At 43.9% G+C, this 72,089-nt stretch overlaps 1 protein-coding gene across 5 annotated transcripts; it reads right to left on the reverse strand.

The window, feature by feature from the left end:
• Nucleotides 1–225: 225 nt before the first annotated feature.
• On the reverse strand, nt 226–57,221 carry LOC122612940 (nephrin). Of its 5 annotated transcripts, XM_043786857.1 has the most exons (21): nt 56,951–57,221; nt 51,579–51,947; nt 49,233–49,253; nt 20,110–20,242; nt 17,523–17,728; nt 15,644–15,757; nt 14,720–14,929; nt 14,452–14,603; nt 13,669–13,813; nt 12,504–12,634; nt 11,667–11,826; nt 11,047–11,261; nt 10,519–10,600; nt 9,807–9,966; nt 9,302–9,438; nt 8,803–8,979; nt 7,284–7,742; nt 6,906–7,165; nt 5,148–5,432; nt 2,904–3,257; nt 226–1,281 (listed from the first exon to the last, which is right to left on the reverse strand). In XM_043786857.1, the coding sequence occupies exons 2-21, from the start codon at nt 51,718–51,720 to the stop codon at nt 1,171–1,173; spliced, it is 3,654 nt and encodes a 1,217-aa protein (XP_043642792.1). In that variant the 5' UTR covers nt 51,721–51,947; nt 56,951–57,221; the 3' UTR covers nt 226–1,170. The 5 variants fall into 5 exon arrangements, with proteins under 5 accessions (XP_043642792.1, XP_043642788.1, XP_043642787.1 ...); XM_043786853.1 differs by lacking the exon at nt 8,803–8,979 and having other exon boundaries at nt 5,286–5,432; nt 56,951–57,220; XM_043786852.1 differs by lacking the exon at nt 8,803–8,979 and having other exon boundaries at nt 5,286–5,432; nt 7,275–7,742; nt 56,951–57,220.
• Between the last annotated feature and the right edge of the window lie 14,868 nt (nt 57,222–72,089).

Here is a 72,089-nt window from a genome sequence, read left to right on the forward strand (position 1 = left end):
TCCTGTTTGCTCCAGTTAGTGCCCAAAAAGGTGAAATCGAGAGGAGACGAGGTCAGCTACCCTATATGCATACTCACCTGTTATTGATACCCACTCATTTTGCATATACATATATTCTAAAGTTGAAAGTATGAACTTGAACTGAAATGAAATCAGTACACGCGTGCGACTTCTGTTTTCGTACATTTTATTAAATTTAATTTATTAACTTTAGCCTAGTACTCAATTAAATATTTTACATGCAGTTGCTTAGCCTTTTAATTTTATTATTTTATGCATTTCTCCTTAAACTAGAATTTCACTTCCCCAGCGATTTGTCTGCTTCTCTTGCAAACCTCTTCGGATTTTCTTTCTCGTAGTTCGTTACGTATAAAATGCAAACTGGATTTGCTAATTTAAGTCGTTTATGAATCGTTCATTATCTTTTTTTTGGTTACCTTAGAGTTAGTGTTTCATTAAATTCTTTATGATCGTTTTTTATTACAATTTTGAACTATGCTAAGTTTGGAGCTTAAAGCTAAATGAATTTGATTTAGATGTGGTAAATGCCTTAGTTACGCCCAAGTTACAAGCTAAATGTTAATGGGAGCTAGGTTACTCAAACTAAAGGTCAACAACAATTATGAATTCGTTTACTTAGCTAAAAGTTTATGTTTCTCTTTTTTGGCGCTTAAAGCTGTTGTTTAAAAATATATTAACAATTCAGTGTTACTTTTTCCTTCGTTTTCCTTCGATTTAATGTTAGTTTCAATTATAGCTATAAGTGTGTGTTAATTGTAATTCCGTAATTTACACGTCTTCTTAGGCTAAATGGATTTTTTTTGTTGAGCTTCACGTTTGCCTCGAACAATTTACATGCACAGTTTATTGTTATCTTTTTACAGGGTTTGCCATCCATTTCGGTATCATCGTTCAATGTTCTTTGCTTTCTTAAAAGAGTGCTAACTAAGGCAGCTCTCCTCTGCTTTAAAATCAACTCATTTGCGGTTTCTTGCGGTTTTTCTGGCTCATCACATACAACTTATAGTCAATTTGTTTACCAATTATTCCCCGATTTTTTCTGTAGTTTCTCATAGTTCTCTCTTTGCAGTTTTCATTTTTTTTTGATTTGCATTCCCTGTGTGGCTCTGACATTTAGATTAGTTGCTCCTCCCGACCCAGAGTTTAGCGTCAGAAGCGAGTTCCCGATCCGAGATTGCGATCCTGGGCGATCAGTATGTCCTCCCCGTTCAGCTGATGGTGCACCTCCTCCGGCACGGTCTTCAGCAGCTGGGGTTTGCCCTGAAATGGTATGGAGAAGATTGGGGACGCGAGATGAGACACTTTGCCACAGAGCAGAGACAAAAACCGTATTTAGCCAAGTAAATAACAAAGGAGACAGCTCGGGGGCAGGAAGCCCTAAAGAGCGCTGCTTTAAAATTAATGAGCCGCATATTATTTGAGTACTCACAGCTATTACAAATTCAAGTTTCCCGCCACAGTGCCACCGAGCAAAGTGTAGCAGCAAAAACGCTGCGTATGCGTAATATTTGGTTTTGCCAAAACCAAGACAAACACAAAAAGCCGAAACCAACAAGTCTCCCAGCCATTTTGCTCTGTTTCTTGTCCAACTCCCCTGGGCCCAAAGTGTTTTGGCTTGGAAGCCGCCTTTGGGAGCCCAATTCAGGAAAAACAAGGGCCACATCAGTGACAAACGAAAGGAGCAGCTCAAGCAAAGGCAACACAAAAAATGCCCGAGTGGAATAAAACATTGTGAATTCAGTCGCCTCTTCTGCTGCTGCTGCTTTTGATGATGATGTTGTTCTGCTGGCGTTTTTTTCTCGTGGCGGTCTTCTTCTTATTTGGGTCATAATAATTGCAATCATTAGAGTCAAAAGTTGCCACACCGCAGTGTCCTTTTGGCATGACATTGTTGTAAAAACGTAATTCTCTTGCTGGAACGAGCATCAGCAGGGACACAATGCAATGGCCAAAGCCTGTTGGCCTGCTCCACTACCAGAGATCTCGAGGAGCAGAAGGACGAACCAGGACGAACGCACTGCTGCGTTGGGAGTATACATAATAGGGTATTTATAAAGCAACGGACAGAGACAATGAATGGCGGACACTGGCACTGGCACTGGCACTGGTGGGAGCGGGACAGCGAGCGGCTAGTTTTTTTATTATCCTGCAGCACATTCAGGGGTCATTTACCGCCTTGAACCCATTCAAAATGCCGGCAAACTTCTATCTCTCTCTCTCTCTCTCTGACTACAGCTGAGTTTAAAGTTGTCTGTTTGAGGGAGCAAAGGTTATGGATTGCCAGAAAATTGCACTGTCACTGGGATGAGGCGACTGTGAGTCATCTGTTGATCGATGACGCACTGGGCGGGCTAATCGATTGAAAGGAGCATAGTGTAGAGGAACCGAACAAAAAAGGATATCTCTGAGGACCCATAATGAAGTTGTTCAGTCGTGTTCCACTTAGGCGTTAAGTATCTGAACTGGGAACAGTTTCCACTCTTAATTTTCTACATTTGAATACCCTTTCGGCGGTTGCAATCACTTCAGCAGTTATCGGTCCAACCGCAAAAACCCATTTTCCGCCCCAGCGGCTGCCATTTATAAGGGAAAAACGAAAACAAAATTGGGCACAAAAGATGGCCCCGAGGTGCGGGTGGCATTGGGTTTCGGGGTTGGGTGGCCAAGATAAATGTTTCCTGCTACCGCTTCCTGCTTCCCTCCGTTCCAGAAGCACTGCCAAAAATCCATGCCCGAAAATCCACTTTGCATATTGATGCTTTCAACGTTTTGGACATTAGGCGAAAGAGAGTTGCCTTGACGACCGGTTCGCTATCAACCAGGAGCATCCAGCTCGAGCGTCCAGGAATTGGGGAAGTATAGTACATCAAACTGACACTTACCACATCGCTGCCATAAAGGCTCATGCCCATGCCGACGATGCTTCCGTTTCCGCCATTGGCCGCTGTCAGCTGCTGATGCTGCTGTTGCTGTTGCTGCTGCGGGGGTAGTGGATGCGGGGGTAGTGGAACCGATGCCCCAGCCGAAGATGTTGCCACCAGGCCCATGCACGTCACCGGCTGCAGGAGGCCATCGCCAGTGGTCACCATGCTGTGGGTGAAGATGGGCGGCGGCGGCGTCGGCGAGAAGGTGGCCAATTGTGATGGATGCGACATGGTGACTCCGGTGATGGTGCTGTTCGTGCCAAACATCGGGCTCGTTGAGTACATGGGCATGGGATGATGTGCCAGATCGATCTGTGGCGGTTATGCACAGGAGTAGAGGAATAGAGTAGGTAATGAGGTTTTAGTCATGTGATGATTTATATGCTGCGAGTTAGTTGCGAGCCCGAGGGTTGAAACAAAGGTAATTGATCGATGGGGAGCGTAAATGATAATGCTGCACCTAAACATAGCTAATTTATATGTTATAAACCGCGTTACTTTGGGTTCACGTATTTGGGCCCCACGTGGGGCGCCAATTAATTGTCAGTAGCTATTCCTAGTGCCCTAAAATATTGTAAACTTCTTATTTACATAAGGAAAACTTCTGAAATCAAACTTTACAAGTTTACAAACTGGAGCAAACTCAACTGTATAGTCCGGAAAGATAATATTAATTATTTTCCGCCATTTAATGGCATGCTGTAGTAAATGTGAAAAGTGTGCCAGTGGCCTGTATGTTAATATGTATACGTGGTTTCCCACGCATATTGCAGGCATCGCGGACTCTGCGGTTCCATCCCCCCCCCCACTTACCCCGCGCCGTGTTACTGATAGTTAACATCGCGGCAGGCGTTTATTTAGCCAACATGGTTGCCGTGGCATACAAGAGGCTGGCTATGTGGCTATGTGGTGAGCTACTACAATAATTGGCCCATCGGTGGCTCGTGTTTCTGCGAGCTGGCTTTGTGGGTATCCGAGTATGTGAGTATACGAGTATGCGACGCATGTTTATATCCTTATTTTCGTAATTAACGTGTATGCCTGGGCGGGGCATGCTGACGCTGTTCTCTTAATGGGCACAACGGGATTTTAGTGAATTAATTTTTAGCTCCATTCAAACTGGAGTGCATGGAGTAGACTCCAAAATATGCAATTGAGTGCGCTAACAAAAGATTATGTTGTATATAATAACGCGGTTTGTTTAAGGGTTTTCACTAAGTCCAACTAAAAACAGTTCGATAAAACAATAACAGAACTATTAGCTGAATAGCAAAGGCTCCTTTGTTGGATTGCATGGGAAAAGCACTCAAGAGCCAACAGCATGTCATGCAAAACCTTTCCATAAATGACAATAAACCCAAACAATGTGATTATCTGAAATGGATGCCAGAGCTGCGCTCATGTGGTTGCATTAATCGTTGTTTTGGTTTGTATTCCCAACGAACGAGTTCTCTTACAGCACAATGGCTGTTCCAGTGCATTTGCAAGCTGTCCAGCCTGAATATGTGGCTCAAGTCTTTTCAATAATTGAGGGGACTGAAAGCTGGTCGGATAAACAAAGAGAAGTGGTCTGGAGCAGAGCAAAAGTCCCGATGGGAGTGTTCTAGTGTTCCACAAAATCGGAACACAACTTGTCTGCCATGGCCAGACAAATTCGAAAAATGTTCTCCTCTTCTGTCGTATCTGTCGTATCTGTCAAGTTTACGTATTTACCTTTCACAGGCTCCCAAGTTCTTTGCAAATCTGAGCTCAGCATCACAGGCACTCAATTTCTCTGGGCAAATTCCATCAAATAATTTGTGCGCTTTCAGCGAGGGTATTGCATTCGTCATTATTCTACATCTGTCCGATTTTCTGTGCCTTCTAAAGCCATTTTGTTAGCTAAACTGAGTTCTCAATATTCTTTTGCTGTGCATCTTCATTTGTGTGTGCTACGGTGCGTATGTGTAATAACCAAAATTGCTTTGCGATGGAACATAAATATTCGGTTTATTGATGTGGTCAGCTTGTTATCAGCGCAGGATGATAACTTTTATTTGTGGCTCCCCACCAATATGGAATGTAATTAAACTAGAACTTGGCACAAATCATACAGATAATGAGTGGAATAAATTAAGTTTATTTTGAACAAGCAATAACCAAGTGAATAACGAAATAATAACAAACTAATCGAATCGAATCGAATCGAATGGAATGCTAAACACGCGTCGCATAGCCTTGAACGTAGAGATTGGGCGCTCCACCCACGTTGTCGACCACGGCACCTGCCACATAGCTTCTGCCGGAAGCTGCGGCCGCCTGCAAGTCGGCCAGAATCTCGTCGTCCATCATCACATTTACCTGCGAGTAGATGTTCGGCTCCGCCCGCTTAAGTTCCGCCTGCCTGCCCGGCCGTCCCAAGGTCGCGCTGCAGTAGGGGGCCATCCGCTGGACGCCCACCGGGCCGCCGACCAGAGGGGCGCTTAGTTCGCTGTAGCTGAGCTCAGTCTGGGGGGGAGAAAGTTGGAAAATATTAATTATAATAATATTAAATAGTAATACAAGTGCAAGTTCAACAAGTAACAGTGGAAACTAACTTTGACCAGGTAAGCTGGTGCGTTTTACTAGTCTGAAATGAATACTGTCTCTTAGTAAACTTATATTTGATGCACCAAAACCAAAACTGGTTTTCTGCACAAACCACTAAGCTGCTGGAATATAGTATTTCAATGATTATCCTAGGAAAAGTGTAATAAAAATCTGCGGCATTGTCAAATCCTTTGCCGTAGAATAGCAAGCAGTAAATGCCAAGTGACATGGCCAGCTGGTGCTATTAATAACCTGAGCAGGTTAAAGGTAATACACATCAACCAGAATTCACGGCAGAATTCCTCGCTTCTGACTGCTTTATGTCTGCTGCTGCAGCTTTTGCTGCTGCTGCTGGTCGTCTGTTTGTTTAGGCCAGACACCGCCCACATCCGACGCCTGTTTGTAATGTGCCTGCCGTCGCTGGCCCCGCCCCCAACAGTCGTTTTCCAGCCAGAACCAGCGGCGAGGCACACACTTGGCCGTTTATTGCATTTCGAGGTTGCAGGCGAAGGAGCGATGGAGGAGGGGGAATGGAGGCAGGATGCGCACATCCTTTGGCTCCTTAGCGGTTTGCTGCTCCGCAGTCTCGGCGAATGGCGCTGGGTTTGCCTGCAACTTATTTTTATTAAATTCGCAAATGGAAAATTTATATTGCTGCAGCTGCTGCGGCTGCCTTCGGAGCTTCAGCTATCGCTTACTGCCCCTCTTACTCCTACGAAAAAGGGGCGTGGTTGGCACAGAGAAATTTCTACTTAAATGATTTTCAAATTATGTTGGTTTCCTCGCTTCTGGTACAACTGCAGATGATGCTGTTCTATTCCCATCAGTGCCATTGTTGTTTCGCTTACTTTTTTTGTTCGCCTTTTTTCGCGACCTTCAGGAGTTTTTCACAAGAAACTTTGCGTTTTTTGTAAGTTTGCCATATTTTTGTAGCTCTTCAATGGCAGAGTGTGGTAGTTGCAAGCTAGTTTGAAATAGTTTTCTTTTCCGCACCGCTAACTTTTTGCTCGAGTTATTTGTATCCTAATGTTTAATATTGATCTAATTCGAATATAATTGAAGACTAGTTAGTTACTGTTATACACTGTTTTACTAAGTAAGTAAGAGCTGCCTTTAAGAGACTTCGCTGCGTTTATCATGAAGTATCTCATTGTTGCCCCAAGAGGCAAGGGCACAAGCTGCTGGCTATAAAAACCACTTAACCAGAAATATGTGGATGGCTGTTACCAAGTGAAACAATAAGGGGCGACCAGCACCTGGCCTGCCGCCCATGGGTCATAAATTAATGCTCCGCTGGCGGTATCTCCGGCGCATTGTAAAAGGTTTGTGTGCCCCCGCCCGTGGAAGTGGATTAGGGTGTCTATGGTGTCCATGTCCATGGGCATAACTAACCTTCTGTTGCGGCTGCTGCTGGAGCTGCTGCTGTTGATTGGCATAAGCGCCCATTTTGCTAACGGGAATGAGCGTATTATACTGGATGTACTGGCCATGGCCGGGGGGCGGAGCTGTCTTCTTGTCGACGACGGCGTACGTGGGCATCAGGTGATCATAGGTGCCGGAGGTTATCACGGCATTCTGCTCGGCCATCGCCGCCGTGGCGTATGTGCGACCATGTCCCTTTGTCGTCCACTCATCGTCCAGGTCGTGTCCATCTGCAAAGCAGTAGAAAAAAACACACACAAAAGAGAAAGGATTCAGCCCCGTGGGCAGTAAGGATTAGCTCGGCGACCGGTATAATCGAAGCCACCTGTGGAAACTCACCCAACCCACCTTGCGGTATGATGTCCGGATTCTTGTCGATGCTGTCCAGGCTGCTCGTCACATGGCACGTCTCCCGGCCGATGCGATGCATATCCTGCACTGATTGCCCGCCATTGTGGCCCAGCGTGCCGATGACGAGGCTGCCATTGTTGTTGCTCGCCAGCAGGCCCAGACTGCCATTCCCGTTGGCCGTCGTCCCGCCCACTCCGCCGCCGCCGCCGCCACCGCCAATGCCACCGCCGATGCCGCCCATCCCACTGCCGTTGCCGGTGGTGCCGCCAATGCCGCCAACGCCGCCGCCGCTGCCCGGATGCGAGTAATTATTGCGATCGCGCCCCGAAGAGCCGCGCACACGCACCACAATCACAATGATGAGGGCCACCAGGAAAATGCTGCCCACGATGCCGGCCAGAATGCCTAGGAATGGCCGGATGTCCTCGATGACGGGGGCATAGGCCAGCGAGAGGTCTGCGAGAGAATGAGGGTGTAGGGTGGTAAAAAAAGGGGAAACCGGAAAGAGACCAGAGATTGCAGGATAAGCAAGTGCTGCTCCAGTTACATATTGCCTCAAGTGCACAGACAAAAATCGCAGACAAACCAAGGTTGATTTCTACTTAATGTGATATATTTCTACTATATGTGCAAGGGCCTCAAAGTACGCAGCAGTACAGGGAGTATTCTGTACTGCATACTTCTTGGCACCTTTTTAAAGATTTTCAAGTGTCACTATGGTTTTTTTCTCTGTGCACCACCTTTGCGCCTTCTTCCTGCCAGCGACACTGCATTGTTTTATGAGCTGCTAACTACGTTCCGTTCTTGGTCCAGTCTTCGTCCTTCGTCCTGTTATTGTTGTTCTTGTTGTTGTCGGTGGCAGTTTCTGTCGCACGTGCCTCGAATTTAGTGCCGCCTTAATGAGCTGCATGTGTGTGGGTGCATGTGTACGTGTATTTCACTGTATTTGTGTATTTGTGCATATCTGCGAGCTGTAATCCCACTCCTTTTTCAACCCCCTGGCTTGCTAATTTCGGTCGCAGTCCGTGTCGGCATGTCGAGAATTTTTAGTGACCCAACATAAAAAAAGGGAACAGGAAAATAAAACCATTTGGCATCCGGATTTATTTGTGCAGCTCTGTTTTTTTTCGCGTGTGGACTGAAGTTGTGTGGGGTGAAGTTGTTAAAGTGAATTAATGGTGCTATAAACCGAAAAAATTTGTAGGTGGAAATTAATTACAGCAAAAATATAAAACAAACATATTATTGCAAACAAAAATAAATATTTAATATTAAACACAGGAATAACAACTAAAACTACAAACTAACAACAAATCATAACGCAAATGAAAACTCTTATTTAAATAATAACATCATAACTCAAATGAAAATTCTTATTTAAATAATAACATTGAATAGAATTAATCAATTAAATCAAATAATAATAAACGAACAAGGCAGTTGTACAAATTAAATTATGAACCATAACAAAAGCATAGTTAATAGAAAATTATAGAAAAGGATAGTCCACCGCTACCTTCTTGCTGGTCAGCGTCCGTGCCCTCGTCGTGGCCAAATCCCTTGCCCAGATTTAGGAACTCGTCCTCATCGCAAACGCAGTCGCTGGTCGTGGTCGTGGTCGCGGTCGCTTTTGATTTTGATTTGGGATAGGCAGGCCTGAGTCCTTGGAAGGACTTAGTGAATGTTATTGTAACTAAAACAAAAGCGTGCAGTTTGCAAATAAGGCATAAGGGAAAGAAAACCATGTTAGCGAAACTTAAAAGACAAATGAAGCAGCTGTAAGTGCAGGCCCTTGCCAATTAATTTATGGCCAGTGAGCAAGGACTCGGGCCAGGACATGCATGAAATTGCAAACGCACAGAGAAAGAGGGAGAAAGAGGAGCAGGGAATGGCAGGACATCACCCGCATCACTCGAGTCACATGTATGTGTGTTAGGTGGGGATTTGTTCCTCGAAACTGGGAGATTCCCAGGGTGAGTGTGTGAGTGTGAGTGGCCGTGTGTGATTAAACTCACCCGTCTGCTTCTCCGGATCCTTCAGCGTGTAGACCTGCAAAATGGTGGCGTTGCTACGGCCCTTGCTGTTGTTGGCGATGAGGAAGACGTTGTAGCCCATGCCGGGCACCAGGCCGCTTACCTCAAAGTACGGTCGCCTGCAACGAAGTTGAATCGATATTTGAATGTCCAAATCAAGTACGAGGCAACCGCAAAAAAGGCCAGTGCCACAGCAAAGAGCAGGACAAATGGGTTTCGCCGAAGGAGCAGCAGCAGCAGCAGCAGGAGCAGCTGCAGGATGCTCACATCGCCATGGAGCCAATGGATGGATCCATGGATGCAAACGTAACCATGGCCATGCGTTCTGTTCGATGCCACGGCTCGTTGGGCTTGTTGTAATGCAGAAGTCACACGGCGTGTGATTCTGATTGCTCCGTGTCCATTCCGCCTCTTTTTCTGGTATTTTCCCCTTTCTTTTTTCGTTTTTTTGTTTTTGGTACAGTCCCGGCATTCGAGGCGTACTCACTTTGATTTGGAAATTTTGGGATGTCGTGTCGTTCCGTTCATGTAAACCTCCATTATAAAGTCCTGCTGCAGGCCGCCATTGAAGCCCTCAATGCATTCGATCTGGAATCCCGTCGATGTCTGGTTGAGCACCGTGCAGTTTAGCAACGGATCCGGCTCGCCTGCAAGCATGGAGAAGGGCACCAAAAACGAGGTATTTATTATTCCGGCTTAGTGGAGAGATCAAGCAACAAATTGTCGGTACCCCAAGCATTTGTCTACGGCTTTTTGCATGCGCATACTCTTCAAAATCAATAAGCTAACTCGCAGCGCAAGTTTGCCTAATCCAGCAGCCAAAAGCCAGAAAAAGCGAAGCGCCAAAGTGCCAAAGTCATCGACAAATCAGCACAGCGGGACTTGGCAAAACCCAAAACAAAACATCAACAAAAACCGCTGAAAGCAAAGCCCCAACCCACGGCTAGCAACTTTGATGATGGAGCTGCAGATACCGTGTAGGTGACAGTTTTACTGAAGAATGTATTACTATTTAATAAAGGATTTGTGTGCAAGTCTGATGATATTTTAAATTGAAATGATTACAAAATAAACCGCCCTGAGTGCCGAATAAACCTCTTAAGCCCTGGAAATAGAGTCCATGCAGGGCACATAGCCCAGCATACAGGTGAACCACCCACTTTGTCAGTCACTTCCCTTTCCCGATGGCTGCTACTCACCTGCTGGGAATATTGTGTATACGCAGGGTTCACTTTGATCGCCAATTTCGTTGGTGGCCCAGCAGAGCAGCGTTCCGTAGTCCTGGCAATGCAAAGAAGAAATCGCAAACACGGGCATCAGTACGTGTGTGGGTGGTGCAAGGATACGGCGGTATGGTGGTGCAGTTTTGGGGCAGGTGGTGCAGATTGGGGCAGGTTGGGGCAGGGTTAAGGGGTGGGGTTGAGTGACAATGCATTTCGTTGGCTTAATTTATGCATGCACTGCGGCGATGGCAACGCCGTTGGCAACACACCTTTTCAACCTTAATTGAAAATTCAAAACCGCAACTCGTTTGGAAAATTATGTGCTGGCCCTCAAGGGCGTGCCACGGACTGATTTATATGGCCTCTAGGAGTGCGCCAGCACTCGCAATGGCTATGGGAATGGGCATGGTATTTGGGATGGGCATGGAAATGGACAGGGTATTGGAGATGGGCATGGAAATGGATAGGGACAGGAACAGGGACAGGATGATGTGGTGAACTTACATTCTCCGTCATGGGCGTGTAATGGGCAATACTCCGGCCCCGATCCACGGCCACTTGCGAAGCCGGTATGTCAACTGTTTCGCCCTGAGTTGCATTGAATTTCCAAACGTAGGTGGCCTCCGCGGGATTGGCATCGATTTCACAGGCCACCTTGACGGTCTCATGCCTGCCCGAGCTGTAGGAGAGTCGCTGGCGAGGTCGGCACACAGGTGCAACTGCAAGGAGACAAAGCGCAGGACATTGTTTTCAATTAAAGAAAAACTTGAGCTTGGCATTCGCTCGATGGGGGGTGTGGTGGACTTCTGGATTTTACACAATTAAATATTTAAAGGAAATGCCAGCATTGTCGCCTCGTTTGTGGCTGCATTGTTGCTGCTTAATTGATTTATTTGTCTGATTTACGGGAAAAATTCAATTTGTCTCCGGCAGGATAAGTCGCAAACAGACAGTGACTGGCTGATGCAGTGATGGAGCATCCGTCCTGCTGTAATTGCATTGTGTAACGTGTTAGTTACAAATTGCAATCAAAAGATCCACTTGGTTTTAATTAAGTTGTTATGTAAATTAACACACTGCAGCTAAGGCCAAGGACGCAGGACGAAGGACACTCCCATACTCACATCGTATGTCCAGCTGGACGGGATTGCTCTCGCCGTCGCCCTCCCGATTGCTGCCTACACAGGTGTAGATGCCACTCCTCGCCCGGCTGGCGTTCTGGAGCACCAGACTCTGGTTGGAGACGGCGATGCCTTCGGCTGGGTTGTTGGTTAGGATCTTGCCCTGAAATCGAAATCGAAAGCAAAAAGTGAAAGGTAAATTGAAAATTGAAAATGGAAAATGGAATATATCGAATTCCAAACTGCAAATTCCACCCCTTCGTGTGTGGCGTAATAATTTATTGAATTGAATTCAATTTACCGATAACTGCTAAATTGAAATAAATTTAATTTCTCAAAGCTAATAACACTTTTATGTTGCGTTACATTGCGCATACGCCCCGCAGGCCGAAGGACGAAGGACGAAGGGCGGGACTGCTGATTGAAGAGCCGCTGGCTGCTGCATAAATTAGGCCCGGTCTGCATAAATTGTTAAGTGCTCTCTCTCACAGCCGAGTAATTCAATAATAAATTGTGTGTGCTCGTTTCCTAGTATGTGCGTAGAGTGGATTCCCATTTTTTGCCCCTTGGCAGCCCTAAAATATGCAACAATTATGCCTTCCATTTCGGCCAGAGTTTTGGGCTTTCGATCAGCCCGGCCGCCAACGGCTAATGTATGTATGGCATATAATGAAAATGATAATAATAATAATAATACCGCATGTTGCTGCTAAGAGGTTTGCGCTTTCCTGCTCTCGAACGTGCCCCCAAGTCGTATTAAATTAGCCGCGAGTGGGCAAAAGCAGTGGGTTGTTCAATTTACTTTCAAAATTTGCGGGTAAGGAGTAGGAGGTCACTTACATTGTGCCGCCAGCTGACTTCGTATATCCAGGGATTCGATTTGATGTTGCACTCGAAGAAGACATCGATTCCCTCGCGTAGAGTGGAGTTCAGCGAATTGGTGCCCAGTTCCAGACTCACCACCGGTATGTCTGCGAATGCAAAGAAAATTGTATTGAAAATTCTATAGAAGTCCTTGTGTGTTTGGCTATGGACTAAAAACAAACTTTGCTGCCATGACATCGAGGTAGCTAATTACTTTAAATCGCCTGGCCAGACGACTAATAAACCTGGCAGGCAAATAAAATTGCGGAAGTGCGCGGTGCCAAAGATGTAATTACTGTGTAAGCCACACAAATTAGCCAATTTAAGTTGCTCAAATGTTCAGGCATCCTCCTCAACTCCCTCAACTCGTTCTCCGATTTTTTCCGCGGCAGCTTGTTTGTTTATGATTATACTTTTTCCGTTGGCCAACTCGGCAATTAGGCCAACTTCAAAATGGTGTTCGGTTGGGGGGCTTTTGCCATTGGGTAACTGAGCAACATTTTAACTTGATTAATTCGAAATTGGTGCGCGAATGCGAATCAATTAAGCTTATTAAGCAATCTATCAAATTGAGCAAACAGCGCGCCCCCCTTCGCAGCGAAGAATTCGCGTTTCGCGGACTATGAAGCAGATATTTCAATCGAATCGAGTTTTGGGGCAGCCGCCCTGCCGTGCAGCACAAAAAGTGGAAAAGTTAAAAGGTAAGCAACAAAACCGCACTCCCAAGGCAAACAGGATGCGGAACTCGTCCTCCATTATTGGAGTGACGAAGGGAGAGATGGGCGGGATGGGAGGTGGCTTTGCCATTTAAATTTTGTGCAAACAGGTCGAAAACTGTAAAGGCGTAAAGATGACTTCGCAGGCGGCGTTGCGGTGCTTGTGGCGGGTTAAAAAGTTTCGCAAGTTTTTGTGGAAAAGTTTCACCGGCGGCCGCTGGAAATTAATTTGCCAAAACTTGCGCAGCTGAGGAGAATCGAAGAAAAATATGGACCACTACCTATATAAATATATATGTATAATGCAAAAGGTTTGGCTGCAGTTGAGTAGAGGGATTTTAAAGCCGCTCGCCGACTTTATGCTTTCGGTTTCATTAAAAACTTTGGCGCTTCGCATTAAATATTAAATATTAAGCAAAACTCACGATAAATGTCCAATTTCCAGCCATCCTCCATGCCGGACTCGGGTATCATGCTCTGCTCCGCGCGGCACGACAGGAACTTGCCACGGTCATCGATGGTGGGCGTGAATGTCAGCACCGAGGTGGTAAGATTTCCGTCCGGTGTAGCCTAAATGAGGGGAGAGAGGGGGAGAGAGCGGGACAATCAGTTAACGGCTGAGCAGTTGGCCAAGACAAAGGAGTTGGGAAAGGAAAGGAAAGGGTTGGCAAGTCCTTCCATATGGATAGGGGGTGACTTTTAATTGAGGTCCTTGCTACGTGACTGCCGTTCGAGCAACTTCAATTACCACAAAGCATGTGTACGCCGCTGTCTCGTTGGGGGAATGGAGAGTGGAAAGTGTACTCTGGGGCAGCCATTAACAAGGATGACAGGCATTTGAAATTTGCATGTTTATAAACATTTTGCCCAGGGTAGCAGACGGGTGAGTCTGACACGCTTGAAACAATATACTAATAAACAGGCAAACAGTTCTTAATCAAAGCTCTTCTTTTTTGGCAATTTTAATATTTTACATGCATTTAAAGTTGATTTAAAATTTATCAATTCTAAAGGTTTTTTAAGTATTCTTGCCCACTTTCAGAAATATTTATAAGTGCTTTAGAACAACTTCTCAATTTAACTTAGAAAGAAATGCAATCAGTCGAGTTTGACAACTTGCACGGATACTTTAACCAAGAAAACATTTACAGGACCTCGTGCTAGTCGTGCCAGAACTGGGTCCTTCTGCCCTTTGCGTTTCCACTTACAATCTCGTGAGTATTCTTCATGGGGGTACTGCCCTTCCACCAGGTAATCGTCGGCGCTGGACGTGCTCCGATGACAACGCAGCTGAGCTGATAAGAATTCCCCGCCGACAGAGCTCGATTCTCCCCCTGCAGCTTCACAATCAAAGGACGCACTGTTGGTGGCGATAGAATTTAATTAGTTAGGCCCCGGACTGAAATCGAATGGGGAACTGGCATGGTCATGGGCATGGGCATGGGCAAGGACTCCCTGGAGCAGTGGAGTACTCACGGTTCATGTCCAGGACGACGCTGCTGATAATTGGCGTTGTCAAATTATTGTTCTCCGCCCGGCACGTTAGCTGCATGTGAAGATTCCTCCGCTCCAGTCGCGCCAGGGACAGGGTATTGCCCACCCGTCGCTCTGACAGCGGTTGGCCCACACTGGCGTTCTTGTAGACGGTGTTGCCGTGCAGCCAGGTGACCCTCGGCTGCGGTCGTCCTGTGGAAGTGGCAGGGGAGTTTTTACAAGATGCCCACCCGGCCAAGGAAAAGAATAAATCGGGTGTGGGAAACGTGTGTGTGTGACTGTGTGTGCAACTGATATGTTTGCCATGCGGCTTAGACTTGGAGTTGTCTCTGCGTTTAGCTGGCAGCATTTTAGCCGGTCTTCTCCTGTTTGTTTATGTGCTCACAAGTGCAAGGAGTGGATGAGTGTCTTTCACTGGGTAATATGTGCTCTACTCTAGATGTGGTCCGTATGAATCGGTGTTTGTGGGCTGCGCGTGTGTGTGTGTTTGGGTGTGTTGGTGTGTGTATTCAAGTGCCTTTCGCTGTTTCATTTGTTGTCTTGTTTGGCTTTTAGCAATTCTCAAGTGCTCTCAATGCAATTTGTGTGGGCATTGTGGAGCTGCCGAGCTACCGAGCTACCGAGCTACCCATTGCTCCTCGATTGTCTGCACTTTGGTTTTGCAGCTCCAGCTCCAGCTCCAGCTCCAGCTCCAGCTCGCAGCCCTTGTTTGAGTTCGAGTTCGTGTCCGTGCAGTCGACAGGCGGGTGGAAATTAAATAAAATGTGAAAATCTTTCGCCGGCATTTTCACGCTCATCACTTTTAATTGTCAGACACAAGCGTTGCAGCGTCAACACTTTTCCACACACACACATCTTTTATGGTATGGATACATGGTATGAAATGGGGGAAAAGGAAGGACTTACCGCCGATGGCCACGCACGTGATGTTTATCCCAGAGCCCTCGTTGTAAGGACCCAGCGTGTGATCCTCGATGGTCACACCCTTGCTGTCCAATATAATCACGGACTCGGGCGGAACTGAAATGCAGAAAGTATAAAGTATGAAGACTCTTAAGTATTGCGATATGCACATCGAATATGAAAGCCTTCTTGGGCTGTCAACTCACCAGCTCAACAGCTCACCTATTTGGCCAGCGAGCTTTTTAAGGACTTGACTGTCACAGCTTTAAAAGGACTACTTATGCTGTTGCCACTTGGCCAAGTGAAAAATAAGAACTAAGAGGTAGCAAGTTCGAACAGGTGCAGTCAAAGTTGAGCGAGGAATTTCCACTTTTTTTGCTCCCTGCGGAGCTTTAATTTTTGTTTCCCATTTTCTTGGGATTTACCCATGCTGCCCTTTTTCTACGCTTTCATTGTTTTGACTGCTCTACGCTGCGCTTGGTATCCTTATTATTTTTGGCCATGTGGGTGAGCCAACTTGGCCAACTATTTTGAGCCGGTACCCCACACCCCCCGCAAAAAACCCCATTATCATCGCTTTGCTGGCAAATTTGCTTGGCCTGATCAAGTCCTGGGAATTTCTCAAACCCCTTTGCGAGCATTAGCAGCAGCGGCAAGTTGTCCAAACTGTCCACCCCGGGACTGGGGCAACTTTTAATCTAATATCTTCTTTAAAGTTTTATCCTCGGTTCCTTCTTTTTCCTCCTTTTTCCCTTTTTGCAATTTCCCAACCGACGTACAAAGTTCTAAATCCTGCCATGGTTTTACGCTTCACATGTCACAGACAAACACACGCACACACACACACATACACACACAAACAGACTGTGCATGTTGAAGATGCTCAAGAAGTTTGTAAAACACGGCCACGCCCCTAAGGTCCCTACTGCCTCTGCCGCCTCTTTAGCCCTTTGCGCTTCATCTCACAGCAGCGACGTCGGCAGCAACTATTTACCAACATTATTCGGCCAGGCCAACTCCGCCGGCCATATATTTCAGCTAAACGCCTTTGGAAACGCATATAAATTTTAATGGTAAATTGCAAGTTGTGGCCGCCTCACTGCACAGGTAGCCCCACATCCCCATGCCCCTTGGAGCTGCACAAAAAAAACTAGCTCCAAATTGAAACTTCAGGCTCGGAAAAAAACATAGTTAAGCTTTCCCTCTAATTGTTACATTCAAAATATGACAACAAATTGAAATTCACTTTTGTTTATCTGGAAATAACTAGCTCAGTAATTTTATCTTAATATATACTTATTATTTTTAGGCATAAGTGCTGAACGGATCAAAATGCCCACATGGCCAACGCATACCCTTGCCTGCCCAATTTCGATCTGAAATCCATTTAAAAGGCAAGGAATTCAATTCTGAAATTGCACCCTGCACTCGCTGGCCCTACTCCACTTTTCCTTGAGCAGCTTTAACCAGCCACGTTTAAACTTCTCGCCAAGTTGGCACTTTAAAATCTGTTTGCCAAGTGCCGAGTGCCACAAGGGGCAAGGGGCAGTAGTAGTAGTAGTAGTAGTGGCTGAAAAGAAGGGAAAACTTGGCAAGCCGAACATATAGTTGGCGTCTTATTCTGTAACTAATGTGTTTGTCCAAGAGCTGAGTGCCGTGGTTGGCCGGGCCAGAGCCGAGCAGAAAATGGAAACCGAGGCGCTGCCAGAATGCGGACCAAGGATATGTCGTTGCACAAATTAGCTGCTCAATTATGCTACCCCACACAGTGTGGGCAAACAGACAGGACATGGAGAAAGGAGAAAGGCGACAGCAGACAGGAGCAAGGAGAAAGGAGAGTGAAGAAAGGAGAGTGGAGCAAGGCGAGTGGCTCAATACTTACTTATGACAGTTAAATTCACTTTGGAGTTGCGAGTGGGACTCTTCTGGAAGTCGACGCGGCAGCGATACTCTCCCGTGTCGTCCTCCGTGGTTGACTTGATGGTCAGCGTGCCAGCACGTCCTTCCACGTGGAAGGAGAGTCGCTCCCGGTAGGTCTCATCCGACCAGTGCGTTCCCTGGGCGAAGTTCGAGTCGCGTGTGTCCACACTGAAAACGGAAAGCAGACGAAAATCAAGACGTGCACTGGGAAAAATGCATCCAGACAGTATAGGTCTCTAAAAATGGCTATAGGAATCTGCAGGATAATTAAACTCAAAACATCAGTCATATTTATGCTAAGTGACTTAAAAATCCCTTTAAGCTATTAATTCTCTCAGTGTGGGAGTGGGAAAATTAAAAGAATTCCTGTGCATCAGCTCGAGCAAATGGAACACAAAAGTCGCCCATACTCGCAATTACTTTCTCACGCCACGATGAAAGTTGTTTTTTGTATTCGGCAACAGCGTAATTGGGTTCAGCAATGAATTAATAATACACACCCGCCCACTTCGCAGTAATTTATTGTTTTCGCTTGAAATTTCCGATTATTGATTATTTTCCTTTTCTGCGGATACGCGGGGGTAACGAGCTCATTTTGGTGGTCAATCAATGGTCTTAAAGTGTCTGTTCTGCCTCCCCAAACCCCAAACAGCGAGCTTTCCACCGAGTTGGGTTTAAAAAGTTTCGAAAGTGGGTGGCGCCTGATTTAGGTCAACATTTAGCCAAGTGGCGAAGTTAATTGGGTTTAAAGCTTTCCTCTCTTTCCAATTTTACTCCATAGTTAATTATGCACGTTTTAGCGTAATATTCTATTTTATCGTCCCTCTAACGGAACGAAGGCGTTTTTAATTGAGAACCCACGTAATCCTCGCCCGAGGGAGCCAAGTTTGAAGCCCGATTTGTGTGTGTTTCTGCCTAGTGATATGCCAGAACTTATGAATTAAACATTTATGCCACGGCCCAAAGGCTTTCGAGTTTCGAACTCAGCTCAGCCAATAGCAGCTAAATTAGATCTGCAACCAAAGTAACAAAAACCCATTTCCCCTTTTACGAATGCGCCATAAATTTGTTTTGCGCATGAGTCGATCTTAAGTGCAAGTCCATGTGTCTTCTTCTCAAACTGCCAGCCCGTGTTTTATAGCATTTAAATTTTGATTTGCTCGCCACACATGGCGCACTTCAAACCAACTGAAACTGTAGCGGATAATGAGGTTCTGGTGGAAAACATGATGCCGCGGCATCACATGTCAGCTGGGCAATGAAAAACAACGAACGGACTCCGGGAATTGAGCTGTCGATGAGCTGGACGCGAAATTTAATTTTCAACACTGGGCGTGGTCCTTGCACTCTGGCTACTACAGCTACTCGGTTTCTTTTTATGATTAATTTACTTGCTGAGTGGTTTTTAATTACAAACAAGAGTTGAGCTGCCCTTTCTCCTGCGGTCGTTATGCAACGCTAATTACTACTTTCGCTCGAGTCATTTGCAAGTCCTTGAAGTGCCCGAAGTTCAATTAGTTCTGGCCGCATGTCAATGGCCTGGCCAACTGGCTGCCTCGCTAACTGACTGCCTGGATGCCTAGCTGCCTGGCAATCAGCTAATCACCAGGACTCTGGTCTCACATGCGGCGAACTCGGATAAATCCAATTAAAGTTTCACTCCTTTGATGTAGTCTCGTGTATATCTGCGAGATACAAGATACAAGATACTAGATACTCGAAACTAGAATGAGCCGAGGACCAACCACTGCGACATTATGTCAGACATGAATAATTGAAAAAGTTTCTGCTGCCGAATGTAACCTTGGAGCTGGGATTGTCGAGAAAGTTTCGCTCGATTTTTGGATGCCTGGATGACTTGGATGCCTTGGATGCCATGGATGCCTGGATGCCACCCCCTCCTCTTTGTATAATTCTCTAGTTATGCTAATTTCAGGCCTGCAGCCTGATGGACAAACTCCCCAAAACAGACACCAAACAATAAAAGCAAAAAAAATGAAAAAATGTCTAATTAGCCGCCATTAAATCAGATTGAAAATTGCCCGCAAATACGGCAACTGACATGTGCAGGTCTCCGTTTTCCGACCGTCACGCCCCCCGCTTACCGCCCACCGCTTTTCCGATCCAATTTCCCGCCTCATCTGTCGGTCGTGTTTGTTTGTCCTGTTGCTGTTGTTGTTGCTGTTATTGTTGCCGGCTCCTCTGTTGGCTGAGTGGCGAGCGGGTTGAGTGCGTCAAAAGTTGTCTGCGGTAATCAATTTTGTTTATTTATGGACCCGTGCGTGCCAACGTGTCTGTCTGAGTGTGTGTGTGTGTGTGTGTGTGTGTGTGTGTGGTTGAAATGTTTGCGGTCAGGTGGGTCTGCGGCCTGTGGCTCTGCATTTGACACGGCGGCTTAAAGATTTAAGAGAGCGCCTCTTAAAACGAACAAAAAAACAACGACAACCGTGTCACTCCAACTTGTCGGCCTCCTTTGAAAATGGAAACGAAGCGCCCACCTAGCAGCTGCATTCGGGTATGGAATTGATTGAAAAGCGCTCGGCACTCACCTGTAAATGGGAGTCTTCAGGCCAACCTTGTACCAGATGACCAGCGCCACTCGATCCTCGTAAATTGGCGGGGTGACGTTGCAGGGCAGTCGGCCGACCGTGCCCATTATGGACTCGGATAGCACGGGAGGTCCTGCAAAAAATTTGAGCGATTAGCTGGTGTCACTTTCGAGAGAATACTGAAAAAAATCATGGGTCATTGGGAGAAAGTCATACAATATAGCTCTTATTTAGTGTGTCTTTTAAAAGATATTTCAATTTGTATTATCATATGAAACTACACAGTATTTGACGTATTTTAATTTCTATTATCATATGAAACTACACAGTATTTGGCGTATTTTAATTTCTATTATCATATGAAACTACACATTATTTGACGTATTTTAGTTTGTATTATCATATGAAACTACACAGTATTTGGAGTCTAATATTGGTTAATAAAATGTTTAACAGTGTGTATAAAATGCAAAATCTGGCAAAATAAGTGTTGTTTGTTAACTAAACATTTTCTATTGCCAACTTCTAGGCTATATGTCCTTTTTTGATTCTTCTTATATTTTCAAACAATTAAATTTCCTTACATTTTTGTAAAAGTAAATTTTGTGATTGGCAAGACCGCGTCAACCTATGACAACAGTTTTTTCTGTGTATCAGCCGGAAACGGAAAGAATCAGCCCGAGCTGCAGGGAAGTGGTTGCAAAGATGTAAAAAAAATGTAAAAAAACGCTGGCTAACAAATGATGTATAATTAGCCGAGGGCATTAGCACTTTGTTATTGGAGCAGACCCCCCAAAAAGCCAAGTTGCGGGGAGCACGCTGCGATCTCTCGCCTGGCCCATCTAATAATGCTATAAATAAAAGCGCAGAGAGTGGGCCAAAATGGCGGGGATGAAGGGGGGGGGGGGGGGGGGTGGGGCTTTGTGAGATAAAAGTGACGTAATGGGCGCGACGTCTTCATCGCTGTCCTGCGCCTTTTTCCTCCTTCGTCTTCTCACATTAAAGTGAAATTAGCGAGCAAATCCTTTTTTTATGCTAATTTCGCTCGGCTTTCAAGACGGGATTGTTCTTCCTCATTTCGCCGCCTTCCATTATTTTGCTGCCTTTTTTGTCTGTCTGTGTGTCTTAGTGTGTGTGTGTGTGTGCAGCCATTTTTTGAGTTATGTCCTTTGGCTTGGCTTATTTTCCGAGTCCTTGCTCTTAACAATTTCCCTTTTGCTCGGCATTTATTTGTGTTATTTCTGGCCTGCACTTAAGATTCGTTTGCCTTTTCATTATTCGCAGTTGCTTTGTTCGCTCATATTTCGCCGCCTTTGTTTAAAGCGCGGGACGCGAAAGCGAGAGATTACTGTTTGAAGTTGACATTAATTTCGGGACTCTTCGCTTAAGCTTATTTCAGATCCGGCCGCCGAAACAACCGGATTCCGTTCTACCAACGTATTTTGTATTTTGTATTTCGTTTTTCGGTCTGATTTTAATTTAAATTTTATAAGATTGGGCTAGAGCCTGTCTAATTTCGCTGTTCTATGAAATTTCTAAAGCATTTTCCTTCGCCAAAAGTTTGTTAGCCCTTTTTCGTCTGCCCACGAGTTTTTCAACCAATTCGAGAACGACAACGACGGTCCCTCGTCACGGAATTCCGCCGTTGTTTGTATCTCATTTAAATTCACTTGTTAACTCATTTGCATTTCGTAGGCTCAGCACAGCCAAACAAAGTTATAACAGTTTAAAAAAATTACAAAAATGTATACCCCCTGCACTGACCGCAAGAGATGATTTAATTGCGAACCCAAATCACAACTCAGTCAACTGCAGGCGGCGCACATTGCTCATACGCCGCGTGGTCGCTGCGGAATTAGCTGCTAATCAGCTGGGTAAAAGCCAAGCTGAGCGAGTCACGACATGGTCGGGCAGCGATAATGCAATGCATAATTTATAATGATTATAAATGGTTTTTAGCTCCCTGACTTTTGAATCAGTTGGGGTTGGGTGGTGGATGGTAGTTGGTGGCCTTTATACGGAGTCGTTTAAAATGTGATGCCGTCTAAGCCGGAAATCGCCGAGCTCCCCGGTTCTTTCCGCTGGGATACGACATGGTCCGGGTCTGGCTGCCGCCATGTTTCGATTTTTCGCTCATTTCATATGCAAATATGTTCGATTTGTTCGATGCCATTACGGAGGGAGCTGTGAGCTGTGCGCCAACCAATGCCAAAGAACGAGGGCAACCGCAATAATAACAATGCTGCCAATGCTGCCAATGATGGCAACGATGATGACGTCGACCAAAAAAACACACACACAGACAGAACACCCTCAGAATTTGCATTACCCCCTCGTGCTGAGTTAAACGAAATGCGAGCATTGGCAAAACATTTAATTATAGCAATTAGCTAATTAGAGATTTTCGCTAAAACCAAACGCAGCTACCACTTCGGCGCCCCTCTTCGCAGCGCCACAGCAAAAATCAATCGTAAAATTGGCCAAAATACTGTGCGTCGAAATTTGCCATTTTGGCCACGTTTAGCCACGTTTGTCCACTTGTTTTCGATTTGTTGTTGGGACCCCGGGCTTGAATAATGCAAAGTGTTCGAATGAATTGTAACCTAGTTGCAGGAACGTTGCTCTACTTTGATTTCGTTTAGTGCAACTTTGCTCTCCCATCGCCCGCAACTATAAAAATGCCATCAACATTAATGGCCGCAACACGGTGACCATTAAACTGGTTTTCGGGCTAAACAATTTTTAGTAGCTCAACAATATTGAGCAGGCAACGGAAAAAAAAAGTTGCCTCATTAGTTGGTTCACGTACACACGAGCAATCGCATTAAACGCATGTACATGTATAGTGTGGCAAATTAATTGCACATAAAATTATAACTGAACGCACTTGAAACTGACAAGCGACACGGTGACTTTTCCACCACCTCACCACCCGATTTTCCCGCCCACTTTGATGGTTTTCCCAGATGCCAGACAGAAGGTCGTAAAAACTCGGTGGTGACTGCCTGCGTATGTGGGTGCTCGGCAGCTTCCATTAATTAAAAGCAATGTGTTGATTTCTTATTCCTTTCCGGGCTTCCTTTTCTCCAGGAACTGAAACTGGCACTGGCTTCTTGGTCTCCGGCAATTGGCATTTTGTTTTGCCTCTTAGCGCATTTATTGCCAATTATTTTTATGGCCCCAGGAGCAAACAGGCGTAAGGTGTGTAAATAAATGAACTTTAACATCGCTCCAAGTTAAATTTACCTATTTCCTCCCATTGAAAAAATTAACGATGTCAGCAGACCAGTGTTTAATTTAAACAAAGTATCGAATAATTTAATTGAATGGAATTTTTTCTGCACATAATATTATTGTAACTCATTTTAAAGCAAGGTTTTTTGTGTAATTTCACAAACTCTCAAATTACAAACGCACACTGAACCAAAGAAAAAGTTTGCATTTCGCCGACAGTTGACATTTAAAACGCCCGCCGCAGATAGAATTTCACAAAAAAAGAAATTCCCTTTTGCTGGGGGAATAGGCAAACGAAAAAAATCCATTTAATAGGCCATAATAAATAAAGCATTTTAATTAATTTTCCTATTAAATGCCATTAAATTCAATTAATTTAATAAGTAGTGGCAAAGTAGTTTGACCGCAACAGAAATAACAACATTAAAGGGAAAAAACGGGGAACAAACCAATGTCAAACTAGAGGAATTTCAACTTAAATATGACGGCAGCCAGCTAGCAAAAGAATCTGGCAAAAATTATTATGCAAATTTGCTTTCATATTAGTGGCATTTGCTCCGCTCGGCTCCACTGACGACGGAAGAGAAGACGGCTAAGAAAAAAAAATGAAAGAAGGAAAAGTCGTGGAAAAAGTGGAATCTGCGAATCGAGACATGGCAGGGGAAAACTCAGTTGACAACGGCAACATTTGCTGATTTGGCAAAAATATGCACAGAACGTGGCAGTTGGAGTGGGTGGAACAGAACAGTGGGTTGGATGGGACATTGCCGGAAACTCCTGCCAAGAAATTGGCAGCCAAATTTAAATAAAAAACTCTTGTCAATATTTGCAAGAGATGGAGCAGAGAAAAAGGGAGGGGAGTGCGACTCCAATATGAGTAACAAAAATGTTGTTTCAAATAAGTGCAAACATTTGCATAATTTGCTAAAATCATGGGGCTATCAAATAAAATAAGCGTGACAGCTCTAACCCCGTTTTATTGGATTTGGGGTTTGGTTACGTTTGGATTTCCCTTCGACTTCAGCAAAGGGTTTCGTTTGCTCGTAAACTTAGCTAACTGCAAATCATATTTAAGCTCAGGCCCATTTGTTAATTGCACCATTGGGAGCAGTGTTTAAAAATTAAATAAAAATCAAATAAAAATTTCCAGCTACAATTGAAGCACATCGAGTGCTGCTCAGGATGGAAGCAAATTTCAGAGACAATTAAATGAAATTCCCAACTGGAGGTCCGGCAACTATTCATGTGTAAATTTCAACAAAAGGCGCTGAGGGTGACAATTACGAGTCGGTCAAGTCTGTGTTTCTCGTCCGCTCCTTGGACTTGTTCTTCTCGTCCTTCTCGTCCTTTTAACCATGTTCCCTGCTCCGTTTTATGGCCATTTGCTTTATGTAATGCCAAGTGTTTGGCCCACAGAAAGTGTGGCATGAAGGCAAGGGGGCGACGGCAGCGGCGCAGTTTTAATGTGCAATAAACTGTAACGATAATGATTATGCGTTCTAGGTGGGGCAACATCGGGGCAGAAGAGCCCATCGGGGGGGTGTGGGGGTGGTGGATAGGCCTCGGCTGTTGCAGCAGTCAATTCTCGGCATAAGTTGACTTTAATGTGCGCCAAAGTGGCAATTATTGAAAGTGCTCGGCCAGTCCGAGGAATGTAACAAGCACTCGCTGCTGTTCCCCTTGATTTCGGCAAATGAATTTTATATTAAATTTAATTTTTATCCCATTAACACAAGTGGAAGGCCATGACATTACGCAAAGGACTGTCGCCTCAATAGGAAAGTAAATCGGCTCAAAGATCGTTACGTTTTTATTTCTCTGCTGTAAGAAATTGTTTACACAATTGTAATTAAAGTACTTTTTTATTGAGCTGGAACTGGAATTTATTAAGTTCAATGGATTGCATTGCCTTAGATATGAAATACCTATTTTGTTTAATATTTTACTTTGTGATAGGATATAGGCATACTTTAACCACACACACATGCATCCATAAAACGAATGTTTTTCGCTTTATTTCTCGGCCAAAGAACCCATTCAACTTAAAAGAGTTCTCTTCCTTTTCAGTCGATATATAAAGTATATTGAACGGATCTTGGCCGCACAACAGGCTCTTACATAACCCATCAACGACCTGGCCAATCTCCATATGCCTGCCCCAACCCGCCCCTGGTCACATAAAAATGCAGTAAATGGCTGGCTAACAGACTGACTGACTACGGAAAACTTTCACTTCCTGTCCCGATGCCCCTTAAAAGATACTTAACGGCCGAATTTTAGTGGCCATTCTATGTGTGTGTAAGAGTGTGCTGGTCTACCCTTTTCGCATTCACATTATGCCAGCCACAGAGCATAAGTATCTGCGAGATACAAGCACGTGGCAGCGGGCTTAGTGATATCTCTTGCATTTTATGACCGAAGGAAATGCTCCGTGTCAGGTGGTGGAGCCTATACACATATCTTTAATGCACAAATCAAGTCACTTGAGCACTTTTTCTATAAACATTTTCATTTTATAGATACTTAAAAGGGCCGCCTGCATTTCGAGAGCCTTTTAATGCGGGTCCATGTTCGGGGTTCAGGTTCACCGGCGTCCGGGACACCAGGACACCAGGACACCAGGACACCATTCTATCCCAATCCGCCGGAGCCATTATGCCGGCTCTTTGTGTCCGTCGGAAAATCTGAGAGTCTGTGATTTCGGCTAACGTTCGAAAATTGTTGCATAAGAAAAGGGGTGCCAACGCTTTGCGTGTATTAGAGTGATTGTGTGCGAGTGTGAGTGTGTATTTTTTGGTCCTGTTTCTGCGTTTGTGTGTGTGTATGAGGCCATGACCGTTTACGTGTCGCTGGTTTCACTTTTATCTGAAAGTGGGATCGGGTAATGCGTTGCTGACTCGACAAATGCTTAGCCAAGGTTTAGTTTTAGTTTTCCTTCTTTGCGCTCTCTCTCAAAAAAACCAAAAAGGTGAATCTGATAAAGAAAAAGTAATTCAACGTACCGACGTGAGCATGTGGAAATAATTACATAATGAAAACGTTGCAGAGAACAAATGGAAATTGCCTTCAAGGATGTGCAGTATCCTTATGAAAAAGCCAAGCAAATTACAGCATTACATTAATTTGGTTTTGTGTGAAGAGGCGAAATGGATGAAACAAAGAAATTTGTGAAAACCACAAAATGAATTCTCCTTCGTAATTGCTGAGCTCGGAATTTTCAAAGTAAATCTTTAGCATGGGTATCTTATTATATTTCATTCTTAAAATCGTTTTTAATTGTTTATTTAATGTATATCCTCTTTTTCCGAGTGGGAAAACTAATGTGCAACCAGATTTACAAGGCTGTTTGAGCCTTGCCGTTTTTATTTCACTTTCTGTCACTTTTAAGTACAATTAAAATAATTACGTTATTGATTTTTGTGTTGCTCACTGAATTATGCTTTATCTTTCATTTTTCCTTCATATATTTAATACAATTTTTTGCTCATTTCGTTTTCATATAATTTGTTGAGTACGGCGTTTTTTCCCATTTCTCCCTTATTTCTGTGATGATATATACATGGCCAGCTCCCTTGTATTTTTTACACTCCATTGATGTTTTCCTGGCGCTCCTCCTCTACCATTGTGCAAACGGCCCGCGGGTGTTGTTCCTCGTATATTTTCAGATAGCATTAGAAATTAATGAAATCAATTTTTGGAAAAACAAGAAGGAAAAATCAAAATGAGGCCACGCAGATGAAAATGCCAGATACGCAACTGGGTCTCAAATGGGAATCGCCGGAAGGCGTTTATTTTATACTCGACTATTGATGGGATATCCATCGACTGCAGTTGATCGTAGGTGGATTCAATGCATACAAAAGCTGCTGGTCGGCGGCGGATTGATGGAGCTTCGGGACAGATTTTCCGGGATTTCAGTTTCTCCTTTCTGTCAAAATGTCTGCAGAAAAGGGTCGCCGACCGCATAAAATATATATAAAATGTCCGGCCATTGAAAGGGGCAACGCACACATACACATATTTATATATATTTTTTTTTTGTAAAAAAAACAATTTTCTTTGATTTATGCGCTCGTAAAAAACAAATAAAATTTACATGCCCATTCGAAGGCAGTCGTTGCGCATGAATCTTCCCCTCTATACCTCTATATAATATAATATTTTCCTAGCTAATATATTAAAAAATATGAAACCGTAGAGAGCAGTAGCCTCTGGCCTCAAAATGCGCAGCAAAGTGTTTTTTTTTTACTTTGCCAGCTTCTTTTGTTTCTTCTTTTTGGCGCCCAACCAGGGACAAAAAAATTCATATCCATTCCTCTGAGTAAAATAAACACAAATACAGCAGACCGTAATGTGTGCGTAATGTATGGCAAATATGTGCTTGCTGCACACACACACACACACGCACACGGCATTCACATAAATATTTCATTAAGTATGTGTTGTGCCCCATTTATGATGTGTTTGTTACATTGCACAGCCATAAATACGGCAAGAAAAACATTTTGATGATGCGTCTGTTGGCGCACAGCAAATATTTGGCCATCGAACCGATTCGTTTCGCAACTGCAGAGGGGCTCGGAAATTTTTTAATTTCAATTTTTAATTTAATTCACATAAGAAGCGCCGCACACACACGTTGCAAATTGTCGTGTGCCGCAGCATAATGCTGATTAGCAGCAGCCACAGCCAATTGGCATGCACATTGGCATTAGCGGCTCGCTGCACCACCGGCAACCACTAACCATTTATGCACACCAGTCGGCAAATTAGCCATCCTCCTCCGCGCAACGATGATGAATGTGTGTTCGTGGATACAGGATACGGGATACGGGAGCGGATGGCCAATTACATTGGTTAGGTTGCGATAGCCATAAATGAAGCGTTAACCACGTTTAAGCTGCGCGCGTGTCTTGGCCAAAAGCGTTGGCAGCGGCAGCTAATAGGTAGCTAAGTGACTGGGCGCTGGTGGCTGGTCCACTTCTCTCTTAATTAACTATGGAATAGGTGGGGCCGACACTTCATAACTGCCCCTGGAACGAACCACAGTTAATCCTGGCCAGGCATCGAAGCCCACTTCCTCCGTGTCATGGTCGAATGTGCGCACAACAAATGAAACGCTCTGTCATGTGTCAGTGCAAATGCAGACAAAACACTGAAAAAGTAGAAAAGCAACAGCAGTTGGGCGGGGTGGTGTGGTGTGGGGGGTGTGAAACCTCCAAACAATCAGTGGCTACATGGCTGCCGACATCCCATTCCATGATGCCACAGCCCATGATTCCACTGCCCCCGGCGCTCAGAGTCATTGTCATTAATTTGTGCCCGACTCGGGCTCAAAGCAATAGCTTAGGAGTTGTTCTCTGCAGGAGCGAGCCTGTGCCTGTGCCAGTTCCTGCTCCCATTTCCGTTGCTCCTGCTCCGGCTGGAGCTCAACATCGTAGTCCTTGTCTGCAGCAGTGGCATCATGAGAGTGCAAAAACAACTTGCCAGTTAAATGGGAGCTCCCAGTTGTGGGATTCTTTGTACAATGGACAAACACTTGGCATTTCGATGGCTTGTCAGTGCACAAGATGGGCTTGAAAAACCAAGGTACAACGTGGCCAAAAGTTTTCCATCACTCAGCAAACTTGGCGAAAAACCCAACGAAACACTTTAAACTGAACCCATTTGTAAGTAGTAAACTGTGCTACAGCCTTAAAGTTTTAACGGCTGTTAGTTTTAACAAATTTTCCCACACGTTCGCCAATTTATTCCACTGTGCCGTTCCACCTCCTATCTCCTAGTTCCAAGAGCATTGCAGAAGGTCTGGGCGCAGTGTCTAAATTAAATAATTCCCACAACTGTTACACTGTGTCATGTCTGTTGGTGGAGGGTATAATCCCCAGCATCCCCCCATCCCCATCATTTTGTTTTTTGTGGGTCCAACAAGAATAACAACAGCAACCACGACAGCAGACCTGATAAATGAGTCCCTAATATGAGCGCTGTTAATAAAAGTGGCAAATTAAACGTCAACCTCTACAATTTTGTGCCATTTGTCGGGGGTTTCAGTTCAGCTCTCACAAATAGTGGGCAAATGCCAGACCTTCAGCTGATTATTGCTGTTGGTTTTGCCTTTTTTAATGTCTATTTGTTTGCTTTTCAAATGCCTTACGGCTGAACGACAATGGAGGCTGGGCGATGAGCAGGAGGATTCTGGGTCTCATTAGTCCTTGGACACGCCCCCTCTATAGAGTTTTTTTGGGGGGCGAAGGGAAGGAGGTTGTTGGTTTATAGTTTGTCGCATGATTTTGCACTTAAATTGTTTACAAAATGTTTGACAGGGCGGCAACACGACTTTTGAGTGAGGATTTTTAATGAGTTCCCATGCGTGTGCGTATGTGGCTTCTGGGATCTTAATAAGGAACTGTAGGTCCTTGAATATTTAATTATCCCTTCACTTAAGTAGTGCCACATAGTCGCATAGTCAGTGGCAGGTACCAGCATGAACAGCAAAGCCACATGCAATAAAGCGGAAATTAATGCTGCCATTATTTCGATAAACAATTATTTTGCCACGCACACAAAGCGACTGCCTGCCACTGGGAGAACACACAATAAAAGGCTAAATTCATTGATTATCGATAATTTAGGGGAAGTTGCGTTTTAGCCACAGCTGGCCGCCTGCCTGCGTGTGCGTTAGCCAGAATAAACAAATGGAAATGGGCCGGAAAAACAGAGGAAAAATCTATTAACGCCCGGATTATTAACGTCACACTATAAGTAATTTATACGTTAATTATGCGTGGCTGAATGGCGGGGTGGAGAGGATATGGCGGCGGAGGGAATAGCGTTAATTATAATGGTCTTTCGGTTAGGAAAGTAGGGAAGTTATACTGAAAGAGCCTGAAAAAGAGCTTGCAATGCGCCCTAAGATATGCAGTGAAATGTGGGCAAACACATGAGACTTTCTCGGTACTTTCTCCGACCCCATTCACACACTATCCTTCAGGGATAGCAGACTTAAAACTAGGCGGGTAAAAGTAACAGGCTGACATATTACGACTAATGTCGCCTCAGCAGTATTCCGGACTCGAGTCGCTGGAGAAAACTGAGCAAGCAACTCGAGAGTGAGAGACGACAATGATGACTTGGCCATGGATGCTTCTGTGTGTGTGTGGAACACTATGCATAACTAAGGCTGCAAATGATAAACTTGCAAGGGGGAAAATAAAAGTGGGGGCTGCCTGTGAGTGGAAAGTGTGTCAAGCTCAGTGACACAATAAGCACACACACACACACACACTCAAACACACAGTGTGGGAAAAATAAGGCAAAAGGATGAGGAAACTGCCACGTGCAAATTATAAGCCTGCATGTGTCGTCTATATCATCATCATCATCTGCTTCTTGTTCTTCTTCTTGTCTTTCGTGCGCCTGCGATTATCTAAGCTTACTCCTCTCCTCTCCTCCATATCCATCTCCATTGCCTGGCCCATGACTATGTTGCCTTTTCTTGGGCATTGCGCATACGACGCGTACGCCAGCCAGCGCCCACTAAATGCGTTTATTAATGCTTCTCCTTGGCCTAATTCGCAACACTTGTGCGTCGTAGTAGCAGTAGTCGTTGTCGTCGTCGTCGTCGGCGTCGTCATTTACATGCATACATCATTTTGCATACATGATGTATTGTTGGCCCTCCATTCCACTGAGCTCACCTAGCTTATGCTCCTCCGCCCACCCATTCCCGCCCATCCATTCCCGCCCATCATTGTATGCCCCCCTTGCCATTGTACACTGATACCGCCCCGAATGTCAGCGCAGAAAAACAATGGCAACAGCGGCAGCGGCAGCGGCACCGGGGCATAACAATGATAATAAAGGCGACAGGCTCGGGCTGGCAAGGAGCTGCGACAGATGTCCTTGCTGCCAGGTAGTCAGCCGGCATCTTTTCCCGAGGCCCAGCGTCGTGGCCGTAGTTGTTGCTTTAGCTCAGCCCATAATAAAGACAAATGCTCCGCGAAACTTGCACGGGACACATAATTAACACGGCAAAGGAGCTCTGGGAGAATCGGGTTTTTGTTTCAGCGCTGAAATTGCTTTGAACTGCACCTGCACAACCGCCCCGCTCCCCTCCCGCCTGCATGCAAGGATGTTGCATAAGAGCGGAATATAAAGAAGAGGATATTCAAAGAAGCTTTAATTTAACGCACTCAAAGGATCGCAGGGATACGAAACCGGGCGTAGTGGTAATAAGTTCACGTACTTTACTGCTTGAAGTAGTAATAATTACGAACGACATTAAATGTATCTATCTGCATTTCAAGCTGCTTATTAATTTATAAAGAAACCTAAAAAGGGAAAACCTATTATTTTGACAGACAAGCTATGCATATTTATGTGCACCTGCGCTTGGCCCAATGTAATCCAAAATACATTTATCTGCCGTAATGCCGCACACAAACACTCATCATCGACTTTTAAGTGACCCCGATGGCTTGTTGCTCTGCTGGAATTTTAATAGGATCCCAAATGATAAATCTCAGCCGGCAAATCATGACCTGCTACACACACACACCCATGATCTCTGCTCGCAGTCACTGGGGGCAGGATAGCCAGCCCATCCCTTTCTTGTTAATAGCCGTCAGTCACAGGGGCAAAACATTAATCAAATTTTCAACCGAAAAATTCTCCAAGTTGCGTCTCTCGGGCAGACAATCGAAAAACTTTGCACGGTCCGAGGAGCCAGCGCGTTCCAACCCGCTTGCTGCTCCGATAAGCCCATTTAGCAACGTTGTCATTTCTCTTGTTTCGTAACGTTGATTTCATTTTATTGTTGCCCGTCTGCCACTCCAACTTCACCCATTGGACCATCCACTGAACCACCCAGTGAACCACCCACTTGCCATCTTCCAGCTAGCGCACGCCTGTCATAAATCTTGTTTTGAATGTCCTGCCAGCGTTGATAGCGCCATAGAGAGAGGGCGAGGATTTGGTGGGGTTCTGGTGGGGTTTGGGTCCTAGTCAAGTCAGTCGACTCATCGATTCGCCTGCATACACACAGACACACACGCATTTATGTAGGTATATAGCATGTATAGCCATGGCAACACATTAAATTAGTACACTTGATCGAGCAAAAAATATTTATGGCGAAGCGAAACCAGCGAGACCAGCGGCCCAGTTGATGATTCGATGGGCGATGGGCGCCCGTTTCAAGGACACGTCGAGTCCTGGAAATGGGTGGCTGGCCAAATGGAGGCGGACGGATGTCGAGTCAACTGTTTCCATAGAACGGCGCATTGTGAATGTTATAAATCTCGAACGCAAATTGACTGTGCAACGTTGCGACGCCTTTTCGAGTGGCCCCATGTCCTGGCCCAATGTCCTGGCCATTTTTGGGGTCTACTACAAAGCAACCAGGACCTGGAGATATATTTTTGGGCCAGCCCGACTGTCTGGTTCCGTTTTGGCAGATAGGCTTTTGATTGGCATTTTATGTCTGTGCGACGCTGCTTTTGACTTATGTTTCATTAATTTGTATCATTTTTATTGGGTCTAACAAGGGGCCACGATATGGATAATTGACCAGATGGGTTCGTAGATTGTAAAAAGGTTATAAAAGTCATGGTCCTCCGCCTGCTTATGTACATTTGAATGCGCTTGAACCTTTATATCTACCATGTATATTAAAGAATCATAACGCTGAATGTTCAACTTCAGGAGTGCCATAAAAATCGTCATAAAGACTGGCCTGTTATCAATATTAATAAATGTAACTATGATACTTAAACGATAGTATTAAAGTTACACTTTTTCACAAAAACCTGCCTTAAATCCTCTTTTAACTTACTCCTTAAATGTGAAATCCAATTCAATTAAATGAAATTCATTCATGCACCAAATGAATCAAAAGATGAATGACCTTCTGTGACCCAGTCGATATTCGATTGTCCCAAACAGAGTCTCATGAATCGTGAATACTCGTATGTAATATTTGCAGCTGGCAGCATGTTTGCGTTCTCCATCACCGGCAGACGTTTAGTGTTTGCAGCGGTGGAAAAGCTGGAAAAGCTGGGGAAAACCATCTCCGAATGCTTACACAAAATTTGCAAGGCCTTAATGTATCCACTCGAGTTTGTTTTTGGCATCTCTTGAATTCTCGCCACGCCAGACAGAGTCGAAGCGAATCGAGAGCGCTCTTCATAAATCCATTTTATGAATTCGATGAATTTCGCATGCAGCCAACATGGAATGGTGGGTGGTGGGTGGTGGGAGGTTGGCCTCTGGGTGGCATCGGGGTGACAGTTGGGTGGTCCAGTTGAGTCCTGAGCTCTCGGATTCGTGCATATTTAAGCAGCGTCAGGCAAATGAATAAAAGTCTCACTGCATTCCGTGGGCTTTGGCTGGTATGGCATGGGCCGAGCACTACCTGTCATATGCAAACGAAATTAAAATGCACTACAACGTCAGAGGCGGCGGAGAAAAAGTGCGCACGAATGCATAAATAAGTGAAGTGGTTCAGCGTACTCCATTGAATGGCACTCGAAACTATGCAACACATCCGCATCCGCATCAGCATCTGCAGCTGCATCTGCATCTGGATCTGCATTCGCATCCGCATCCGCATCCGGCGCAGACAAACGAAAGTATTTATGCTAGAGAGTGAGAGTTCTTGTTCCAGGAAAATAAAGAATGAGTCGTCGCATCTGCAGATACTTCAGTATGTCAATGAGCACAAATGAAAAGCTAGCCGGGGGGCAGCGGGGAAAAACATTTAAATTGCAAACATAAATACCTGGCAAGCCCCCAGGTTGCAATGCAGAATGCTTTTTATTATTTGTGTGCCAGGGAGTTGCTCTAAACTCGTGCGAGTAAAGTGCATTTAAAACGCCGTGTCCCTAAATAGGTCAAACAACTTTTAAAGCGTGGCACGTACGTAAATCGAAAGTGTGTGGCTCGGCGCCAAAGTTAAGTGCATATGCACCCACTCAAGTAGCGACAATGCGTATACGCCACGTTGTGCGGGGAATGAGGTATGCAGTCCATGGAAGGCCATGCAATCGTGTTAGACAAACACAGTGGAGTGGTGGTGGAGTAAGGGAAAAAGCTCGATGGAACTAACATTCGCCCACAGGCAGTAATTTGTTCCAGGGAAATGAAAAGCCGAGACTTCACCACGCACAGGCATTCCCTTTTTCGGGAAAATCATGTTGATTTGGCGCACTCCGAATTAGCATTGTACCGAACTCAAACCGGACGGCGGTTTCTTTTTCCGCTGACGCGACACAAAAAGCATTGGGCAGGACCCGGGCAGGACCTTTAGTGTCCTGTTAGTGTCGTGGTGCGGTTTTAAATGTGTTTTTATTGATTTTGCTGAACACACACGCCTTTGGCAGGCATTCTGCGTATTCGTTTGGGTGCCGGGGCTGCTGCCAAATTGAAAACTGCACGCCCACAAAATAAATTTTAGCAAAAGAAAACCTGGCAATGTCCTTTCCATATTTCCCCCCTTCGCCAACCCACTTATCCCTGGGTTATTTGTTGAGTTTTGTAAAATTTATGCTTGGCAGCAAGTCAAAATGGATAGGCAGAGCTGTGGTCGAGGTAAAGTTTGTGGGCTTTTCCCCTTTTGCCACATTTTTTCTCCTTTTTTTTTTTTGTTGCCCGACGTCCCATATGGCAGGCAGAGCAATTCCCATATAAATTTAATGCGCCAACAGGCAAAAGAAATGTGTCCTCCTCCTATGACTTAATGCACAGGGCTACATAAAAATTGCATTAAGCGCACCGAGAATTATGCAACATACAGCCCAGCAAGCCATGGAGCAATCTATTTCAGTGCCCAGCGGCTGGGACCAAAGTAAGTCGCTGGAACCTTGGTAAGTAGCTGAGTAGCTGAGTAGCTGGAGGATGGTTATGGTTATGGTTATCCAACGGAATAAGCTAATTTTACACATGATAGGCCTAGACCTCGGCGGTGTGTTCAGCTGGAAAGCGGGTTACGCTTGCATTCTGTGCGACCCAAAAGCCCTTCAGCTGCACAAATGACTTGCTACAAAAGGCTCGGTGGCCCCATCAAGTCATAATACTTTGCTAATGCTGGCCCAACAAGCACTTTGAGCTCTGGGCCCGGGTTTGACATTTATACGGAATGATTTCTTAAAGCGCTTCCCGTTGAGTGGACCTTTGGGTCAAGTTAATGGACTAGAAATCGCCAGCACAACGGGAGCAACAGTCCTGTTTCTCTCGTTTAAAAAAAAATAAAAAAAAAAAAAGGATAAAACATTGTAGCAGTGAATAATGCGCATAATAAAGTGTCCAAAACATTTGTTTTCTTTTTGCCCATCTGACCGACCGGCCGACCGGCGAGTCCTTTGCTTTTTTGGATTTCTCCACTCCGAGTTGGCCTTTTTATTTGGCACAACTTTCGAAGCCAAATGAAACGAAGGCCCAGAGAGACGGGGGTGCGGCTGGCCTAAGTTTCAAATTGCTTTAAATTTGTTGTAATGGCGCTTTAAGTAGTTTTCCCTTTTGGCCCCCTGATTTATGGCGTGAAGTGGGGGGCAGAGTCACCAAACATTTTTTGATGCAGCATATTTCAGTAATGGCAGTAAATGTGGCTATAAATAAATTGAGAAAAAGCAGAGAAGAAGTCTACTGGTCAGCTTAAAGAATTTACACAACAAAAAATGCAAATCCAATACGAGTTCGCTGGCAATTAGCTGAGCTCACCACTGGTATTGCTCCACGACCCCTAAATCCCTTTAGCAAATATTGATAAACTGAACAGTGGAATCGAGGCCAAAACCCAGCTCAGAGCTGCAGAAATGGAACGGCAAAAAAAAGCAGCTTACACAAATACTACACATGTACATATTATACATACATACATATGTATGTGGCAGACACAGGAGGCAGTCAACTGTCTAGTCAACTTCCGGCCATAGAAATTAAATGCGCACCACGCACATGTGACCCATGTTGGTATTGCTCGCCCTGCTGCTCATGTGTTTGCTCAAACATAAACACTGTGGTGTGTGGTGTGTGCTGTGTTGGTGTAAGTGATGGATGCTGTGTGTTATAGGCGAGTGTGTGTGTAAATAAATACTGCATAAAGTCAAATAGGATAGGAGAGAGCCGCAGACTCGGCAGCATCAACATCAACATAAAGCATAAACAGACGCATTAGCAGCATATCATTTAAATACGAGCAAACGCAGACGGAGAAGGCGGAAAGCGGAAAGCGGCCAATTGGGGGCTCCCACGACCGGCTAACTAACCTTGTGAAAGGCCGAGTCAGACAAACAAACCGAACGAGGTGAACAGCTATGGAGTACGAGTTTGGCTCCGAAACTTTAGATTCTAGGTCGGTTAAATGTGAGTTCTTTAAGTGAAAAAGAAATGGAAAACTAAGCGAAACTGAAGCTGAAAAACTAACTAAGCTCACTAACTATCTAATATATGTGATATTTCAATATAATAATTCCGTTTTTTATGAAGTATACATTTTATTTATAGCCATTGAATCTATTTTGAGATATATTCCTTAGATCATAGGTTAAATGTGAGTTCTGTGAGTGAAAAAGGAAAGTAATACTAAGCGAAACTGTAGCTAAAACACTAACTAAGCTCACTAACTATCTAATATTTTAATAAAATATTTCCGCTCTTTCTAAAGTAAACATTTTATTTATAGCCATTGAAACCATTTTGAGATATATTCCTTAGATCATAGGTCGGTTAAATGAGAGTTCTTTAAGTGAAAAAGAAATGGAATACTAAACGAAATTGAAGCTGCAACATCTTTAACATTGCGTTCATAAAACGAACAGCCTAGTATATGTGATATTTTTTCTTAAATTAACATTTTATTTATAGCCATTGAATCTATTTTGAGATATATTCCTTAGTATATGCCATACAGTCAAAAACTACTTTCAAGAAAAGGAATTTCTGTGCCACCACCCAGCAAGAAGCTCGTATAGCATTTCGTATCTTTTATGTGTGTCCAAGTCTGCCGGCGAGCAATCTAATATTGGGAATTAGATACACGTTTCAAGGACAGCAACCTCTGGTCGAAATCCCATTCAGCCGACCACAGTCTGTAGGCTTTTTGTTGCCGCATGCCTCATGCCGCATGCCTCTGACTTTTGGCCAGGCGCCTCCAGCTCCAACTCGGCTAATTATGCCAGCAATAAAAACTCGTCTCAAAATGTTGTGAGCATGTGTGCGTGTGTGTGGGCCCCTTTGCAGCAAGATGAATGTGGGATCACACACACACACACACAGATCGCTTTCACACACACACACAGAGTTTACTCCTGCCACCGGAAACAGGCAGCTGTGCGAAATTCTTCAACTAAAATTGCAAAAGTTTTCTCCCACAAAACTGTTTTGTGAGTGCCTGTGCTCCTGTGTGTCTGTGTGTGTGTGTGAAAAATGGCCAAATAGCAACTAATATGGCGCACATTAATTACGACAAAATGGCGCTAATGTCGTCAGTGCTCAGTCACCCACACACACGTACATATACACCCACGTATAGGCACGCACTTCCGGTCCGCGACGTTCATTAGTATGCGTATCGCAACACGCGTTTTTCAACGGCAGCACATTTTCGCTTGCCGAGCGCAGCAAATAGGACTTTTAGTTCGGCTAGAAGTCATTTCAGCACTTTGTGGCCTATGATTGAGCAACTCGGCTTGGCATTGGCTGCACAGGAAAACAAATTCGATTCTATTGCCTTTTCAAATTCGCGTATTTACCCGCATACACTCGAACAAAATTGTTGCACCATCCGCAGGCATTCTATACTTGTAGCAAAACAACAACTAACGTGGCTTGCTATTGCAGCTGTTGTTGTGGTCATGTGTTATAGGTGTGTGTGTGTGTGTTGTGGGTGTATGTGTGTTTGTGCGTTTAGGTGTGAAAAGGCGTTTCCACGAACGAACAGCTATTGATTGGCGGACCTATATCAATTGCGAGCTGCCGCCTCCTGGTGGGCTCTAAAAACATGGCCGGTATACGGCAGCTTTATGGCCAGAAAATTTCCCTGTCCCGGAGTTTTCACTTGTTTTCCCCTTTGCTTTATTAGCCAAACAATGCACGTAGGCGGTGGGCGGCATAAATAATGCTGATGGCTGGCCGAAAATATGACCCTATATTTCATGTACACATAAACGTGTATACTTTGCATTGTCTGCGTGCTCCGCCTGTTTAAAAAAAAAGAGCCAAACGACACGCCCTTGTAAATATGGTTATCGGAAAAGGTGGCTGCCGTGACATAATATTTTCATCTTATTTTCGCCAAAAATAAAACCACAAAGCAGACAAATAAACCCACAAGCACACTCACACTTACACACACAGACAGCCACAGCACGACAATCAGACAGAAAGTAGCCCCACATTTGTTGGGGTTTTCGTTATCCTTTATCCCCGAAAAGGCATTTGCATCTGGAAGCCAGGACAACGGCAGCAACAGATGGAAAACGGAAAAGCAGCGTGGTTATTGAGGAAAACGGGGTGGAACGATTCCATTTTTCTGCTACTGTTCGGTTGACTAGGCAACTGCTTTGATGTGCACCGCCTCAGAGATTTTTGCGCTATCGGATCGGATCAGATTTATGTACTTCGCCAGCATTTGAGCCAAATCTGCTTTGACAACCATTACGATGATTTTCTCGCAGTAAATCGGATCGATCATTAGGTAAAAGCGCATTAATTAGGCCTGGCTAACTCCGTAAGTACTTCTTTTTTACCAACTAAACGCTGTTAAATCCGTAGCATTGATTTAACCAGACATCCGGCCGACAGACAGGAAAGAACCAGTTAGTGAGGAGGGCAAACAACAGATTCGCTGGGCCAAAGCAAAAAACACGACGCAGGTACAAAATGGGCCAACTGAGACCTTCTTTTGGAGCTCGAATCGGCCGTGAGGGAAAAGTGCTGGGTAAAAGCGGCTCACACAAAGGACGAAAGACGAAAGACTGGTGAAAGCAATTGTTTAAGGGAAAGTGCGTGCGCTACAAAGAAAAGCCGGAAGGGAAAACCCGCCGCTGAGCTCCACTGAGCCCCCCTTTTCCAGCGCCCGTCACGTGCTGCCTCTCATAAACATCCATGTGGGCTACACACACACACACACACCCATACATATACACGTATACCCCACGGAAGGACCCTACATGACACGTCCTGCGCCTGACTGTTGCTTCACTCGCGCCTTTTGCTTTTAATGTCAGCCACAACAGCTCGAGGAGCTCCGGAGTGCCTTTCCCGTTGTTATGCGCGAGCTCACACAGAATCCTCCCACGTCCCTGGAATCCTTGCTCCCTTTACTCCCCCCCTTACTCTTGCTTCGTCTTAAGTATTTTGTACAATTTTAAAATGCTACTTTCACGCCAAATTTAATCTGAATGACATTTGGGGGCGAAACTAGTGGCAAACAATGAAAGCAAACGAGTGCCAGATTGCGTTTTAAGCTGTGACCTAAGCCTGTGGTTACGCAAACGGAGTGCGGAGTTCAGCAAATTCTGTTATTTAAGTTTAAAATTTTATAATAATACATCTTTCTTTTGATGGCCCAAATGACACTTGACGCATTCGTAGACACTTGAGCATTGAGCAGGCCAACAGATTAATGGGATTGGCATTAAAAAAACATCAGACAGCAATAGAATAGTCACAAAGAGAGAAGATGAAGCCCAAATTGATAAATATCAAATTAAAAATGCCACAAAAAGCAGAGATTATAAAACCGAAAACCGAAAAAGCGCCAGACAACAGCACCGTAAATAAAGTCACATAAACGGCCATAAACGACAACTGTTTTTGTTATTATTATAGCCCGGTTGCAAAAAAAAAAAAGAAAAATAAATAAAATTCTAGAAACAATAGCAATAAATGCAAAGGGGCGAGAGCATATGAAAACCGATTTGGCCACAGACAATTTTACAATTTCAAATGAATAATTCGTGGCTGTGTATCTGTATCTGTGTGCCAAACCCACACAGTTGTATTTTCCAGGACGCATGTGTGTGTAGATGTGTGTTTGTGTAGATTGCATTCGCCTGATTAGCTCCTTACAAACTCCGGCCATGCCCTTCTGTTTAAGTACTGATAATGGACGCGGGTCGTCGGGCGGCGAAGATTTATGGGCTTTGTGCGTCTAATTTCGATTTAACAAAATTTATTATTTTTGATCGCCCGACAATAAGTCAGGCAAATTAAATGGATAACGTCGCCGTTTTGACATGGGTTTTTTCGGCTAAAGGTTAAAGCTGACTTACTGCGACCGCAATGGGAAAATATTTCCGATAAGTCTCATTTGTTTGCCCGCCTTCATTTGAATTACAAACGGGCGGGCACTCCATCATTTTTTCACTTTCAACCCACAAAGGTACTTCAAAGGTACATATGGTTATGAAAACGGTTAAGCTAACTACATTTAGCTACCCTTAAAACTCAACTTGAGCTGCTCCTGCTGCTGAGTGCTGCAAATATGTATGATATGGTTTTTTTCCCATTTTTTGTGGGTCCTGTGCCGTTGAAGGCCGGACGCCGAATGCAATTTGAGTCAACTCTTGTCGGGATTCGCTTGCCTGAACAACAATGTGGGTCCTGGGCCACCAGGATGTGGATGTAGCACAACATTTTGCATGAGCCTCTGACCGCAGGACGACGACAATTTGTTGTTGCTGCCGCCTGCCTGGTTGCCTGCCTGTTGTCGTGAAAAGCCAAAAATGGGTTATATATTCTAGGCAGAGAGACACAAAAGCTGCGTTGACAAGGGCCACCTACGAAACAGCAGTTGAACTTTTGAACCCCGCCCCCACGACAATGGCAAAAGGATCTGCATGAAGGCGGGTGGACATGGGCAACGAGTTGGAACCTAAACCTAAACCAAACTCATGCCCGGTCCGGTCCGGCAGCAAGAATTTACGAAAAATAACTGAAAAATTTACATAATTTCCAGACGAGTTTTCTCAAAGCTTCTCTGTGTGTGTGAGAGGGAGTTTGCATGTGTGCACTGGCTGTGTAAAATGCTCATAAATAAATGAACATGGCAATGGGCAAGCAGCCTAGTTGCAGTCCATCTACCATTTCCCACTTACCAACCAGCAACCAGCCAGCAGAAAGCCCTCTGCTTTTTTGGCCAAGTCAGTGGCCTCAGCCGTTGTCGTTGTCGTTCTCATTCTCATTCGGACTGGTCGTTTATGGCGCGTTGAAACAGCACGAAATAACATGAAATAACATGAAATAAATAATAACTTTTTCTGCACGACTTTGCCGGCGCGGCACAAGGGGCCTTCGGATTTGTTTTTGCCACTCTTCCTCGCCGCGCTGAGTTAATTAAAATTTAAAAGCAGCCGCACTCGTGCGGGAATTGCAATTGCAATTGCAATCGCCATCGCTATAGCCATTGCCATTGCCATGTCCTGGCTACAATGTACCCATGTACAAGTTGTGCCCCTGCAACTGCCACTTTTCTATGGCTGCAACTGCTGCCGTTGCCACGCCAATCGTTACTGTTACTGTTATGGGCTAGTGGCGATGTCGAGGTTTCACAACATGCTTTTTTGCGAACGCGATTAAAAGTGGGGAAGCGGGAGAAAAGTGCGGATACAACATTTTAACAAATTCCTAATAAAGGCAGAGCTTTAAACAGTATTTCCTCAAATTTAATCTTAAATTTAATCTATTTAAAAAAGTAAGCAGCAAACAGTAAACAGAACTTGTCAATATGTCTGCATAAATGTGCTTCTATCAAAAACCCAACTTTAATTCACCAAAATAAATGGCCAAACTGTTGTATCGAATAAAGCAAGTATTTTACATTAATGCCGTGCAGCTGTCAATGTTTGCCAGGCCAAAAGGACGCAAGGACCAAAGGACCAACTTGGCACCGGCAATGGGAAGACAAAGCGCTAAACTGACAGGTTAATAATCTCGACTCGATAATCGACAGCCCGCCAGGACCCGTGCCATGCCACAGATGACAGCACAGAAAGGGCCAGCAGAATGTGGGCGCAGATAATACAAGGTCCTTACACCAAAAACACACCCCTCCCCACCATCCCCACCATCTACAAGCGCCACGCATGTACACACACATAAGGAGAGACACATACTCTCACGTGGAATCCAATCCAAGGACTCGAATCCAAGTCCTGCACGCTTGTTTGTGTGCGTGTCAACAAAGAGCTTATTAACGTGCCGCAGACAGCAATTGGGAATTCCTGGGAAATGCTCCTCATCGCCTTATCTCCGCTCACTGCCGATATATATTCGCTCTGCTGATTGGCAAATATTTCAATTATTTTTTCATTTCGTTCAATGAAATGTGGCCCGCACAACGCGCTGAAATTTCTACGCGATTTAGCGAAACAACGACGCTGGCGAAACAAAAACGCATTTATAAATCTCATCCAGCAAATACAAAATGCTTCGTTATTTATGGACCTTTCTCTTACTTATTTTTTTTTCGAGTTTTTTTTTTTGTTTTTGGTCGATTTCTGCTGGTTGCCCATCTATTTGTCTGTACTTTTATTTTAACTTTTGTATACGGGAAATTGTCAGGCGAAATGACACATATTTGGTGGGCCAGCGCGGCAGTGAAAAAAAATGCTGTAAAATAAAATCATAAATTTATTAAAATGCAGCAGACAGCAGCCGCTCCCAGTTCGCTGCTCTTCTGGGGGAAGGGGGGCAGAAAGCAAAATAAATGTTCATGTGTATGCAATGAAATTTACATGCAAAATTTAAAAACTGAACCCCCTCCACCACGTTGCATTCATATGCATATGCATTCAGTGGGGGGAAGGGGAGGGGGGGAATATTTGACATATAACCGCGTCGGTTTTACAGCGTCATTTCTGGTTTTGTTGAAATATTAAAATGGATGGCGCACAAAAAAATGCATATGGCTGCGACTGGAATACCCAACCAGACCCTCTGCCTTCCCAACAGGCCACTCAAATGCGAACCGGAACAAAAAGCCAACAGCGGCTACATTTGTAAAAATACACACACTTTTAGTGCCGGCAAATATTTGCTTAATCGATTTATCATTTGTTGCACAATTTCATAATGAAGCCGCATTAATAATGCCACAGTAGCCTTAATACCTCGCTTAAAAATTCATATGGCGGATGCCACGCAGTTTGTGACATATATTTCGCTGCTCTCCACATGCAATGCAAAAGTGCAATGAAATTTTCAAAGTTTTTTTCATCATAAACTTATTGATTGCAAATATGACACTTGCTTATATTTCAATGAATTTATTTTAATAACTAATGACAAAGTTAAATGGGGCCTACAGCTTAACATTATATTTTCATAACTCTGCTAGGGTTTCCAAATTTGATAAGCTTTCCAGCTTGTTGTTTCTTATCTATTTATTGGATAACATGTAGTTGAAGCCCGTCGCATCCACGACTCGCACTCAAGTTATCAAAGTGCACGCAAAACTTTCGCCCTGCCTCTCGGGGCATGCGGCATGAGGCATGGTGAATGGGGGGGGGCATGGCACCTAAGTTGCTGCCACCTGTCTAAACTCCTTTGCAGCGCCACCTTGTTGCTGGCCCGTTACGCCTCTTTTGTTTGGCTTTGATTTAACATTTTGTCCGTTTACTTTGCAGTTTAACTGGTTTCAGACACTCCGACGCACGACAGCAGCGGTCTGTTGCTGGCCTCGCATCCTTGGGGCCACATCCCGCCAGGACCTCAATCCCATTTCGCATTTCCCATTTCCCGCTGCCTGCATTTTTCTACACTTTCACGTTGGCAATTTCATTTCGCCCGGCTCCCAGTGGGAGTTCAAGCTGAAATGTGCTTTTGGTGTTCTCCACTCTTTACTCAACGCTTCGGAGTTCTCTATCCTAACCCATACTTATATATATATATCTTTTATTTTTTCTGCGCTCACTCTAGAATGTCCTGTGCACCGAGCTACTTGGCCGTGTCCCGTGTCCCGTGGCCCAGAGAGTTGCACGCGTAACTTGACTTTACTTCGGCTGCGGCTCAAAGTGAACAGAAACTGTAGCTGCAACTGTGCGCCACGCCCACTTCTGGGCCACATCCGCCCCCTTCTACACCATAGCAGCGCAGAGGGTTGACAACTTATTTTTTTTTTGTGCTGTCGCCGCGCTGTTTTAGTTTCAGTTTTTTAAGTATAGTTGGTTTTATTTGCAGCTACGCTATGTTTTCATTTGCCACCGCACTCCTGCCGGATTTTTTCTTGCCCCATCGTCGTCATGTTGCACAAAGTTAAATGTTTCTGCGCAGCCGGGCGGCACAAATGCGAAATGGCAACAAACAATTTGAAGCAATAAAATAAAGAGAGCATATGAAGTGGGTGGACTCGCGGCAGCTCCGGGGCATAATATCTGCGAAATAAAGGCGAAATTGAATTGTAAAATTTTTATTGTGCTGTCGAGCAGTCGCCGCGTACTAGCAGCCATTAGCTCAAGTCTTTGCCCAGTTTTTCAGTTTTCCAGCTTTCGAGTTTTCCACTTTTCCAGTTCCACTTTTCCGTTTTCAGTTTGAATTCACACTGCTCTCTCTCTCTCACGAGCCGCCAAAAACAATGGCCATTGAAAACTCAACACTCGACGTAACTTAATCAAAATTTTGCAGCATTTAGCCAGCGGGCAAAAACCTCAAATGTACGCGTAATGTTGCCAAAACTATGCAATACCCTGTAGCGAAGTGGTGTTAACACATTTTGCACATTCGATACTCGACACCGGGAAAATCCAATCTACTCGCAAAGCAAATCTTTGCCCGCTGCTCTGGCCAACAATTACATGTTTAATTAACTTTTGTTATGACTGCCGCACACACCCCTCGCACTCCCCACTCCTCGTCTGCTGGCTCGTCTAATTAGAAAAGTGCAACAACTGTCGGTTGGATTGCTGAATCTAATAATCCGCTGGCCAGGGGGGAGCTGGGCTGCAGGATGGATGCATTATTCCAGGAAGCCAGGACTGCAAGGACATGTATATGGTAGCTTGCCTCTGATGCCCCATCAAAAGGATATGCAGCAGCCTTTAGACTCCCCCATACAGCTCGGTCAAATTTTAATTTAGGTTTTGTATGCAAATGACCCCAAATGTTGTATAACAATTGAGATAGCGTACGAGATTTTTGGCCACATTCTTGGCCGACAAATTGTTATGAATGTGCATGAGTATGTGTGTGTGTGTGTGTGTGTCTAGTTGGCTGGCTGTGCCCAGGGCTTTAGTCCTTTAGGCATGACATGTGCAACTGCAAGTTACAGTTGCCATTTGCGGAACTTTGTCATGGCATCACGTGGCTTTGGTGCCTTAAGCCCTTTAGGATCTCGCCCCCTTCCCCCCTTCCCAGCAGGAGGCCTATTCCTACGCCTATTTCCTGTCACTCGCCCCCAGCTCCTTGTGCAGGTCCTTTGTCTATAGCTGTGTGCGCCAGGCAAACGCACAGGACACAAGCTTTATGATTAGTGCGGGCAGGAGTGGGATTTTCAAGCACTAATTGTCTGGAATTTCTTTAGATCCCCGGTGTAAGTGCACAGGGATTACGAAGAAAATCAATGAGAAGTAATGTGGCTATTACACAACTCTCCTCAGTTTCGTAGCTGAATTAAAGATATTGTTTAGTTTTAACGAAAAGTAGTAATGTTATGTTTATTTGATGTATATGTCTATAAAATATAATTCTATTCTACTGAAAATTGGTAGCTGTTTGAACTTAATCGTAATCCACTGAATTAGAATATTATTTTGCACATTCTAGGAATTATTAAAATACTTTTGGTCAGTTTGTACATCTGTTGCTGTCTGCCGGCATTGAAAAGCGCTTTTAAATGGGCCTGCTTATAAAGTCAGTGATAAGTTAAATATGCAAATCCTCGGCAGTGACAACAACTGCCAAAGATTAATGAAAAACTTTGGCATTTTTCGGAGAATTTTTTCGTGAGCAAGTCCTGTGATTTGGGTTTTAGGGGAAGGGAAAGAGGCAAGAGCCTTAAACCAAAAGTGCCAGGCTCTTTAGCATACGAAACGAGACAGGACATGCACGAAGGAGCTGACAGGAGCCCGTGGGCAGACGCACTTGAAGGTAAAAGAGCAGAGAACTCGAGGCTGAGTCAACTGTTTATTTATTATTTATTTATTATGCGGCCAACACTAAACTGTAACTAAAAACAAGATTCCAGGCCGACAGCCAACACAGGATGTCTACACATGTCGAGCAAAGGGATCGAAATGGAGGGAAAACATCTCCAGTTGACGTTGACGCCACTTTGATATATTATGCACGCTTGAGGCCAGCAACAAATAATCAAGTATCAAATTCCACACGGAATGCTAACGAAAGCTTTCCCTTCCCCCCTAAAAGAGCCAACCAACCACACAGGCAAAGCGATTTTTTGCTGCCACCAGGGAGAGGGCTACAATTTGGGGTTCCAGCTGCGATGGCTGCCGTCTTAAGCTGTCAGCCAAATGAGGGCAGGCCGCAAATTTCGCAGGACGAAGCAAACACACACACACAAAGACAAAGCTCGCAGGTATGCCGAGCCTACGTTCCATCTTCTGTTGTTGTTATTGCACTGGAAGAAAATGTATATGCCTTTGGTGAGCCTAAGACTCAGGTTGAAATATATCAAAATGAATACATAAATGCATATATTTCATCTCACTTGAAAAATGTGGGTTATTATCCACCGATTCGGTTTATCATAACCACAGTGAATGCATCTTACTTTTGACATATGTACTACCTAAAATACCTATCAATCTAATAACTAATTCATTTCTCCATACCTAAGTGCACACTATTATACGCAATTCTTCTCCGTGTTTCTGTGGCCTTTGCTCGCAGTGCGTGTGGCAAATGAACAATCAGGCTGGCAGGCTGGCACATGGCACATGCAACATCTTTCGGCGGCTGGAAGAGCTTGTTTGCCTGAGCCCTTGGCTTTCGCACAGACCTGGTCCGGAATCGTCGGTCTAAGCCGATTAGCATGGCATAATAGTTGCCAGTTGCCAGTTGCCGACAATAAACTCGCCAACTGGACTGGGCCAACGGAGTAGTCTGATTTTTTGTGTTGATTTCTAGGGGGCGAGAGTGTAAGACATAACTTGGCAGCAAAAGCAGCTGCAGGAGCACATGGAAAACTCAGCTGGCTGGGAAACTCGTCGTCTGTAGATGGAAAATGCTGTTCCATGTCGCAGGCATTGCTGCAGCCAGTGGAATTTACGTGGAAATCTCTTAAGTCAGACATGGAGATTCGTAGGCCAAACTGTTTTGTCATTTCAATCGTCTGTCGCTAGGCATTTGCATTATTTCTCTACTATGCTGTTCTCGCTTCTCGGTTTGATTTATTAATGTGGTTGGCTTTTATTTCCTTGGCCCGCTAAGCTTTATTTGTTCATTAGTGAGTCAGTCGGTGAGTCAGATTCTATTGAAAATAGATGTAGCTTTGGGAGGAGCTCACAGTCTGATCCCGTTTTGTCGGCTTAAACCCAAAGCCAAACAAGGAGTGCAAACTCTTTAATGGCCTGCTGGTTTTTGGGGCCCAAAAATAAATTTATCTCGGTCTTTCCACACCGCCTTGATATCTGCGAACTGTCAGGCATAATGAGTGCAAATAAATTTCAAGTAGGCTTAAAATTTTCCACTTCTTCACCCCGGCAATTGCTCTGTTATATAGCTGGCTTGCTATTCAATGTAACCGCAGAAATTCATATACAAAAATAACACAAGCGATAAGAGGGCATAAAAAGTGCCATGAATAACGGCCAAGGGAAATGCGGTCCACCAAGTCAGTGGAAGGGAAGGGAAAGTTGGGGAAAGCAGCTGAAAGTAAGCCAAATGAATTCTATTTAACATTTTGGTTGAAATTTGCGCAATTTTTGTTGTTGTTGTTGTTGTGCGCGTATCGTGGTGTTTGCTTTTCTGCTGCCCCGAAAACGCCAATATATAGAAGTATCAACAAGAGGGAGCCACTGCCTTTTTGTGACGCACTCGAGGGGCAGATGATAAATGTCCTTGCCAAGCCATGAAATGAATGAAGTATGGCCACGCATTTATGTGTGGCCAAAGGCAAACAGGCTGAGTTTTCCGGGGCCAGCAAAGGAAAACCTGACAACACAGCGACCAAAAATCACAACAACAAATGGCGGGGGATGAAGCGATCTTTCGACAGTCGTTTTTCCTTTGAAGAAACACTTCCACGGACTAGTAGGCCACTCGAGCAGCGGCCACGACTTCTTGGCCAGGACTTCACAGCCAATCGCCAAAAAAAAGAGGGGAAGGGAAGGGAAAAAAGGCTGGCATCGAGAAGTGAAAGAAAACTCTTGACAAACTGAACCGAACTGAACTGGTGCTGCTTGTCATTCATCGCGCTGTCAGCTCGCTTCCTGCTGCACTGGAATTTTCAGTCTCTCGGGCGAAGTTTCGAGCGAAAGTTTTTTTTCGGTCAACTACACGCACACGTTGTGAAGGACGCAGGACGCAGGACGAAGGACGCAGGACTTTGGCCAGCTGAAAGTTGTTTTGGTATTTTTTTCTTCTACTTTCGGTGTTTTCTGGTTTTCTGCTATTTCCTCGGCTTACGCCGCTCGACCCCATTGCTATCCATTCGAAATCTTGACTTTTCCCATGGCCGGCTCGCCTTACAAAAGCTGATTTTTTTTCTTTTTTTTTTTAGCTGCTTTGATGCCTTTAACTCGGGCGCTTCGTGTTTGTATTCATGTTGTGGGCGTGGCAGCAGCTGTTGCCACCGCCCCTTGCGTTTGTGCCCGGTCAATCTGATGGGCAAATTGTTTGGGTTGTCCCAGCTTAAAGACCAATAATATTTGTATGACTTTAAGGGCGCACAAAGCGGGTGGTTTTCAAAATAAATTAAGTGTTCATTAACTTACCAGCTAAAAGTAAGAGTAGGGCTGCAAGAAAACAAAGGAAAAATAATATATAAATAAAATAAAAGTGATATAATAATGAGGAAATTAAGTAAAGAAACAACTTACAAATAAGTAAATATATCTTCTTGGCTTTAAGGTATAAAACATATATAAAGAAAACACCATAAAAACGATATTAAGGTATAAAACATATATAAAGAAAATATCATAAAAAAGATATTAAATCAATAGAAAAAAGATAAGTAATATAAATTTGAAGTAAAAAAAAAAAAAAAAATAAATCAATAGAAGGATAAAGCATAAGTTGTAAGTAATTTCTAGGCTTACAATAACTAGATTCAAAAGAAGTTGGAAATGCAATTTCGTGACTTGTGCGTAGTTGCTCAGTACAAACGAAGTCGGCTTGTACTTGCATGGAAATCCTTGTAAATCTGGCGTTAAATCCTTTCGAAAAGTTCGCAAGCACCAGCTCATAGCTCAGATATAGACATCTGAATCGAAGTTGGCAGGGAGCTTGAGCCGAGAAACTTAACTCATCAGATATGCTTCTAAATAAGCATTTATGGAGCTGCGCTGCGGCAAACAACTGGCAAACTTTTGCCCAAAAACCGAAAACAACAGCGGCAAATCGGAGCGGCAAGCCAAACATAATTCCCAAGTTTTTGGCCGAAATGTTGAGTAGGTTGTTTTCATAGAAATGCGATAAATACTTTTACCAGCCAGGCTTAGAGCGGCAAGTGGCAAGTGGCAAGCGGCAAGCGGCCGGAACTACGTATGCTTGTAGTCCAGAGGAAGTGGTGGCGTGTGGCAAAGTTAACTTGGAAAACATTAAAATGCCAAAGTGGAAAGTTTCATCTAGCTGGGCTGACTGCATGACTGGCCGACTGCCCGCCTGGCGCAACAACGAAATTCAATTGAAAACATATAAAATCTGAATTTATGAAGACCCGAGCAGCAGCAATTTGCGTCTGTTGGAAACTTTGGCATCAAAAGGCCGAGCAGGCAAGTGGAACAATATTGCAGCCAGACCCCGGGCGTTAAACCGCTGCACTGCCAGTTTGTTTGACTTCGTCTTGGACTTTGACTTTGACTCTGTGACTTGGCCAATTCATAGCCGGGCCCACATGGCGTATGCATGATATGCCGACACGGCACCCACTTATTTTGTGGGTTAATTGAGATGGAAACAGAAGCAGGACGACCAATAGATAACTATTTCCAGTGGCTGGGACACACACTCTTTCTGGCCGCTGACAGGCTCGTGAACTTGGCCCAATGCTAATGTACAATCTATGCCCGAAACTTTTCGATGGCCGAAAAGTTTGCCAAGTTTGTTTCGCATTTCTGTGGCTTTCACTGCCACCGGCTTATTTATTAGCCACATTTTATTATTTGCCAGGGCCAAGCTGGGGCCACATTGTTGTATATCTCGGGAAAACAGCTGGTAAGCACTCCGTTTAGAAGGATTTTCGGGGACGACGAGGCTTTGAAATCAATTTCAAATCCATAACAATTTGGCATTTGAGCATAATTTGCTCGCATAAAACCGAAAATTTCATTTACTCAATAATGCAGCGACAAAAGACTGGCTTTGTCGGCCCACAAAGGCAAACGCAAACGCAATTTTCTTTACACACAATAAACTTTATGTTGATTGAATAAAAGTTGCGTCAGGCCCACGCACACATGAGCACGCACTCACACACCAATGAACACACACACACGCACACGCAAACACACAGACACGCCTAATGGAAAGCAAACTTTTCATTTTCAATTAACTTTCGAATTCAAAGGGAAAAGACACATTATCAGTTCGATATTGACGTCGAAAATTGTTCATATAATTTTGGCTTAATTAAAATAGTTTTATTACTGCACTTTCAATATAAAATTTGCATTTACTTCAAATAAAACTGCGAAATCATTCACGCGTAATGGAGCAATAAATTTTTTCTGGCTAAAATGCATTTGACTAAAACGCGAAATGAACGCATTCATTATATAAGATTTTCTTTTGGTAATTGTAGTGCTAAAATCTGAGATTTATTGATGTTTCTATAGCTGCGACTCAATTTATAAAATGTATTTATGGGCAGCTGTTTTTAGAGAAGTTTTCTCAAATATTTATTGCGCTGGCTCTGCATTTGAAATATGATTTACGATATAGATTATATATTGAAATATTTTTATGCTCCAACGGATATCGTACTTCATAGTATGTCGTATATGGTATATCCTATATATTTTATCCCAGTGTCATGGTATATTATACATCATGTCGTATGTGGTATATCCCTTATATTTTATCCCAGTATAGTAGTATATTATAGAACTAGCACTCACCGTTCTCCTCCTCGATGTTCCTGGTCATGGTGGTGGAGGAGCTGACGCGGACTCGGGATGCCGCCGCCGCGGGGCCATTGAGCGCGGAGAGGACGAGCAGGCAGAGCGGCAGGCAGAGCGGGCGGCTGGAGGAGCTGCTCATGGTGGTGGCGACCCAGCCCGCGATCCTGCGGAGCGTGAGAGGAGAGGTGGAGGGGATCTCTGGGGGCGGGGTGAATGCGGGGTGTCCTGGTGCGCCTGTTGCACCCGTGTTGCCTACTTTCCGGCTCAGATGCCTTTCACACTTTGCATCGCGTGCATTTTTCTCGTATGTAGTTCTTTCGCGCGATTTATTTTTGTTTGATTTCGATTTAAATTAATTCGCAAGCGCTGTAAAGAGTGAGACAGACAAAGAGAGAGAGAGAGAGATAGTCGGGAGTTGAAGCGAGACAGAGAAAGGTGTATTGGCAGAGTCAGCAGAATTTGTTGACATGTCAATAAATAAGGCAAAACAAAGGCGAAAGAAATAAAATACAACATAGAAATAAACTGCCATTCCATTTTTGGGTAATTACAGTTCTGCGTTGCCATTGCACTCGGGCTGAAATTTATTTAATTGCCTTTATTTTCGGTTTGGCAAATTTGTAAGCAAATTCATTGCACTTTCACGCAGCACCACACACTTGCACTCTCTCTCTGCGCCAACATAAACATGCACAAATGTAATTTATGTGATTTTTACAAATTTTATTGGCTTAATTTGTTTGTAGTAATATTTATGGCAATCGCAAATGGACGTTATTTATGTACATATATCGTTGCCATTGCTAACTCACGCTGCGAACTCAAATCGAATTACACAATCGAATGCAGCGCAGTTATATGTTATATGTGATATGTAACTTTGGAGCAATTAAGCAATTAAATGTATCCGTGCCGTTGAGATGTCTGTCGTTTGAGATGACGTCTACAAATCACAACGCATTTAGCCATTTTGTCAACCGCACGACAGCACGTACACCTCAATATTTTAAAGCATATTTCTGTCTTCCGCTGCGAGGCTCTTTTAATTAAAGATTATTTATAACTCGCAGCCGGGAACAGTGAGAAATCATTTCGCATGCCGCCTGCGTACATATTTGTTATAATTTATGTGCCCCCATATACAATGACTAACAACACACGACGACCAGACCAACTGGCAAAGGACGCTCCTTGGGAGGCTCCTTGGGACACTGCTCCTTAAGGAATGGAATGGAATGGAGTGGATAGGATGGTATATAGTATAGTATACCGAAACATGTGCCAATGTACCCGCGCGTGTAGATCTTTAAGAGGAGCAAAAAAGGAGCAGGGGATGCCGACAAAAAGCTAGGGAAACGTGCCAGCATCAAAGTTCAATATGACGATGATGGCTGTGGCAGAAGAAGTCGCTTCCCGCTGAAGAGCTAACGAGTGCGAATTTTCCTTCGGATTCCTTGTTTTTCCCATTTCTTTGCGCTCGGCGGCGTTTCGGTCTGGCAGTGCTTTTACTTTTACGCTGCGAAAACCCAATAAACGATAAACAGGAAAGCGGAAATCGGAAACTGTACGCGCTCATGTTTCTAGACTACACACAGACTGGCTCGAATATCACAGCAAACACACACACTAGCAGAAAAATATGGTCAATAACATTGGGTTTATAAGTCTTAAAAAAAATATGTCAAAAAGGTTGCATCTACCCTAAACATATATATTAATGGTATATTATAACCAAATAAATCACATTTAAAAGTTAAATACATATTTTCCATTTAAATAATCATTTTTTGATATTTTTTCTAAATGTATCCCACTTTGTTTTCTGTGCAAAATCGCTACAAATTCAGCCGCAAAATCGAGGCTTCGATGCGACGTGCTTTTATGATATATTGACTTGCTCTAGCTGGATTTTTATCGGCCATATTACGCGGGGCCAAATGCTTTTAGCTGGCTGCACTAATTTTATTTCAGCTCTCAGTTAATAGCCCACGCCCCAGAGTTCATATTTATTTCGCTGCCAACCTGAATAAAACGTAAATAAAACTATTTGGAGTGCTGTAACCTCACAACCGCAACTGACAAGCAGCGGAGTGCCCACTTAATCATGTTTTTTGAAAAGCGGCTTTAATAAATCTGTCTAAATTTATTTACACTGCTGGCCCGGCCTGCAAATGGATTTTCATTCCGATAAAGGGAAAATATTTGTAAATCGTTAGTCAACACATAGCACGAACAGAACAGACAGAGGAGTAAAATTATTTCCACAGCGAGTGCCCAAAATAGAGAACTCAAATGAAAATCGATTCTAAAAATATCCAAACATGCGAGTTGTAGTTTTGAGTTGCGATCAATTTAATTTAATTGAATCGAGAATTGAAAGGTTTTTTATTAAAACCAACAGAAGGAAATGCCCGAGTGAGGTTTATTAAATGTACATTGCGCATATCGAGAGTGGCTTTAATGTTTTGGCACACATTCGAGGCCGAAATTAAATATGGAGCCACTCAAAATCCATTTAGCCAGGTCCTTGGCAAACTTGTGCCAAATCCAAATCAGTTTGGTGAATGGGTTATGCAAGGATAAAAACTTGTGTGTGCAGCCAATAAAATTGTGAGTCACATTAGCTAATGCAAACCGAGCGCCGAAGGTGAAGGGTTTTCTCCCTGGCCAGGGAGTACACGCTGCGTATACGTAACCTCGATGGCCGTGTGCCTGTGAGCCCGTAGTGTTCGTTAGTTTTGGGTGTGTGAGTGTGCGAGTGTGAGTGTGTGTGCGAGTGGGAGTGCAAGTGTGAGTGTGAGGGCAAGGGAGCATTGTGCCAGTTTCGCCATTGAGGCATCCACCTACGATCGACATGCACTTCAATTTACAAACTTGCCAAGCCAGCATGTTGGTGTGCAACTGTGTGGGTGTATATGTGTGTGTGTGTGAGTGGCGGTGAGTTTTCCGGCTGCAGCTGCAGCAAAGTGTGTCGACGTTTTTCCATTTCCGGCATGCAAGTTTGCGCTCGCCCTCGCCCTCTTTATTTTGTAATGTAATGAAGTGTGTTTGCATTAAAATGCAATTTGAAGTGCAGAGTTACAATATTATTATAGCATCTATAAGTGCACGTGTGTGTGTGTGTGAGTGGGTGTGCATGTATGTGTGTGTAGCAGAAGAGCCCTTGAGCAGGATACTCGCATATACTACCTGGCCCTGCCACTTTTTTCGCGGTTTATGTGCGCTAAGTGAGCCTATAAAAAGCCACGCCTGGCTGCCTCGTATCGCAAGGGTTCAAGTGCAATTTTATGAATACTAAAAATTCTAATGGCTAGCACACAGCTACATGTGTGTGTGTGTGAGTGAGTGTGAGGCAGGACTGGGCAGCAATCAGAGCGTTCAACACTTGGCGCCATCATCAACATCATCCGCTTTCCCCCTGCTCCAAACAGCTGTTTCCCATCCTCGGCCTGCTAATTGTGCTGCATACTTGGGTGAGCCCGTGATCCTGTGAGCCTGTGATCCTTTGAGCCAGTGAGCAAATGAGCATGTGTGCGTGCCAGCATTAGCCAGGCATCAGGACACACTCCTACACACAGTGAAAACGAATAGCCTTGTCAAGGCACTCGCACACTCAGGCACTCCGCACACCCGCAGAACGAACCGCACTCCAATCTTGGCAAGCGTTTTGATATGCAAATAAACACTCGGTCTCCAGCTGTCCGCAGCATTAATTGCATATTAAAATTCACTTCTGCTCGCATTTCCATTCCGAATTGATGCACTTTGTTTTCGGTGTCCCCAATTATTTTGTTTATGTTGCATCGTGTGTCGTTTATAGATGGCTTTTGTCGCCAAATCGCATGGCCATTGTTCTACTCGGTTTGCGTGCTGCTCTGTCGCATTGGTGTCACAATTCGCAATTAATGTTCGGCACAGCAACTGAGTTAAATGAGTTTGATTAGGAACCCAAATGGAACTGGAACAACGGGGATTGGGTTCGCAAATGGAAACAATGGTCTTTTGTGTCATTTTAACATATGGTTATTTCGGCAATTTCATTATGTTTTATGTGGCCAATTAAAAATATATTTATTAACTTTAAGCATGGCTGTGGAAATCTTTGCAAATTGGAAACCTAGTTACATTAAATTCAAATTTGTTTCAACTGTAAATGCAAGTATTTAATAACAAAATTCCAAAATTCTATGATATCAAAAATAATGGAATAGTTTTCATTTAAGTAATTGCTTCAACCATCATAATTCTAATACATTCTAATTGAATTTGATTGCTTCGATCTGATTATTATGCTTATGGCAGTGAGTATTTTAGAAAATCTCAAGTAGCAATTCACACCTCCGCTGAAACAAATGGCGAGCTTTTGCTTCATAGCTCTTATCTTAATCAGCCAGAATGCTCGGTGTCCATCAATGTTTTTCCCTGCAGCTTATCGTGCAAATTCAATTTCGCCACCATCACAGATCTCAGCAGTTTGCTTTGAAGTGGCATTCATCTGTGTAATTTCATTACACGCACACTTCAGCAATTTAGCAATTTAAACAAATGTGTGTGTGTGTGCAAGTGTACACTACTTGGGTGTTGTGCGCGGGGTGGGTGGTGCATATTTATCTATTAGTTTATGGATAGCATTTCACTGGGTCTTAATGGCCGTCAAAGGCCAGCAATTTTGCACTTATGTGCGAGTGCCATATGAAATATGATGGCATTCGCAGGGCCACTACATCATGAGAAATGTCGGCACATGCAACGAAAACCAAAAAAAAACCAAGTGGGAACTAACCATATAAATAACTAAAATGCTCGACAATAACAATTTTCGTGCAATTTGTACGGGCAGCTCGTTTGGGGCAACAAAAAACTATTTTAGCGAGCTTTAGCAAGCGAATGAAAGAAATCCGAAAAAAGGCGATATAACGAGCAGTTGAGCGGAGAAACCGTTTTATCTGCCGGCTTCTCTACAAAACACACAACCTTACACACACAACTAGACACACACACACAGCCATACACTCACACAACCATAAGCATACACACACACAGACGCATAACCACATTGTACTATATAGCCCGAGATACAGCCGCACACCCACTAAACTAGCAAAATAATCCAAAACGAGAGTGACGCGCGCTTCGTGCGCTTTTCAATGGCTCGGCGTTCCGTGGAAATGATTTTCATTGAAAGCAAAGCAAAGCAAAGCAAAGTGGGGGGCCACTGCAGTCAGATCAGAGTCAGATCTCTTAAATGGGAAAACGTTGATTCGCGAATTCAACGTCATGGCAACAAATTGCTCTTGTCGACAACACCACAAAATAGGGTATAGGGTATAGGGTACAGGGTATAGAAACAACATTTGCCAGCTGCTTACATTGCGAACAAGTTGCGTTTGCTTGTTGGTTGTTCGATGGCCGCGACTTTGCACACACTTTGCACACTTTTCAGTTTTCGCATTATCCAGGATACATCTAGGATAAGCACATTGTACGTATGGTTTCGCTTGCAAACAAACACACTAACTACATTGAACACATGGAACCGATTGGGCTGCTGGTGGGGATCAGGCGTTGATTTGTGGATGCATTCGATGCATTTCGGATGTTTTTGCTCAGATGGCCGGACTGCAATTCGCATACGCACTCTGCTCGCGACACACCGTTCAAGTCCCGTTAGTTCCGACCGTACCCGCGGGATCGCAAACTCTCACTGAACGGATTTTTATGGTACACACGCCGGAGCCGAGCAGCTGAAGCTCGCGCGGCATACATCCACTCGGCACGGATGCTGGCCGAGTGGGTCGACGCTAGCCGAGCGTCCAAAAAACGCTCCCGGCCGCCCAATAGGCGGTACCGAGAGCAGCGGCAACGAGAGCAGCATCGAGAGACTTCAACGTGCCGAAAATGTGGCACGAAGTGGTGGATGCTGCACGCTAACAGCGCGCTGTTAGCGCGTCGCTCGATTTTATAGCACACTTTTGGGGGAGTTCCTTCCCGTCACTTGGCGGGATATAACTTCGAATAAAAGTGATAAATAATAATAATAAGAATTTGCGAACTGATGGCATATTCATATGCAGCTGGAGAGCAATTTAATGCCATACTAGATCACTGCAGCTGGATTATGGCAGCGGTTAATCTTGTTTACATTTCAAATTAGCCTGCGGCATTTCTCTGGCTTTCTCTCTCGGCCAATTTCGTCACTCTCGTGTTTTCTCTGGCGCAGCTTGTACTAAAAATCAGCTGCTGCCTGTGCTAAATTTTACAACGTTTTTAAGTATTAAAGTAAGCATAATATTAAGTAGTATAAGTAAATATATGAAATAAAACTAATGTTGAATGAGCACAATTTTTAATCTAAACAAAAATATTTTTTATTTGTATATATTTTTGTTAACAGTTTATATGACATGTATTTGCTGATGAAACTATAGTCAAAACTACTGCCTTTGTTTGCCTTCAGTCTTCTTACCATCAATCATTCAGCGGCAGCATTCAGTTATCAATCGAAAACCCACCTGTTGATATGAACTCCAACCATCAATCAAAATCGTATATTATAAGTTTTTTATACGAAAGGGAATAAAGTGAACGTCGCTTTAATTTTTAAAAAATATTTCATAATAAATACAATATACTGGCTTAATAAATAGCTTAAGATGGGACACTAAACTATTTGTTAGGCGGTCGCACAGCGCACTGTAATCCGCAGGACTCGCTCTCTTCGAGCCACAGCTTTGCTCTCTTCGTTAAGAGAAATCCAAAGTGGGGTAAAGAAGTGTGCCAAATTATCAGACGCCTTCTTGAGCTTTTTATGGTGCTGTAAGGCAATGTTAACTGGCGACTGTAAATTGGCCAAATCAGCCGAATGTAGGTGAGAGTCCTTTGGGGAAGTCCCCACTCGAAACTAAGAAATTATACTGCTTTCACTGCTCTCCGCACATATCACCCCAAAAAAAAAAGATCCTTAATTTACTTCGCTTCACCGTTAAAGTCAATTTCCACTTCCACAAATGTTGGTCAACTGTTTTTTATCAGCTCATAAACATGGCGTACAAGTTCATTTCGGTGTTAAAAGCGTGTTCTCCAGCACACATGTGTCTGTGTGTGTGTTCGTGTGAGTGTCCATTTTACAGCTGCAGGCCAACACACTCAAGCCCACTCACACACACAAGCACACACACACACACGGTGGCTGACATTTTTAATAGCAAACACAACACGCAGCGACTTTCGCACATGAAATAATGCCAGCTGAAGTAGTAAGTAGTCCGCCTGGAACCGAACCCGAACAGATGGCGCACTATGGAGTAAGTTCTGTAAGCCATTGGTAAAAATACTTAATTTGTACAATTAAGAAACTATATGCAACATGAATAACTTTCTAATTTGTATATATTAAAAGCCTTGTTCAAATTAAGCTCCTATAATCTTTAAGCATTTGTTGCTGCCATTTTATTTTAACCTTTCCATATTAGTTCAGTACATCTAAATAATTATTTCTTAAAAATATATATTATTAGTTTATTAAGTATTTGATTATTCCACCCACTGTGCCACGCTTGTTGCCGTTGGAGTTGTAATGAAAGTGTTTTTTATGAAGTGCTCGCATCCTCGTACGCAACATGCGTGTCCTGATCCTGCTGCTGCTGCTGCCGTTGCTGCTGCTTTTGCTTTGCCACTGCTTTAGCTACTTCTTGCCCCGGCCAGTGAAATATGACAAAAAGCATGCTACAGCTCCGCTATTTCCGCCGTTCTTGTTGTTGCTTTTTGCCAGCGCTTTAATAGCGAGAAGAAGTCAGTGGCAAAACGTCGACCAGCCAAAGGAGTCGTCCTCTTGGTCCTCTTGGTCCTGTGTAGTGTGTAGTATGCTGTAGTGCGAAGCGTGTGTGTCCGCAATAGCAATAAAAATATATTTTACAAACTGCTGTTGCTGCTGCTTCTGTTGGGAAACTGCTTAGGATTTTTCCCGTTGTATTTTTTGTCCCGCTGTATTGTTCGAGTTTTCCCGGCCCGCCTCGTTTTTGCTGCTGTTTGATATATGTAAAGCGGGGTAACGAGAATACTGCCAACACCCCCAAAAAGTCCCAACCCACTCACACACAACCATGCAAAACAAGTTCGCTACAACAAATTATTGGAAACCCAAGAAGTTTTCTGCGCTGCCACTTTTATTTTCCCCTAACTCGTATGAAAAAAATATTTTAAAAAGTAAGAGAACGTGGAAGGGTGGGGTAAATCTCGCATAAAAAATAGGAAAATTGTTCCAAAGTTAGCAAGCCAACAACAAGCATATAAAATGTGTTTTTCGCAGAGTTTTCCCGCCGTGCTGATTACATATGTACATGTGTATGTGTGCGCCACTAAAACGCGTTTTGCTTAACGCGCTCGAATCGTTTTTGGTTTGCTTTTCCCCGAAAATCCATCCCTTCACTGGTTTTATTTGGTTATGGCCTTCAGTTTGTGTCAGCCATAACGATTTTCTTTTCAATTTAGCTTTAGTGCGTATTTTGTTCTAATTTTATTGCTCGTATTAAAATATTTTCTTCGCGCCCGCCTGCAGTTTTTTGTTTTTGTTTGTCGAGTGCCTGTTAACACACAATTTTTAGACAACACTTCCACATACACTTGTCCTGTATATACGAGTATTGTATAAACACAAAAATTCTTATTCGGCAGCACTGTACACACATATTTATATTGCCCCCCCTTACATACGATTTCGAAATCATGGTCGCTTGATAATATATTTTTTATGATATTTATGGCTGTGACATTTTGCTTAGCTGGCAGGCGATTTATATTTTTTGGCCAACTCTTTTCCAATTCCCGACTCCCTTCCCCCCTTATGCCATTGTTTTAGTTTTTCCTTCTTTACTGTTTTTTTTTATTTTTTTTTGCAATTTTATGTGCCATTGTTGCTGGCGTTTGTGGCTCTTTATTGTTTGTGATATGAGGCAGATCCATGGTCATTCAATGGATTGTCATATTGTGGCAACGTCCTTTTTTATGCCCGCACACGTTTCGACGGATTTTTATGGCGAAAAATCTACTAATACACGGGTATTATGCAGATGGCGGTACTGGGCACAACTCTGAATAGATTCCAAATATTTGCAATATATAAAATAAGCTGAATACATTTTCCAATTGAAGCCAAAACAAACGGTCAACTTTTGTTCATATTTATTCGAATTCTTGAATATTTTTAGCTCGTTAACTTTGCGTGCACACTAAGAAAAAATTGAATCAATTGAAAGGTTAGAGATTTTCATAAAACTAAAGACAATTTATGTGTTCATTGCTTACCTGAATTTTACTTATGAATTTCAACTTTGCAGTAATGTGTATCAGGGCATACTATATATATCTGGTTGTATAGTTGACTGTTGGCTGTATACAGAAATTATTTGGGGAATTTTTCACATAGCTGGTGCTAAAATGTTTGTCTGCCACTTTCGGGACTTGAAGACCAAACTGAATTGGGCAGTCTGGCAATTAAAATTACCAACGGCAGCACCGACCGACCGACTGGCACATGACTATGTTGTCTCTGCTCAAGTTTGGCTCGAACAACTTGCTCTCGGACCGGACGCTGTGGAAGTAAAATGAAATTGTTTAAATTTAATTCAATTTGCTTGCTGGGCAGCAGCAAATTGCAGGCGCACAGAGATGCAAACAATCTGCAATCTGGGAATTCGGAATAAAAATATGCACAAGCAGTTCAAGTGCAATGCCATTTGAAGTCCTTGTCAGTAAACAAAGTCGAGTCGGCGAGAACACCTCCTTCCAGTTGCTGGCAGTAGGTGGGTGGTTCTTGGCCTTATATTTTGGGCCACGCTGAATATTGCCAGTTAGTTAATTATTGAGCCACCAGCACGTACACACATAGCCATGCACGAGTGTGTGGCATCTGTTTGCCAGTGTCTGGGTTTAACTTAATTAGAGCGCTGCGCTGCATTTGCGGTCTTCATTTAATGCAGTGCCATGTCCTCGACCCATCCGCCATTCGCCATCCGCCGGGCAAATCCCACCCAGCTCACCTCAACTGAGAGCCCAGCTCTCGGTTCCGTTCACCTGCCTTGGGAACCCACTCCCGGCCAGCTTCTGTCCCCGCCATCCACATCCACATCCACGTCCAGTCCACTTCCACTTTTCACTGCCCGACTGTCTGTCTCCGCGGGCGCAAATTTAAAACTACATACAACTATTTCCGCCAACGCCGGAGGCCGCCTCTCCGATGTAGCCAAACATTTCACTCTGTTTATTTGCTCTGATACCCTGCAGAAACCGATTGAATGAGCAACGAATAAGGAAAGCTTTAGCTTTAAGAGCAAAAAATATAATAGTGGTTTTAATAACAACCTTCATTTGAATTACAATTCTGAATATCAAACTTTTAGCTTATACGTTATTACTGATTCAATCATGCACATATGAGCCCAAAGATTATGACGCTTTCCAAATTATATTACCAGTTAAAAATAATGTAATGCATAATATTATATATTTCTGATATGTATGAAAAAGTGATATTCAAATATTTTTCATTTGATTTCTGCGAATGAACTTGCAACTGTGCAACTTGCAGGGCAACTCCCTCTTCGATCGCATGCCCATTCAGTTTTCTTTTTTCTATAGTGCTTGCTGTTGGTTCGTTGAGCGCTTGCATGTTGCACGTAATTTGCATTGTTGTTGCCTTTAATTGCTTAGTGTTAATTGCTGTAATTGCGGTAAACTAAACTACGAGCCAAGCAACAAACGCACACACACACACACACACACAAAAGAATGGCAGCAAACACGTAAATGCCCCAACTGGTTAATTAAGCCGATGGCAGGGGGGGTTGTGGACCTTGATTCGGATCCGAGGTCACTCACTGGGTCGGATGACCCACCACCCAGCACCCCATCCCGTTCACTTTTTCGAGGTGTCCGAAGTGAGTCCTTGGAGCGACTTTTGCAGCTTTGTCAACCGATCGCTCTGCAATTTGGCTCGCTGCGATGACACTCAATACGCTTGAGGCTTGGGTTCGCATTCGCTTTTGCCGCCGAAGGGGAACTGTGAATGGTGGATGGCAGATGGCGGATAACGCTCGTTAAAGCTAGTTAAAGTCGGCTTTAAAGTGGCATTGCCAGTGCCACGCCCACTCGTGCTCTACCTCCCCCATCTTTCGCCCCTCGCTGACGAAGGATGCGGGCTCAAATGTCACGGGGCAGGGCCATAAGTTCCACGTCTTGGCGGTCGACGAAAAACCCGAACTGTGTGCCCAATTATAGCCAGGTATTTATATGCGAATACCAAGAGCGTTTGGTTTCAGATGTCATGTTTGGCTTAAAGCTCACCTGTATTAATTAATTGGGCAAGTAGTATTAATTAGAGGCGCTCTGTTACCCTATTGACTTGTCTTTCCGTTAGCTTAGTGATGTCCCCAAAACGTTTCCTCTCTCCTTCCCTTTGACTTCGGCGTGTATTCAAATGGAAAAGGGCTGGCCAAAAGGGTCGAGAGTCAAGGCATCCAAGCAAGCTGGGTGCTTTCACTGGTCAAATGTGGTGGTTGTGCTCTGTGCTCCTGCATCCTTGTGCTCCTTGTCAATGGGTTGTTTGAAAATCAGGAATTTCCGATAGCCCCATGCGACATGCGGCATGTTTTCTGGCCCCGAAACACAAATTGAGTTTTCCAGGGGGTTCGTGTGGACTGAAACAGGCCAGGCAACAGCAAGTTGCTGCCGGCAAAAGTCAATACAAAAGCTAATTGATTGGAAAATTATGTGACTTTGAATATGGCCATGGCCCGAGAAGAAATGCCCACAAATATACGACTCGAACATTTATGTCCAGCCGCAGTGGCAATCGGCATAAAAATTATTACAGCTCTGCGGCGCACATTTATATCAACAAATATACATACTATGTAGTATGTACGAGTATTGCTGCCTGGCTTAATGATTATGCATTAAGTTGCCATTAAAAAATCTACTTGATTGCCGGCGACACTCGGTAATGAATTGATAAATTGAATTAGAAGGCCTGGCCGACATCGAGTATCGGCTAACTAACACTAATGAAATTACAACTTGTGACGTGGCCAGACATAATTTGTGATTGATGATTGACGGCGAAGCATCCCCCAGTGAAAATGGCCACAACACTATACTTAAAGCGGAATGCCCGTCATTAATCAGCATTTCTCAATTAGGGCGCTCAGTTCGAGCTAAGTTTTCAGTGTTGACAAGCCCTAAAAAAAGCAACGCGAAAAAGTTTTGCACAGTAATAAAAATCACAGACAAAAGGCGCTAAACGATTGGCGTCGCAGAGCAGTGAGAACACTGGGATAAGAAAAACGTAGCCAAGTGGGTGGGGGTTTTACCACCACACCTCGTTCGATTTATAACATTTTCCATTTCAATTGCGGCACTGTTGACTGCATTCGATTCGATTGATTTCATTTGCCTGCTCGCCGTTTGGCGGTTATAAAAATTCATTGCAACCGTTTTTATACGAATGACGACGGGGTTTTCCATTCCACCCGTTTTTCCAGATTTGTTGTCAAATCAACAGGGAGTGTGTGTTGTTGTGTGTGTCTCTCTGTGTGTGTTGCTGTGGGTGTGTGGGTTTGGGCCAATAAAACGTGTTCAGTGCTCGCAACTTCCGTTTCATTTCATTTTGGCCATAATATGCGGCGCTGACGTCGCTGCCTTGCTGCATTTTTCATCATCGTCACTCAAACACTTTTTGGCAACAATGCAAGCCCTTTTTCACCCATTTTCCGCCTCTTTTCCACGGTTTCCCCCCTTCTCTTTGATGCCCCACTTTGCACGCATTTACGCTTATTTGAGCATAATAATTTTTGTTTATTGCCCACAAAAAGTGGCAGTGAATGTGAATGGAAACGAAACGAAACTACCAGGACAATTCCACTGGCGACAGTTGGCTCTCACTCACTGAAAAAGAAGTGGCCGAAAAAAGTGGTTAAATATTTAAGTGTTCTGGATTGTTGATGATGCGCTTTTTAATTGTTGCGAAATCAATTTTGCATATTGCCCATTTATGCATTCATCTCTGCGAGATTTATTAGGCTGCAAACTATCAGTAAATAACGATTTAAATGGTTTAATTTCACGTGCATATGATTGCATGCCAACGATGTTTTTGCTCTGCTTAAATATTATTTCAGCCAAATTTTTATGCCGACCATAATCGAGCGTGAAAAACGTCTTATTGTGCGATTTTTCGATCGATGCATTTTTTAGTATGTAGTTTTTAAAAGTGCGAGTTTCACATGTAGAATGAGGTTTTTTTTAAACATTTTATACTACATTCCTGCCAAATTAAGCTTGAAAACTCCCAGCTAAAAGCTGTATTTTTATACCCTATACTTACCTTCAATTTCGTTTATATGAAAACCAAAAAATCTCTGAAAAGCCAACGTTGAATGTAATTTAGTTAAGTGTTTGTTTCCTACGCATGAACATAAATTTATGCGGCGATATTCCTTCGCCAGCGAAGAGAAAAATATTAAAAATATGCAAATTGTTGCCTTCTTGCCTTTGTTTATACTCCTGCTTAACCCTTTTCATTTCGGCCCAGCCCAAAGAAAACAAACTAAATAATCTGAGACAGACCACTCTGCACACTCCATTTGCCAAATAAAAGAAATATTTCCATGCCGCTTCATTGGGCGGAGGAGAACAACTAGTTTCGTTGCCCTTCTTTTTTTTTAAGGCCATTTTTCATGTTCTATTTTTGCGTTGGCCGCTTACGACTTTCTGTCTGGTCAAGTCTGGACAGCCAGCGGGGAAAATGAATGTGTAAAATATTTTAATGTGGCACTAGGCATTTAGATAGGAAATTGAGATAGGCAAATTGTCATAAGTAAGTGCGGTGGCTCCACAAGAATGGTGGATGTCAAACAGTGACAGCATCGGCACGACGAAAATTAATAAATGGCCACGGTCATTTTGATATTATTTTTCCCAAGCGAAATGCCGCCGCCCGCAGGTTGGGCAAATAAAAAAAATATAGCCGTTTTCCGTCTTTCTATTTGCACAACCAATAATCATCACATTTCCGCAAACACTCAAGCACTCGAGAAGACCTATCCGCAAGTCACATGAAAATTTCATGACCTCCTCCTGACCAGCTCAAATATTCATAAACGACGAAAAATGACAGATTAACACAAATATTGATACAGCCAACGGTCGAGGTCCAATTCCAAGTCATCTCTGCTGACCCACAAAGTGAGTGGGTGGGTGGTTTATACGGGGATATGGATGTACGGATGTACGGGTATAAGGATGATACCAAAACATCCCTCCAAAGTACTCACAAAAATCCGGATGGCTTCGGGCTGGGTTTGAGATTTTTGCTATGCTCATCGCGTTCATTTGGGTTCCCCGCATTGTTTTGAATAATTCGCATTCGAACATGAAATATTAATGAGCGGCTTTGGTTTCTGCTCTTTTTTCATGTCTCTTCTTTTTTTTATTTTTTTATTTGCTCTTAACGTACAACATTGCGTATGGGCAATAACATTGAGTATGCAGCAAATGATGCAGGAAAGAAAGGGCAAAGTTGCTGGCCAGACGGCATAATCACTCGACTTGAACCGAAGGTGATGTGGTGAAAGCTTAAACAAATATTTGAAAGCGAAAACATTACAAATAAATTATTTGAAAAAAGCTGAGCTCAGCTAGCAGTTTCTCAAAGTGAAATGGGAGAAAGTGTGAGACTCTGTGTGTGTATGAGTGTGCTACATAAATTTAACTTTTAATGCGCTGCGTACGCGAATGTGTAAAAGATTATCTTTATTGGCCATTAATTCATATTTAAGCTGGCGCGGCAAAAGAAAAGGCGCCATTCCTCGCCATACATTTACTCCCTCACTCCTTTCCTCTTTCCTTTTTTCCTATTTTTTTGGAAAGCGTTTGTAAAACACTGGATTTGCGAAAGGATAAAATTATGCTTTGTAAAACAATTAAGTGGCATTATTTATGGCCTGCTGGAGCCCAACCTCTCTCTCCTACAGCTGGAGTATACGTAATTGCCTTTAGGCCTTTCCCCCAAAATGCTGGCCATGTATTTATGAACTCCACCTAATGGTTCGGGGGCTACAACAAATTTTCTAAATAGTCGGGGGATTTTCCAAGTTACTGCCAAGGGTAGGAAGTGATTATTTGTTCGGTTTTGTCGGTTAATTAGGGGCCTTAACTTGAGCCGGAAGTGAATTTACGGCTGGATGTGAAAAACCAAGAAAGTTGATTTATCCTGCGAATCTAGCTGGAAATCCTAGCAGCGCACACAAGCAGCATAAAATATTTACAAATCGGACACAATGTAGCTGCTTCCTTCAATCTCCACAACAAATTTGAATGCTGCTGGAAATCTCAATTGAATATCCCGCAGTGCCAGCAGCAGACAGCACTCACTCACTCACTCACTCACTACTGTACTACCCCATAACAATATCAATATTCTATTTTTACCTGAGCCACTTCGCTGACAACAAAACCCCTTTAGCAAATTTACAAATTTCCGCAATAAACCAAATAACGAAAATGAATACAAAACATTTGCAGGAAGTTGAAGTTGAGCAGGCGGAGATGGAGATGGCGACGAAGGCAAGGACCTACGAATCCTTTGCCAAAAAAAAAAATGAAATGGAAAACTGCTGACATATGCAGGAGGAGCACGCAAAAGGACGACAACGGGTATTGGCAAGTCCACAAAGTTCGTGGCTCGATGACAGAGTTCCGAGTAGCGAATTTCCCAAGTTTGAAGTGAGCAAACGCGACTTCCATTTTCCTTTTTCCACGTTGGTTTTTCCCCAATATTGCCGAGGGTGGAGCTGCCGCCAATTTGATTCTCAAGTGAGCAGCAGCGTAGTTGGGGCGCCCAACTTTCTTACCTGCTCCCCAAAAGGAACGCCAAATGAACGCCCCCAACATGGTCCTCTAATAGATAAAAAGCTAGCTCTCTGCCCCCCGTCTTTGTTGCGGTAATGAAATTTATTAGATCATTATACATACTGCCGCCGTGGCATTCCAACTCCTACTACTACTCCCACTCGACGCGAATTTGTTGACGTTGATTATCATTTTCAAGTTCTGACTTTTCATTTTCAATTTGTGCGAACAACAAAAAATTGCCATTTCCCTTAGCTTTTCCCCGCTTTTCCGGGCTTTGTCTTTACGGCAGTTATCTGGGCGTTGCCTCTGCGCATTCTGCGGTATTCTTTATTGTGTGGGCTTGTGCGTCTCTGGCATAATTTAACTTAATTTTTGGCACAAATTCGTAATTTGCATTAAATTTATTGAGTCTGAAGGTGGCGGAGAAGTTACTTCAAGTTCCAGTTCCTGTTCCTTCTATTAATAGACTTCGAATCCCCCGGTGGCTTAAAGGACCACTTCATCTATATGTGGCACATAATCAAACCGCATTCACAGTGCCTCACCCGGGTGGGTTTTTGAATATGAAAAAAACCATGTCGAAAATGATGGAGGAAAATCTCAGTTGGAAAATATGGCTGCATATGGGACAACTTTAAAATGAAATTGACAACACTGTCAAGTAGCTGTCTGTCTTGCCTTTCAACCCCTCTCTGCTTTCTTTCTTACTTTCGCCGCTTTCTCCTGTCATGCAGGCAAAAGCAAAAAAAAAAAAGAAGAAAAAACAATACGGAAAATCCACACAACATCGGAGTTTGGGGAGTGTTGAAAATTCCCGCGGGAATTTTCATGCCTCCTTGTCTGCCAGAAATTCGCTTAATAACTTTGCCACGAAAAGAGGCACAAGCAAACGGTGGTGGGTGGTCGGAAGTGGGTGGGCTGCAACCACCCACAGGTACACGGCACACGCAACCAGACAGTAATTTGTTTTAACAGCGCCTTTTAAAGATATTTACAGCACGGCCCGAGTCCTTGGCAGCCTGCTGTGGCCAACGCCGTCGCTTCATAAATTACCAGACACGCGGCGCTAATATGGCGCAACATCCATAGCAAGTACTTGCCACCTGGACACCAGGACGCAGGACGCGGGTCGCAGGACGCAGGACGCAGGACGCTGGACACACGGACACCTGGACGGGGGCTAATGCCAAATTCTGTTTCGACTGTTCACGCTGTTGCGCATAGCAAGGATATTGGTCGGATTGGTCGGGGATGCCATGGTGGTTAGCTGGGGGTGGGGAAAGTGCCACAAGTTGCTTTTCATTTAAGCAGCCTGGGGGCCAGTAAGTGCGTCCAGCACTTTCTATTGACAGGGGACGTGGCCCTTTGGAAAGAGTGGTGTGGCATGCTGCACTGAAACAAAAATCATAAGCCAAAAGTAGCACGGATAAGTATGCAAGCTTTAGAAGTTAAACAAAGGATCCTTAAACCTACTCTTTAAAAATACGAAATGGGTAAATATAGTAAATATTTTAAATACCAAGCTAACTTTTGCAATCATTCTAAGAACTTCCTTTGTACAGTTTTCTTTTCAGTGCAACCAGAAATATTTATGGCCCTGCGGGTATATGAAGTCATGTGCATGTTCAAAGGGCAAAGTATCAGTTGGCCAGGCGATTTATGAAACGAACCCAACCGCAGATGGAGGAGATGAAGGAGATGAAGGAGATGGAGTAGATGCCGTCCCAGGGAGCACTACAATGCCATAATTCAACCAGCAATTGCTTTAATGCGCCGGGCAAATCATCAAAGCCAAACCGATGTCAAATACTCGTATCGTGAATCAACTACAAATGGTCCTCTGTCCGCTGTCCGTTGTCCGCTGTCCGCTCAAAAAACTCAAGTTAAACTCGCATCAAAGCCGGCGAAATAAAAGCGAGAGAAATGCCAACCGCCAAACGCCATAATAAAGCTCAAAATAAAATCAATTACGCTCGATTAACTGAAATAGTTACATAAATTACAAATAAACCGAGGCAGGACCTCAGTCTACGACAATTGAAGCGCAAAGACCGCCAAAAAAACGAAAAAAAAAATAGCAGCAAGAAAGGAAAAAATAAATTCGGGCAAAGAAGATACTACAGAAGCGGAGCCGCGTCGAGATAACTATTAACATTATATAAGGGGGAAAATGTTCCGATTATTTTCCGCAACATAAAACAAAAGACAACAAACGGCAAACAGCAAAGTGGATGGGAACCGTCAGTGGAGTAAGCCTTAGAACAACACTAGGCTAGGGCGCAATGCTTGGTAAAATAATAAATAATACCATTTGATGCCGAAAGCCGGGGAAACGCATTTAAAACGAACAAATTTGCGCGCTTGTTTCGGAGGCGGACAAGGACCTCTTCAGCTCTTCAGCTCCACCTCATTCGGTGTTGTTTGCAACTTTACGCGCAATTAATCTAAAACAAATTCGTTTATAATTTGGCAACAAGCGGCAAAAAATCCAACAGCGATAATTTTAAAGCTTTAAAATTAACAAACATTGGGCTATTCGGGTGCTTTTGGGGGGGTATTGGCTGAGAGCACTTCTATCTGCCATCAGGGTTACACAATATACAATTGGGATTGTCTACACGCCAGGCGCGTAAATTCAATTGGCGAAGACAAATAAATGCTGCCAGCAGCCGGAGATGTCGATAAGCAGTACGTATAGCCAGAGATCCAGCAACAATGGATATAGCAACAATCGCTGTACCCACAGACACAACAACAACAACAGCAACGAGCTGGGGCGAGGACTCCAAGGGTCCTGGATCCCGCCAACTCGGATCCCGAGTTCAGGTCAACAAAGCAAATGGCTTTAAATTGAACGTAAAGCAATTGAAACCGAATGTCTAAGGAGCGAGTGCAGCCGCCCAAGGAAATGGTTCCATTGTCATTGTTGCCGCTTTTTCTGTTGGTGTTTCTGTTGTTTCTGTTGCTTCTCTGCAGCGCTGTAGCTCTGTCACAATGCTCGTAAATTATTATTTAATGACAGACCAAATTGAAAATAAATTTCAACCTAATAAGCGTTGAAATAAACGCGGTGCGGTGTGCTGTGGTGCCCAAATAAATTGGGCACGACATTCTGTGGACCAGCGGATGGTTTGGGGAGTGTTTGGTTATAGGCAAGCGGGAGAGCATAAGTTAAATGGCTTTTATATCGATACTGGTTGGTAGTTAAACGGTTGCCACGGTTGCCAAAAGCAGGCAAAGCGGGCCAATGAGCTTAGATCGGTTCGTTGGCCACATGGCTCGATAAACAAGTGAAATGTCTAGATTATGGCCATTAGCATCACAATTGCCTGACCTCTAAAGCCACGTTAACTCGATTTGACTAACAATTTCCGGTGCGCCAGCAAACAAAACGTAACTACAATGATTGCTATTGCTGCGCATTGGAACTTTACGTTTAGATACCCTATTTGGCAAATCAAAATTCGTATTAGATAAAGCTAGTTAAAGCTAAGCTTTTGATGAATTAAAATGATGATTATTATTTATGATTAAAACATATACATGTTTTCCCTCGCATCCTGCTTAATAATTCATTTAACTCAAACTTGAACGAAAAATGAAATTACCGCAAGAGGGTACAAAAACTCGAGAGCAGCAGCGCAAAAATCGTTGCCTACTTTTTGGGGCCGCTTAATATGCTTGACCATTGGCATCCTTGCAGGCTTTAACCCATACAGCCGAGCGTGCGTGTGTGCGTGAGTGTGAGCGTCCCCTGCTGCGACATCGCTGCTGTCACAGAAAGATAACGGTATTATGCTCAATGACAACAGTCGACACAGGGGCGGTGGGAAAAAGGGTGCAGTGGACAGCACAGGATGTGGGTCTCTACTGGGGCTTACAGCACACCCCTCCACCCTCCAAAAAACTCCCCCTGGGTATGTTAAGCGCCGGCCATTGAAGCGCTCGATTGGCCAATTGCGTTAAACAAATAGAGCAACAATAATGCCAATTCCCCCAACTGCTGACCCTGCCCCTGCCCCGTTCCCCTTCCCCTTCCCCTTGACCATCCCCTGATCCCGATTACGATTCAGATCCAACCTGCCTATATTTCCGGCAGCACCTGCAAGTTGGCATACAATCCGCAGACAATTGTAAATTCTTTGTTTGCGGTGGCTAATTTTTTATCTGCTTGTTTTTGCGATCCGCTCCAATATGTTTTCACTACGTGCGCTTTGTTTGCATGCGGGTTTCATTGCCATGCATTTTTTATAAGTAATTAATTCCGCACAAAAACCTGTAAAAGGCCCCACAGCAACGAGAAACACCGGGCATATAATTGCCGATGGACGACTGGGGCTGAATTGCGATTTCTATATGTTACGACTCATTTGAAATTCAATTTTCGGAAGAAATTCGCATAGTGGCTCTGGACACGCCCCTTCGCAAACGGGCCAAACGGGGGCTATAACTCATATTTTACCATTCCCCATCTGTATGCTTCGAATATGCAATTCCCCCATATATTCCCCTACACACATATATTGATTTTCGCATTGAAATCGGAAGGAAGAAAGGGGCGGTGAAGGATATAAGGGCAAGCAGGCGGAACTGCGTTGTTTT

Source organism: Drosophila teissieri, chromosome 2R, assembly GCF_016746235.2.
Source record: "Drosophila teissieri strain GT53w chromosome 2R, Prin_Dtei_1.1, whole genome shotgun sequence".
Taxonomy (NCBI): Eukaryota; Metazoa; Arthropoda; class Insecta; order Diptera; family Drosophilidae; genus Drosophila; species Drosophila teissieri.

Bases quoted from the DNA above. Each gene is read 5' to 3' on its own strand.
- LOC122612940 (XM_043786857.1), bottom strand. From the start codon at position 51,720: ATGAGCAGCTCCTCCAGCCGCCCGCTCTGCCTGCCGCTCTGCCTGCTC. The intron at 11,262-11,666 runs GTGAGTATGGGA...GTCTCCTTGCAG, and splicing joins CGTCCAGCTGGACATACGAT to TTGCACCTGTGTGCCGACCT. The intron at 5,433-6,905 runs GTTAGTTATGCC...TCTCCCCCCCAG, and splicing joins AGCAGCAGCCGCAACAGAAG to ACTGAGCTCAGCTACAGCGA.